General features: G+C 48.0%; 1 protein-coding gene across 1 annotated transcript; it reads left to right on the top strand.

Annotated features, from left to right (window-relative positions):
* Window positions 1-20,233: 20,233 nt before the first annotated feature.
* On the top strand, window positions 20,234-29,313 carry LOC123075782 (disease resistance protein RPM1-like). The gene is made up of 5 exons (XM_044498304.1): window positions 20,234-20,705; window positions 20,826-21,296; window positions 22,445-22,696; window positions 25,135-25,737; window positions 27,472-29,313. Exons 1-5 carry the CDS (start codon window positions 20,262-20,264, stop codon window positions 29,311-29,313), a joined length of 3,612 nt encoding a protein of 1,203 aa, XP_044354239.1. The 5' UTR covers window positions 20,234-20,261.
* The last annotated feature ends 42,776 nt before the right edge of the window (window positions 29,314-72,089 follow it).

A 72,089-nucleotide genomic window follows, 5' to 3' on the forward strand; every position in this document is an offset into this window, starting at 1 on the left:
TCAAGCATCGCATGCTCCCTCTACCATCGAGATTGGTGTTAAACCTAAATAATTGTTATTTGGTGTTTGCGTTGAGCATAGACATGATTGGATTATGTTTATCGCAATACGGTTATTCATTTAAGGAGAATAATGGTTACTCTTTTTATTTGAATAATACCTTCAATGGTCTTGCACCTAAAATGAATGGTTTATTGAATCTCGATCGTAGTGATACACATGTTCATGCCAAAAGATATAAGATAGTAATGATAGTACCACATACTTGTGGCACTGCTATTTGAGTCATATTGGGATAAAACGCATGAAGAAGCTCCATGTTGATGGATCTTTGGACTCACTCGTTTTTGAAAAGATTGAGACATGCGAAGCATGTCTATTGGTATACATGCATGAAGAAACTCCATACAGATGGATCATTTGGACTCACTTGATTTTGAATCACTTGAGACATGCAAATCATACCACATGGGCAAGATGACTGAAAGGCCTCGTTTTCAGTGAGATGGAACAAGAGACCAACTTGTTGGAAGTAATACATTTTGATGTGTGCAGTCCAATGAGTGCTGAGGCACGCAGTGGATATCGTTGTGTTCTAACTTCACAGATGATTTGAGTAGATGCTAAGTATATTTACTTGATGAAACACAAGTCTGAATTATTGAAAGGTTCATGTAATTTCAGAGTGAAGTTGAAGATCGTCGTGACAAGAGGATAAAATGTCTATGATATGATCATAGAGATGAATATCTGAGTTACGAGTTTGGCACACAATTAAGACATTGTGGAAATTGTTTCACGACTAATACCGCCTGGAACACCATAGTGTGATGGTGTGTCCGAACATCATAACTGCACCCTATTAGATATAGTGCATACCATGATGTCTCTTATCGAATTACCACTATCGTCCATGGGTTAGGCATTAGAGACAACCACATTCACTTTAAATAGGGCACCACGCAAATCCGTTGAGACGACACCGTATGAACTATGGTTTAGAGAAACCTAAGCTGTCGTTTCTTAAGAGTTTGGGGCTGCGATGCTTATGTGAAAAAGTTTCAGGCTGATAAGCTCGAACCCAAAGCGGATAAATGCATCTTCATAGGACACCCAAAAACAGTTGGGTATACCTCCTGTCTCAGATCCGGAAGCAAAAGGGATTGTTTCTAGAATCGGGTCCTTTCTCGAGGAAAAGTTTCTCTCGAAAGAATTGAGTGGGAGGATGGTGGAGACTTGATGAGGTTATTGAACCGTCACTTCAACTAGTGTGCAGCAGGGCACATGAAGTTGTTCCTGTGGAGCCTACACCAATTAAAGTGGAAGTTGATGATAGTGATCATGAAACTTCGGATCAAGTCACTACCAAACCTCGTAGGTTGACAAGGATGCGTACTACGTCATAGTGGTACGGTAATCATGTCTTGGAAGTCATGTTGCTAGACAACAATGAACCTACGAACTATGGAGAAGCGATGGTGGGCCCAAATTCCGACGAATGGCTCGAGGCCATAAAATCCGAGAGGATCCATGTATGAAAACAAAGTATAGACTTTGGAAGAACTACTTGATGGTCGTAAGGCTGTTGGGTACAGATGGATTTTAAAAGGGAAGACGGACAATGATGGTAAGTATCACCATTAAGAAAGCTCGACTTGTCGTTAAGATGTTTTCCGACAAGTTCAAGGAGTTGACTACGATGAGACTTTCTCACTCGTAGCGATGCTAAGAGTCTGTTGGAATTATATTAGCAGTTACTGCATTATTTATGAAATCTTGCAGATAGGATGTCAAAACATTGTTTCCTCGACGATTTTCTTGAGGAAAGGTTGTATGTGATACAACCAGAAGGTTTTGTCAATCCTGAAAGATGCTAACAAGTATGCAAAGCTCCAGCAATCCTTCTAAGGACTGGAGTAAGCATCTCGGAGTTGGAATATGCTTTGATGAGATGATCAAAGATTTTGGGTTTATACAAAGTTTATGAGAAACTTGTATTTCCAAAGAAGTGAGTGGGAGCACTATAGAATTTCTGATGAGTATATGTTGTTGACATATTGTTGATCAGAAATGATGCAGAATTTCTGGAAAGCATATAGGGTTGTTTGAAAAGTGTTTTTCAATGGAAAACCTGTATTAAGCTACTTGAACATTGAGCATCAAGATCTAGAAGGATAGATCAAAGCGCTTAATAGTACTTTCAAATGAATACATACCGTGACAAGATTTTGAAGGAGTTCAAAATAGATCGGCAAAGAAGGAGTTCTTGGCTGTGTTATAAGGTGTGAGTATTGAGTAAGACTCAATACCTGACCACAGCAGAAGAGAGAGAAAGGACGAAGGTCGTCCCCTATGCTTTAGACGTAGGCTCTACAGTATGCTATGATGTGTACCGCACCTGAAGTGTGCCTTGCCGTGAGTCAGTCAAGGGGTACAAGAGTGATCCAGAAATGGATCATAGGACAGCGGTCAGGTTATCCTTAGTAACTAGTGGACTAAGGAAATTTTCACGATTATGGAGGTGGTAAAAGAGTTCGTCGTAAAGGGTTACGCCGATGCAAACTTTGACACTAATCTGGATGACTCTGAGTAGTAGACCGGATTCGTATAGTAGAGCAGTTATTTGGAATAGTTCCAAATAGCGCGTGGTAGCTGCATCTAGGAGATGACATAGAGATTTGTAAAGCACACACGGATCTGAAAGGTTCAGACCCGTTGACTAATAACCTCTCTCACAAGCGAGATATGATAAAACACCATGGGTGTTGGATTCATTGCAATCACATAGTGATGTGAACTAGATTATTGACTCTAGTGCAAGTGGGAGACTGTTGGAAATATGCCCTAGAGGCAATAATAAAATGGTTATTATTATATTTCCTTGTTCATGATAATTGTCTATTGTTCATGCTATAATTGTATTAACTGGAAACCGTAATACATGTGTGAATACATAGACCACAACATGTCCCTAGTGAGCCTCTAGTTGACTAGCTCGTTGATCAATAGATGGTTATGGTTTCCTGACCATGGACATTGGATGTCATTGATAACGGGATCACATCATTAGGAGAATGATGTGATGGACAAGACCCAATCCTAAGCATAGCACAAGATCGTGTAGTTCGTTTGCTAAGAGCTTTTCTAATGTCAAGTATCATTTCCTTAGACCATGAGATTGTGCAACTCCCGGATACCGTAGGAATGCTTTGGGTGTACCAAACGTCACAACGTAACTGGGTGGCTATAAAGGTACACTACAGGTATCTCCGAAAGTGTCTGTTGGGTTGGCACAAATCGAGACTGGGATTTGTCACTCCGTATGACGGAGAGGTATCTCTGGGCCCACTCGGTAATGCATCATCATAATGAGCTCAATGTGACTAAGTAGTTATTCATGGGATCATGCATTACGGAACGAGTAAAGTGACTTGCCGGTAACGAGATTGAACGAGGTATTGGGATACCGACGATCGAATCTCGGGCAAGTAACATACCGATTGACAAAGGGAATTGTATACGGGATTGATTGAATCCCCGACATCGTGGTTCATCCGATGAGATCATCGTGGAACATGTGGGAGCCAACATGGGTATCCAGATCCCGCTGTTGGTTATTGGCCGGAGAGATGTCTCGGTCATGTCTGCATGATTCCCGAACCCGTAGGGTCTACACACTTAAGGTTCGATGACGCTAGGGTTATAGGGAATAGATGTACGTGGTTACCGAATGTTGTTCGGAGTCCCGGATGAGATCCAGTACGTCACGAGGAGTTCCGGAATGGTCCCGAGGTAAAGATTTATATATGGGAAGTCCCGTTTTGGACACCAGAAGTGTTCTGGGCATTATCGGTAACGTACCGGGACCACCTGAAGGGTTCGGGGGTCCACCAGGAGGGGCCACCAACCCCGGAGGCCTGCGTGGGCCAAGTGTGGGAAGGGACCAGCCCCTAGGTGGGCTGGTGCGCCTCCCACAAGAGGCCCAAGGCGCAGGGAAGGGGGGAAGGGGGAAAACCCTAGGCTCAGATGGGCCTAAGGCCCACCTAGGGTGCGCCCCCCTATCTCCCCCTCTAGCTGCCCCCGAGATGCATCTAGGGCTGGCCGCCACCCCTAGGGGGGAACCCTAGATGGGGGCGCAGCCCCTCCCCTTCCCCTATATATAGTGGGGGTGTTGGGGCTGCCATACACACGAGTCTCCCTCTCTCTTGGCGCAGCCCTACCCCTCTCCCTCCTCGTATCTCGGAGTGCTTGGCGAAGCCCTGCTAAAGTGCCACGCTCCTCCATCACCACCATGCCGTTGTGCTGCTGCTGGACGAAGTCTTCCCCAACCTCTCCCTCTCTCCTTGCTGGATCAAGGCACAGGAGACGTCACCGGGCTGCATGTGTGTTGAACGCAGAGGCACCGTTGTTCGGTGCTTAGATCGGATTCGGCCGCGATCTGAATCGCTTCGTGTACGACTCCACCGACCACGTTCTTGCAATGCTTCCGCATCACGATCTTCAAGGGTATGAAGATGCACTCCCCTCTCTCTCGTTGCTAGTTACTCCATAGATTGATGTTGGTGATGCATAGAAAATTTTGAATTTCTGCTACGTTCCCCAACAATCAGTGGCAAGGTGATGAATATGATTATGAAGTCGTCCATGGGGTCCGGGCAAGAAATGAGGAAGGGCAGCAAGACAACCGCGGCGAGGGCAGGCGAGAAGACGAAGAATCTCCAGAACATGATCAAGAAGTAGATGCAGGACACAGTCGTCATGTAGAACATGCCGGACATGATGATGAGGAAGATCAAGACGAAGGGCATGATCATGAAGATGAAGATGCCGGAGGAGACGACGATGGACCATCGATGGGCTAGGTGCAGGACCCTCACATTCAAGAGCTGCTTCTCAAGCAGACGGGTAACGCAAGAGCTGCCGCCCGAGAGAAAGCCAAGCTGGATCAACTGGAGATAGACGCGGTTACTCCATTGTATGAAGGATGCAGGCCCAAGGATACCCGCCTGAAAGTACCGCTCATGGCTCTGGAGATGAAGGTAAAACACAAAATGACCGACGCATGCTTCGACGAGAACATGTCATTCTGGCACGAACGTCTTCCCAAGGGGAACAAGTGCCCGACCAGTTTCGAGGAGGCGAAGAAAATCGTGTGTCCTCTGGATTCACCGCACATGAAATACCATGTGTGCATGAACAATTGCATCATTTATCGGGACGAGCACGCGGAGTCTACCATATGTCCGGTGTGCGGCTTCACTCGATACAAGAAGAGGAAGAAAGCTCCTCGAAAAGTGGTGTGGTACTTTCCGATCACTCCTCGTCTGCAGCGGTATTTCGCAGACCCTAAGCTAGCAAAGCTCCTGCGTTGGCACACGGATAGGGAGGAGAAAAAGCGAGAAGATGACGGAAATGATCCGGAGATAAATAAAAAAGACAAGATGCTGAGTCACCCTAAGGATGCGAGCCAGTGGCAAGCGTTGAATTTCGAACACCCAGAATTTGGGGACGACCCAAGGAACATCATGCTGGGCGCGAGCACCGATGGAGTCATTCCGTTTGGCAGCCAGAGAAGCACTCATAGCACCTGGCCTATGTTTGTGTGGACGTACAACCTTCCCCCTGGTTGTGCATGAAGAGGAAGTACATTCACATGAGTATGCTAATTGAAGGGCCGAAACAACCATGGAACAACATCAATCTGTATCTGGGGCTGCTGAAAGAAGAGCTAGACACGCTGTGGAAAACGCCAGCCAATACGTGGGACGCCGCAGAGAAAGTATATTTCCCTATGAGAGCCGCACTGCTCACGACGGTGCACGACTATCTCGGTTACGGATATGTCGCGGGGCAGGTGGTCCACGGATTTTCTGCATGCGTCAGGTGCATGGATGACACAACGTATCGCCAGCTAGATAGAGATCCCGGGTCTTCGAAAACCGTGTTCATGGGACATCGAAGGTGGCTTCGCGACAATGACTCATGGAGAAAACGCAAGGATCTGTTCGATGGTGAAACTGAACCCCGAAGACGCCCGCGTACGAGGAGCGGCGAGGAAATAGACGAGCTGTTGAACAATTGGAAAGAGTGCCCACCGCCGGGAAAGAAGCGAAAGGTGCCAGAGCCAGGAAAGAAGCGAAAGGCGCTAGAGCCGCTGCTGAAGGTATGGAAATCGAGGTCTGTTTTCTCGGACTTGCCGTACTGGAAGATCCTCCGTGTGCCTCACATCCTTGATGTCATACATATCACGAAGAACGTGTGCGAGAGTCTGCTTGGTACCCTGCTCAACATGCCAGAGAGGACCAAAGATGGGCCGAAAGCAAGGGCAGACTTGAAATCAATGTGCATCAGGGAGGAGCTTAACGCTAATGATGATGATGAGGCGAAGGACACGGAAAGTCGTCGCAAAGGCAAAAAGGCCAAGAAGATCGGAAATGACTGCCCTCCCGCGTGCTTCACTCTAAGTCAGGAGGAGATCGAGCAGTTTTTCACCTGCCTCGTAGGAGTAAAACTTCCTTATGGTTACGCGGGGAAGATAAGCAGATACCTAGATCAGCGAAGCAGAAGTTCAGCGGGATGAAGTCTCACGACTGTCACGTGCTGATGACACAGATACTTCTAGTTGCAATCCGTGGGATCATGGACGTGTACGTCCGTGAAACCCTATTTGTCCTATGCAACTTTTTCGACGTCATCTCTCGGAAGTCGGTTGGCGTGACGCAACTCAGAAGGCTACAAGAAGAGATCGTGGTGATACTATGCGAGCTTGAGATGTACTTCCCGCCCGCATTCTTCGACGTTATGGTGCATCTGCTGGTCCATATCGTGGAGGATATCATCCAACTCGGGCCGACATTCTTGCACAGCATGATACCGTTCGAAAGGATGAATGGTGTCATCAAAGGATACGTTCGCAACATGTCACGTCTAGAGGGAAGCATAGCCAAGGGCTTTCTGACCGAAGAGTGCATCTCCTACTGCACGAATTATCTAGGCATCGAGAACCCCGTTGGTCTGCTCATCAACAGGCACCTCGGCAGGCTCGCTGGATGGGGTCACCGCGAGGGTCGCCGCGAAATGCATGTCGACTTCGAGGGTCGACTCGCCGACTTTGAAAGAGCAAACCTAGTCGCGCTACAACACATATACGTGGTCGATCCTTGGGTGGTAGAGCACAAAACCTTTATTAGGAAGACGTACAATGACCGAGGCCAATAGAGGACGGACGGAGATATAATCAAAGATCACAACTCATGTTTCACGCGTTGGTTCAAGGAGAAGCTTCTATCGTACCCTTTACATGAGGATTCTTCCGCGGAAGAAAAACTCATATTCGCCTTGTCACAGGCGCCGAGCACAACCCGATGACCTATGAGGCGTACGATATCAATGGCTACACATTCTGCACCGAGGAAAAGGACATGAAGAGCGGTTATCAGAACTCCGGGGTAACAATGGAATCCTACACCGGTAACGACAAGGACAGATACTACGGAAGGATCGAGGAGATCTGGGAGCCGAGCTACGCTGGAGAGAAGGTCCTGATGTTCCGTGTCAGATGGGCCAAGAGCGTCCTAAAAGAAGACCGGTATTTCACCACCATGATTATACCCGAAGCCAAATCCAAGACCGCGGGCGCAAACGTCACCGCAAAAAATGAGCCATGGGTACTGACTTCCCAAGTGGACCAATGCTTCTTCATTACCGACCCGTCAAAGCCCAGTCGTGTTGTCGCGAGGAGAGGCAAAAGGAAGATCATCGGAATGGATGGAGTCACCAATGAGCAAGACTTCGACAAGTACAACGACCCGAAGATGGAACATGACGACGACGATGAAGTACCATACACCACAAGAAGAAGCAGGACCACCCTACCTAAAGGATGTCCGTTCAAGAGAAGAACTTGCGAAAAAGAAGGACAAGAAGATTGTGAAAAGATAGCTAAGATCGATTGTATTTAAATTGTAGCCTTCATTTCTCGATTGTATTTCGACATATGGAAATGGCATTTCTTCTTGTTTTGTTGCAAATCATCATTTACAGGCACCTTGGGCTTTTTTGTGTTTTCTTCTGGTATTTTAATTGTTTTTATTTATGTTTATTCTGGTGAAAAAAAGTTATTAATGGCGCACCAGGAGAAGGTGCGCCATTGCTATCAAGGTATTTATGGCACACCCCTAGGAGGTGTGCCATTGATATACAAATTTTTATTTATGTTTATTCTGGTATTTTATTTTTCAGTGTTCCTTTTCCTCCTTAAATTTGCAAACATTTTTCAAAAATGCGAACATTTTTCTAACTCATAAAAAGTATTGAATTTGTTAATATTTTTGAACTCATGAATATTTTTAAATTTCATGGGCACTTTTTGAATTCATGAATATTTTTTCAAATTTGATGATATTTTTACATATTCATAAATGTTTTACCAATTCACAAATGTTTTGCAATGCAATTATTTGAAAATTAGTAATAACTACTTATATCGTAACATTTTCAAATTTATAGTCATTTTCTAAAAAAATTATTAGATGCAACTAAAAATCCAAAAAAAAAGAGTTAGTAATGGCGCACCAGGGGAAGGTGTGCCATTGCTATCACGGTATTTATGGCGCACCCCTAGACGGTGCGCCATTGCTAACCTCCCCCCACTAAAATATCCAAGACGTTCCATCTCGCCAGCCGTTCGTCCTTCTCCCATCTCGCACCTCGCCTCTCGCCACCGCCGCCGATCCCCTTCCACCACCACCGCCGCCCCCACCCACCGGCGACCTCGCTCCCGGGCTTCGCCGCCCCCACCCACCCCCTCCCTTGCCTTCGCCGCACCCACCCACCCCCTCCCTCGCCTTCCCAGCCCTCGAAACCCTAGAAACCCGCGGCGCTTCTCCGCTCGAGCTCCACCGTGCGTGGCGACAGGCAAGGCGGTGGGCGGAATCTGCTTCAACACCGGGCCGGCGAGCCGCGGAAGCAGGGCGCGACGGCGCTCGACGCTGTAGACGTGCTCGCCCGCCCCCAGTAGACGTGCTCGCCGCTGTAGACGTGCTCGTCGGGGCCTCTCCCCCGACGTCGCCGGTGAGCCACCACGCCCTGCCCTCTCCCTGTCTGTTCCTCCCTCCTTGCCCTCTCCCTCTCTGCTCGATCCCCTCTCTTCTCTGTCTCCACCTTCTGTTCTTCCCCGTGAGGTGTTTGATTAAATGTCAATTCAAACGATTGATGCAGCCGCGTCCACCGGAGCACCACGACCGCGTCTGCGACCTCGTCTCTACTCCGCCGCCGTCTACGACCTCGTCCATCGAGGTGAGTTTTTCCATGGATCACTTCCAGGCCGTCGGTGCCATCCTGTGCCGTCTTTTTAAATTGTGTTGTTTGGAATTGTGAATCTGAATATTCTTGTGCTGTTCTTGTGTAGATCAGATGCTAGATTTTAGTTTAGATTTTTGCTACTGTCAGATACAAGATAATTAGAAGAGGGAACAGTTCATGCCTCACATTGTAAAACAGTAGCAGAATATATGAAATCCATCTAAATAAATAACCACTGTGACCAGATTTTTGCAATTATAAAAAGGGAAAGAAACAACCATTGAACCAACAGATAATTGATTTGGCCTAAGGCAACATGGTATAAAAAAGTTTGATTCACATGCCTCACATTGTAAAAAAGTGCTAGTGTTGTTGCCAGTCCTAATGAAAAAGCAACTGAATTTCCAACAACCTACTAGGTAGAACAATCCATTTATATCATGAATATATGAAGGGAAGGACATGATTGCTACATGATTGCCATTATACTCCTTGCCGCTAGTTGCATTATTTCTCAGTGCTACAAATGTGTTTAACTTGTAGCTTCTAGCTAGCTTAAGTGAGTAGCCAGTACTGTAGTGAGTAGCTTAACTTGTTTACTGCCAGTTAGTAGTACTGCTAGTGAGTAGATGAACTCCATTTAACTAGCTTAATTGAGTTTCAGTACTCCAAACATAGATGATCTGAATGATTAACCCTATCCTATTTTATATGATCAGATGCACAACTTGATGCTACCTAGCCTAATTGAGTTTCAGTACTCCAAACACTCAGCTACCCAACTGAAACCACTATGTGTGTTTTCTGATAATATTATAAAAACTGCCTGGTGTGTGTTCTAGTACTTGTATGCCTATAGCACTGGTTAATCTATTTCGAAATTATTTGATTACTTCAAGTAGTCTAATCTTGATTTGAGGGAAGATACTGGGATGGAAGTCTGTCACTGATGCTTCTTTTCTTGAGCATTATAGCAAAGTAAGAATACTGTGACTATAAGCATCTAGACAGCATGTTGTAGGTTGTTTGTACTGCCTGTGTAGTTTCCATCAATTATGTTGAAGCACTCATTTGTCTGACTTATTCTGTTCGTGTGATGCAATGTAAGGATACAGTGTTGTATTTTCAAATGACCTTGATTTCTTTATTTGCGGTGACTTCAGAAATTGAAAATTGACCTTTCTGTGGTCAATCTCATTGCAAGGAAACCAATAACAAAGGATGCAATCTTGTTTTGCAAATGTTGTATAAAGCCCTGATATGTCATAGTGATCCTGCAGCTACTGTAGATCTTCTGAACTTTGTAAACTGTGATGCAATCTTTCTGTGGTCAATAACAAAGGATGGAATCTTTCTGTGGTCAATCTCACTGAATTTTGTCAACTTCTGAAATGACCCCTTTCTCCTGAAATGTTGATTAATTTCCGTTTCGGTTGAGAATGGGGCACTCCTAGGTCAAGAAAATTAGCAAAGGTCATGCCCAATTTTTTTGACCTAGAAGGTGCCCGATTCTCAACCGAAAGAAAAATTAATCAGCATGTATCTTGACATCAACCAATTTTCTGGACACATCCCTCGACAACTAGGTTATCTTGAGAACTTAGAGGAGTTGTTTGTTTGCTACAACACACTAACAGGTTCCATCCCAAATAGCATAGGCAATTTGACCAAACTCACAGCCTTGTATCTTTACAGCAACCAACTTTCTGGACACATCCCTCAAGAACTAGGTTACCTTGTGAACGTGGACTTGGACCTCAGCAACAACACACTAACAGGTTCCATCCCAAAACACCTAGGAAATATCACAAACATCTCTCAATTGTTCCTTGAAAATAACCAACTTTTTGGCGACATTCCTCGAGAATTAGGTTATTTGGTCAACTTAGAGATCTTGTTCCTTCACAATAACCAACTTTTTGACCAAACTTTTTTCCTATTTAGAGGGAACATGGCCCACAACGATGAGGCCGGTGGTTCGGGCAAGGCATTCTGGGAGCTGTCCCAGGAGATGGAGGAAGAACCTCACCGCTATGAGGACGCCGCAGAAGACACCGATCCCGACTACACAACCCCTAGTGGCGTCGGGGATGACACCACCGATGGTGCCGCCGAGGATGCCACCACTGATGATGGCAGCGCACGGACAGATGGCAGCCAACCGAAGAGGCAACGGAAGGACCGGCGCCCGAACGTGCTCTGCACCATCAAGGAGGAATTTACTGAAGTGTCCTCCAGTGGGAATCCAACGGCGCCCAAAGAATTAGTCAGTGGGTACGCGGGACGACTCAGGTGCATTCTCTAGAGCACCGTCTCGATCAACACCGAGAACCTAAGGCATCGTGACCGAGGGAATTTCCGCAACCTCCTCTTCACGAAGCAGCATGAATGATACAAGTTCCCCGGTGACTTCGCAAACACACGCCTCTCAGGGAATAAAGTGAACAGTGCCGCCCTCACGAAGATGAGCACGGCCCTGGCTACTTGGAGAGCCGCGCTGAAGAGAAGGATTCTAAGAGGTGATAGTTATGAGAAGATCAAGGAGACAAATCCTTCGATCAGCGAAGCTGACTACCTGGAGTTCAAGATCAAGTGCGAGAGCAACGCATCTGCGGAATCAAGTCAGTGGGGGAAAGATATGCGGGACTTGAACTTAGGGGTCCACAAACTCGGTCGCGGCGGTTACAGAGTGGCGGAACCTATATGGGACAAGGAGGACGCGGAGCGTGCCGAGCAAGGCCTACCGCCCCTCTTCGATAAATACCGTGATAAGCAGACCAGGAACTATGTCAGGGCCCCGTACAAGGTGGACCCGGTAACAAAGGAGATTACCACGGATCCGAAGAACAAGGCGCTTGAGCTTGTTCTGGTAAGGAATACACCCCGCGTAATTAGCTCCATATGGTTGCATTCTAATTAATGAAGCCAAATATCTAAATGGTTCACGTTCCTTCCGCAGGACACTGAAAGCAGTATCGCGGGGTTGTCTCAGAGCTCCCCTTGGGACACCACTTTGAATAGGGCGTTGAACATAATGAAACACAAGGATAAGTTCAGTAAGCCGTCGTCAGCTGGTCGTGTGGCCGGCAAAGGCTTGTCCACGAAATGGTCAGAATACTATAACGCTGGGCGAATGGAGAGAAAGACCAGCTCGGAAAGCCAGGAGCGCGAGGTTCAAGAACTCAAGGCACAAGTGGCGCGGATTCTGGAGATAGTCGAAGAGCAAGTGCGAGACCAACTGGGAGCGACGATCACCACCATTGTGCCTACCTTGATTGAGGGGCTGCAGGCGTGGATTGCGGGCGGCCAACAGGGGCCGCCCCCGATTCCCAGCTTCACGGGCAGCAACTCGCACAATGCGCCGGCGGCGCCATTGGTGTCTCCGGTGGAGGCGACATTGGTGTCTCCAGTGTCGGCGCCGGCATTGGAGCTTAATGCACCCGGGTGTGGGAAGAATACACCAGCCGGCACCTCGGCAGCAAGCGGCCCCTCCGTCACTTGCACGCCCGCCGTTGGCGGTGCCTCGACATTAGCCGAGCTCGACGCCATCACGGTAACTAAGCCTCTCGGCCGATGACTTCATCTCCTTGCCTTTGACTGGGCATCCCTGACACCCTACATGTTTTCGCAGGGTGCCGCCGACGTTCCATGCACTCTCCTGCACTTCGTGGGCGGCGAGTTGATCGATGCATGTCGCCAAGGCCAGAATCGTTCAACCGGGCAACCGCGTGTTCCACGGTAATCCGATGCCACCCACCGTGTATAGGGTTCAACTGGTTCGGGTGCTGCGGGGCTGCGACGACTTGTTACCTCCGTATCGACCCCCTGGGGCCGACGAAGATGATGTGATGACCCTCAGCGCCTGCATAAGCTGCTCCATGCTTTGGCCGAAGAGCCAAATTCGTTTGGGGGCGGGGGACACCACCCCACAGACAACACCGCCAGTCGTGCCGGCGCCAAGCCATGGCAAGACTGCCGCAAAGCTACCGCCGTCAACTGATCCGGACATGCATATGGCACAAGATCTGGACGACAACGACGGTACATTTTCCAATGTCGATAAGTACTTCAACGAACATGATGGGTACAATGACGAATTCTTGGCGTCTCCTTCTCAAGAACCCAACCCTGCAAAATACGATCGCGATCTAGCTGGTACCGCGGAGAAACCCAATTGCAACAGGCGTCGTCTGGCGTTCAGTTCTTAGGAGACGTCTCCAGCTGCCGGCTTCACCGAGCCTCAGATAGCCGAGGTGTGAAATATTATCAGCCCCAACACACTCTAGAAGGTGGTCTTTAAGCAGAACTCGATCCCATTACAGCAGAAGAAGCAAAAGGGACGGAAAAGAAAAAATAACAAGGGTGCGAGCCAGCCGGCACCGAGTACGATCCGTGCTCAGGACGGGCCACCTTCACCTAAGGATATCTCGAGGAGGGTGCATGTGGCGGGTAGGCCGATGCTACCGACTAATCTGCTCAATGCTGCAACCGGTGCTATGCGGAGTCTGCATGACAGTGTTCTTTCTTTGGAGTAGCGGCGTCTCTCCGAGAATGATGTGGCATACCCGGTTTCGTGGCCAAGGTGCCAGAGGGCAAGGGCTTTGTTGATAGCAACATCGGGCGTATGATCGTCCTGCGGTTTGATGACATCTTCGCTATGTTTAACCTTCATCCGCTGCACTACACCTTCATTCGGCTATTTTCGCTCAGTATGGAGATGCGGATCATTAGAGACAAGACCCCAGACATCGTGATAGTCGACCCCTTCTACATGCGTGCCAAGATCTTGGGCAGCGCTGGGGACCGGCAAGTCGCGAGTTCATACCTCGAAGGCGTCATTCTGGCGAACCCAGATAAGGATAACTTCCTCGTGCCTTACTTTCCCGAGTAAGTCATCCCCTCACCGCCCCGTAACATATGATTTCTTAGATTTCGATCGTTCTTTTTTTTCTAACATTCCGTGTTTTGTGCAGTGACACACATTGCACACTCATCCTCTTAAGCCCGAAATATTCCATGGCCATGTATTTCGACTCGGACCGTCAGTCGAAGAAAGACTACACAAATATCAAGAAAGTTCTTGATGATGCTCTCCCCGGCTACGCCAAATCTGGAGGCACCTTCAGGAGGCCAATTTGTAGGTACGGCAAGCACGTGTTCACCCACGTAACGACGTTCCCCTGCGTCAAGCAGCCGCCTGGCGGTCAGAAGGATGCCTACTACGCCCTCCATCACATGCGGGCGATCGTACGGACCATAATCACCTTCTGCTACCAACTAATCTCAAAGATTGGGCTGCACGCTTGTCGGAAATCCAGGTCGCGGACAACAGACAAGAATTCTTTCGCATCCAGTCGGAGTTTGCGGAAATCATCCATCAAGATGTCCTTCGTACCTCGGGGCAGTTCTACCTCAAATATCAACCGTCCAATAGTGAAATAGAAACAACGCTACAAATGCAGGCTCACAACGATCGCGATTTCATGACCATCACGAAAGACGACGGCTTCATCCACGCTCCGGTCCCTGAGTCGAGTCGAAAGTAATAATGCTATGTAGTTCTGAAATATCGGTTAGCTAATGTTGTAATTAAACTTTAATGAACTTGTATGTCTCTTTAGTTTGGGCAGTCGTTCAACTTATATGTAATCAATGCTATTTATTAGTAGGACCATGAATCGTGCTATTAATGTGTTGCTTTTCTCTTTCGATCCTTTTGTTGTATACTTATATATTGTCTGTGAATTGCTACTAACGTTTTGTTTATCTAGTGCATAGAGATGCCGCCGTATGCCGTGTACAAGGGTAAGGTTTCCGGAGTCTACGACGACTGGGAGGAGTGTCGGAGACAGGTTCACCGTTTCAGCGGTAAAAGGGTACACCACTAGGGCGGAGGCGGAAGCTAGATACGCGCACTATCTAGCGAGAGAGAGGAGGGAGCGGAGGAGGAACCGGATGAAGACCAGTTTCATCGCGATGATGCTCATCGTGACCTCAGCTCTCTTCTATGTGATGGTAGTTTAGATGATCGATATCGACTTTGTAATGTGACGACAAACTCGGCTAATATATATGATGAACTTTGCTAATGTCTCGAGACCTAAACTTGGCTAATGTTTGAACTTTGTTCGCTATTTCGAATTTGGAGACTAATATGATGAATTCTATTGTGTGATGTTTATATTCTGTGCTGTGTAATGTGTATTTTGTTAACTGTGCAAATACCAGATATTTTGTAACCTGTGCAAATACCAGAAAAGCAAAAAATAATAATTCCTAATATTCATTGTAGTGGCACACCATGTTGAGCATTAGTGGCGCACCAGGGCTAAATACCAGTGGCGCATTATGGGGCATAGTAATGGCGCACTTGGGGGCATACGTGAAGGTAAATATGGCCCCCTAGGAGTCATAGTAATGGTGCATCGTTGGACATAGTAATGGCGCACTACCAGGTGCGCCACTATTATCTGGTATACTAATGGTGCACCAGAGGTGCGCCATTAGTATTTGTTACTAGTGGCGTGGTAATAGTGGCGCACCTATAGTGCGTCATTAATGGCCAAAATAGGTGCGCCACTAACAGGCCTTTTTCTAGTAGTGCCAAGATCAGCTAGAAAACAAGAAGTATACCTTCAATTCAAGCATGCGTGATCAAATATTTGATTTGTTTCTGAAAAATAATTACATTAGAATTTTTGATCACTATGTCAAGCCATCAATCAAAGAGCGAATGTATTGTAAGTTGCATGATTCGTTCAATCATAATTTTGAGGATTGCAACATGTTTTGTCAAATAGTCAAATCGGCCATTGATAGAGGACGATTGAAATTTGTTGAGACACCAAGAGATGACCAGTCTATTCCGATTGGTCCTGATGGCAAACGATTTTTGCATCGGCTGCTTCAAGCCGATCTATTTCAACATGAGAAGGTAAAAACTATGGATAATGGGATCAAGCTTTAAAGTAAGGAAGTTGTTCAAGAGCACAATGATAATATTCTTGAGGGCGAAAATTACATCGAGGTTGCACAAAAGACACCAAGTACTGAGGGGCAACAAAAAAAATCCAAAGATTGATGCAAGCACAACCAAATAATGCAAAGGCCGAGGTAAGCACAAAGGTAAAAAGCCGAAAGTCACTTTCGCGCAACTATTCGAAAATATCAGAAGATAAGTGAGGACAACTGACCAGTCTATTCCGATTGGTCCTGATGGCAAACGATTTTTGCATCGGCTGCTTCAAGCCGATCTATTTCAACATGAGAAGGTAAAAACTATGGATAATGGGATCAAGCTTTAAAGTAAGGAAGTTGTTCAAGAGCACAATGATAATATTCTTGAGGGCGGAAATTACATCGAGGTTGCACAAAAGATGCCAAGTACTGGGGGGCAACAAAAAAAATCCAAAGATCGATGCAAGCACAACCAAATAAAGCAAAGGCCGAGGTAAGCACAAAGGTAAAAAACCGAAAGTCACTTTCGCGCAACTATTTGAAAATATCAGAAGATAAGTGAGGACAACTGTGAGCATCAAGACCACCCCCTAGGCGCAAACCCGAGGATCGGTATTGGCAAAATAAGAATTCTAATGCAGTATATTCGTATGCATATTTTGTGCTGCCAATGCCAATGCCATGGGTACCTTCCTATGATCATGTAAATCCATATCCATCATGGGACAGGTATGATACAAGGGCGCATTCTTCATCTTATTTTAGACCATCTCATAAACATTAGCTAGCTCCAAAAAGATCAACATTTGAACAAGCACATGTCAAAGACCGTTTCAATCATAAGGAATCGGTCCGGAGCTCAAGGAACAAGAAAGAGGTGGTCAAACAAGTTTACCGTGTTAAAGAAGATGGTCGTAAGAGTGCTACTTCAGATTCGATCTCAAATGAAAAAGAGCCAATTAAAGTGTTGACATTGGCTACTAAAGAAAATGAGACAGGTCAATTAAGTGTCAAATCTGAGGAGAAGAAGTTGAGAGTGCACAAGGTAAAACAGGAATTGCCATTGCTTCAAACAAAATCACAACCGGGTTGCTCACTCGGCTTATCATATTGGCGAAAGAAGAAATTACAAAAACTTAGTACACACGAACTTGATGAAAGGAACATGGCATGGGTTCCCAAAGGAAGTACTCAAAATAAGAATTATATGCAAGCTTCCATTACAAGAAGTGCGACAAAGGTGAAGAAGGAAAAGGGTGAAAACTATGAAGGACCAAGCCGAAGGTTTCAACATCTTCGGTCCACACATTACCCATATTTCTCAACTATGCCGTTGATGCCTATGCTATGAAATTCGTCATCAGGTATGATTGGTTACCCTCAATGTGCTTATTTTAATTCATGGATGCAATATAATTTCTTACATCATGAAAGGGTATACCAAATCATTATATATTCGATTAGCTTCACTTTTGTTGCTAATCTAAATGGCCGATATATACTTATCGTCCTAAGCATGTACAAAATGGCTGATGGAGTGTTGACATCGCCCTTAGAATAAAGTTCGTGCAAGTTATTTTTCGGCACACAAGTTTTGCCGAAAAACCGGGGGGCATGTGTTGACACCAAATTTTGGCATAGTCAAAAACATAATTAAAAAGGCCCCAAATGGAAAAGTGCTCAAAGTGAAAAAGTTCGGTATCATCAAAAGGACAAACTTTGATATTTGGGTCATAGCCATCCGATCTCATTTCTAAGGCCGAAGTTGTGTTCGAAATACTGAGATTTTGTGTCCTGAACACTGTTCGGCTGATTACGCCCCCAATACGGCCTCATATGGAAAGCTGATCTACACGAATTGTTTTCGTCTCGTCGAAACAATCGATTTTGATATAAAAATCGTATCAATCCGAGATCGTATGTAAAAATTACAGCCACCTGAGTGCGGCCTGTCACGGGGCAAAAGTGGCGCGCCCAATCAGACATGGTGTTTGATGGGTAGCGCGAGTAAATGTCTGTTTTGCGCGAGTGATTCGGCTCTGAACATGGCATCGAATGAAAAAACGTTCAACACAAAAGTTGTTCGTCTCGTCGAATCGGTCAAATTTGCTTTTGGGCTCAATTTCATCAGAGGTCGTTTGTGGCCTGTGGGACCTGAAAACCGAATTGATGTTCCAGGCTTACCCAAATCCGAGTTCGGTTAATTTTGGAAAGATTTGGACGTGATTTGGAGTCCTTTTCTTGTATGGGAAGTCCATCCGCCTCTTACATACCTAAGGGGTGACGGCCGATTGAACAGCACACAATAGAACAAACACATCTACTACTTTTTCGTTTTTATCTATCCTCTACCCTTGTATCTTTCTTCTCGTTCTTTGTCGTTCTTCAGCAATGGAGGGCTGCGGATCCACGAGGCTCTAGGGGCGAGCGAATTGACATGGAGCAGCCCATAGCCGCCGTACGCCCAGACGGGGTCCTTCCCGGGCGTGTGGGGTTTCGGGTCTAAACAGCAGTCGCCAACTGTCTTGCGTATCGCGTTGTCGGTCGGGTCTCCTTCGACGTGAGCTACGGTGCATCACCCCCGGCATCGAGGGTACACGGTGATGTGTTCGTGTGCGAACATCAAGCTCCCCGGGGAACCCTATATAAAGCATTGGAATTCGGTCCTAGCAAGCTACGAGAGAGGGATCCACTATGTGGCGATCAGGGAGTCACAACTCAAAGTATGGATCCTGACAGATGGTGAACTACGTTGGACACTGGTGCACGATGCTAGCCTCAAGTCACACCGTCATATGATTGAGACTTTTACAGTACAACCAAAGGTGGCATGGTGGGTGGTAGAAACCGGGCTAGTCAGCTTGATCGAGGTTCACAGAAATGATGACGTGGAGTAAGAGGAGGGAACCCCGCAAAAAAAAAAAGAGTAAGAGGAGGGAGCCGCGCCAGATGGCTTTGAATATTCGTGGAAATTGATCGAGAATGACAGCACTGATAATGCGGAGGAGGAGGGGTCTCGGGCAGATGGCTCTGAATATTCATGGAATTCGGATGTGGAGAACTTCATCGATGCTGTCCGAATCTCCACCCACCTAAAGCCAAGGGGATGGCGTGTTAACCAAAGGGTCGTGGGATTCCACCCGCACAAGAATGCGGTCATCCTCTTACTTGGCGGGGCTGTGGTTGTGTACCATCTCAACACGTCGAGAATCCAGTATCTAGGCAGCCAGGGCGAGCTCACGCAAGAGCCCATGCAACAAGCTTGCGGCCTCTTCGATTCATTCATTTACCAACCTTGCTACGAGGACGTGCTCCTTCAAATAATGATACACGGTACGAGGACGTGCTACGAACAGGGGAGATTTCCCAAGTCTTCTAATAATGATACACGGTTTTGTTATATGTAGTTCTTGAGAGTTGAGACTCCCTTTGTCCATTATCTTAAGGTTGCTCCTACGTATACAGTCCTGCGTGGTCATATCCTCGGTGAACGGATTCGTGTGCTATCTATTTCCTTTCCAATGAGTTTTGTATTGGTTGATATATGGTATGAGGTACTTTTAAATTCTTAAGTTGTTTCCCCTCTGTCACTATGTCACATTCACAAATGAGCTTTTTCTGATATAAAAAAAAGGTGAATAAAACGAAAGACCAGTTGTAGCTGATTCTTCCCAACCCGGGCCAGCTGTTTGCTTGCTTTGGTCTCTTTTCCTTGTGAGGGAGCCGATGCTTTGCTTGCTTTGCTCTTTAGCCTTTAGACAGTGCCGTGCCTAGAGAGGTTTGAATATTGTTCCTTGCTGTTGTGTTGAGCCAAGACAAACGACCGATCCAACGGTGCCGTTAACCTAACATGCACATTATACCTTCTCCGAATTATAGGGATACATCAAGCGTGTGTCCATGTCCAGCTATATATATTTGCACGATTTCAACCTCTTGCGCGACTACAATATTACACACATCTTGAGCTAAGAGCAGGGATTCCATAGTACTAGCTAGCAATGGAGGGTGCGTGCCTGTGCTTCCTCAAATCCGCATGCCAGTGCCTGGTAAGCCAGGCGGCGTCAACTGCCACCAATGAGATGGCCGTGCAAGCTGGGGTGCAAGCGGACGCCATGATCCTGGCGGAAGAGCTCGGGGAGATGCACAAGTTCCTCGCAGATGTGGAGGAGTATGACTATGAGGAGGCCGGTGGAGAGATGGAACCGAGCGGTGATGCGGAGGAGGAACGGCGCTGGGTGGACAAAATCCGGGACATGGCATGCGACATCGAAGACTGCCTCCTGCAGCTCGCCCCTCACCGGGAGAGTCCGTCCTTGTGGAGGGTACGGTGGGCCTCTCTAGCGCCGCGGCACAGTATCGCCGCCGAGCTCAAGGACTTGGTGTCCCAAGTGAAGCGCGTGAGCGAGATAAGGGAGCGCTATCAACGCGCCCGCGACAGGGCGGTGAGGAAGCCGGCGGTCAAGCCGGTGGAGGAGGGGGCGTGGCCAGTTGAATGGAAGGTCGATCTCGGCCATCTGCTTGCGCGGCCCGATGAATCACTATTGGTGATATCTGTGTGGCAGATGGCAGCCGGCGGGAAGGCCACTTCTCTCATCGACCTAGTCTATGATGACGCCAAGATGTTCCAGTGCCGCGCATGGGTCACGGCGACTCACCCCATGAGCCTCACCGAGTTTCTCCGAGGCTTGGCGAGGCAGCTCCAGGCAAATGAAAATGATTGCCCGCCGCCGGTGTCGCAGAGCACACTCAGGTTCCTAGGGGATACTGAGAGGATGGGGACAGAGGAGCTGATGACGGTGGTAGCACACCACCTTAGCGCGAAGCGGTACCTGGTCGTCGTCGAAGACGTATGCACAAGGCCCACGTGGGACTGGATCAAAGTCTTCTTCCCGGATCACAGGAATGGCAGCCGGATTATAGCTACATCTCAGAGAGCTGATGTGGCAAGGCATTGCGCTCGGCGACCAAGAAGATCGTTCGCTCTTGAAGGAGTTAAACAAGATGATGCACGGCTTTACGTCTCTTCCGACAAGGTATCTGCTATTCAGCCTTTTCTCGCCTTTTCAAAATACAGTGTTATTTCAGCAGATGGTGGTTCATTAGCTAGCTGTTGGATATCTATTATTATATTATTATTAGTGCCGTAGAAAGAAAAACGGCCAAGATTTTACAAAGTTCACAAAGATTCAATATACTCATGAAAGTTAGTCGTAATAACATATTCACAATAGGGGTTGCAGATTTACACAGCAAGAGTAGGCAATATCACCAATGTTTCGTCTGACTGCGTTCCTCTTTTTGTTTCAAATCCTGTTGTTGCTGATTGTCACCCTGGTCTTTTAGTAATAAAGCTCTCACCTTCTTCACACAAGTTAAAGCCAAAGATTCAATTTGAAATAACCAAAAAAGTGCGGACAAATTTGTATTGCTGCATGGAAGTACAACTCTAATTGAAAACTATGTAAATCAATCTACTAGCTTGTTTTCTTGATTCGATGTCATGGCGAGCAATTGCGTGTTGATCAGTTTTAGGAATTGTTGTTGTTGTTGTTGTTGTTGAGACTACGAAAGTGATGTTGTGTTTGGATTTTTATTCAGTGTACCTGTTTTTATTTGGATTTCATGCCGTGGATGTAAAGAAGTACCACCCAAGTGACACAGGTCCGCCTACACATCAGGCGACTAAGATTTAGTGAAACTCGATGATACCTCGTGTACCATGTTACCGGTGATTTGATTTTTAAATGTTACATAAATTCATTCTTCAAAATAAAACGCATGTGAGAAATTTCTGTAAAGTAAAAATAAAAATCTTAACATCAAAGGTTGGACTTGTCACAGTTAAATGCAATGGGATTTAAAATCCACTTAGAATCTAGTGATGCATGTTGATGTTAGTGAACCAAGCTAAGGTATCTAATAGCTATAACAATTTTAATGATGTGAAATCACACATGCGCCACAAAATAGCTAGTTGATAACTTGTAATGGTGTATGTCTGTATAAGATCATATTTTTCAACAAAGGGTTTTTATTGGCTCAAATGGAGCATCAAGATGATACATCACACTGAACACACACCCGGCCTCTGCATAACTAAGATGCACACAGCCAACCCAACACACACACACAGAAACACACCAGCAACTAGCAAAGTCATAAGACCAAAAGTTGTTTGCAGGTGTGGAAAAAAGAAAAAGAAACAAGAAATAAGCCCCAAAGCGATCAGGTGAACGATCGACAAACTACAACTGAGACCATATCCGCATCAACCATTGACACCACATGGATGACAAGGATCTTCAACAGCAACGCCTTCAGGAAGGAAGCGACACTCAAGCGACGCCGTCACCGGATCGAACCACAAAGGCAGTATCAAAGTTTTCACTCTGAAGAATCAGTCCGAACATATCCGAGCAATGCCTCCAACAAGGTAACGATGTGAAAAACATCGCCATTGCCAGGAATAACCACTCGGGTCTGTCCTAGGCTTTTGCCCCGGAGCTCGAGACCGGGTGCACATAGCACCACCATCCAAATCTCACATGTGTTGTCTCCATCACTTTTCCGCTATCCGAGCAGCTACAATTGGATCGCCGCTACTCCACAAACAACCCTTTGCGTCAAGTCATTGTCCATAATTTGTAACCCACCACTGTAGTCATCCACCGGATCAGGAGATAAAACCTCCCGAAGTCTTTTTGATGATGCCGTGGATCCGTATGAAGTCGTTGCAAAACAATCTACATACGCCACCATCCGGCCAATCGGATCAAAATCACCTCCACCATCCAGCACATCACCGCAGCCCCAACAATCCAGAGACCGCGTGGCCGGAGCAATGCCAAGACCACCGATGCCTCAACGACTGCCACGCCGGAGCCACTCACCACAGATCGAGGGAGGTGGGTGCTGCCAGAGACGAGGACCGCCCTGCATGAGGCATATTTGCGACTGTACGCAGCTAGTTGGTTCCTGGAAGACGTCAGGTGCAGCTCATGGGGAAACAGCCCGCCGCCACCATGGCCATTGCCAGTCCGCAACTCCATCCGACACCAGCCGCCGCAGACCACGACGCCATCTTGGGGAGGAGGTCAGGGGCATGCGCAGCAAGCCAGGGGACCGATAACATGGCCTGAACTGAAGCACGAACAGCATATATCACTGTCACCGGCCTGCGAAGAACCTACGATGGTCACATCAACAGATGCCGGCACGGTCAGGCTGGATCCAAGCGAGAGGCTGGCGCATCCTGGTGCTCGTCTCGGCGGCTGAGAGCGTCCTTGTGCGAGTCGCCGGCAGACGCAATAGCCGATTGCATCCATCTGAGCACGATTTGGACATGCAAACAACACGGCTTGGATCCACCATCTAAGCACGATTTGGACATGCAAACAGCACGGCTTGGATCCAACATCTGAGCACACATCCTGGACATGCAAACCGCCCAGGTTGGATCCGTATGCTATGGCTGACTAGAGCACGCCGCAACCACTGTCGTCTGCAAATCCAACGGCCACCGCCAAGGCTCCGCTCCAGCCGCTGCACGCGCCGCCATCCACAGATCCGACGGCCGCCGCCGGGGCTCTGCCACTCGCCGATCCAATCTGCACAAGGAGCCGCCAACAGCCTTCTTGTCGCCAGAACAGAGAAAGGCCCCGCCGCCGCCGCCACCGCACAGGCTTTGCCTGGCGCTGGCCTCCGGCGGCAGCGAGGGGGAGAAGCTGGTGATGGGGTCGAAGGTGTGGTGGATTTGGTCGCCGCCCGTGTCGCCTAGGTTAGGCGACGCGGGGGCCTAGGGTACACTATACAGTTCCAACATACTGAAAGAACAATAACCATCGGATACTTTTTGCGCTCTATGGGTTACCTTGGAAAATCTCCTGAGCATTGTTTTTCCCTGGTAACTATATGATGCGAACTGCCAATGGGCCTTCGTGCCATGTTGAGCCTTTTTATGTCATAATTTGTGTCGGTAGATGAATGAAGACGGGTCTGCAATACTTCATCATGGTTTCATATATCTCTGTTTTTCTGTTGTTTATGTATACAAATAACTCTTCTGAATGAAAAAAACTAGTTTGTTAAATTTGTTGACGCCAATTAAAAAAGTGATGGCTGAGAGCCAAAAGTGCATGTTACCTTCAAGTCACACAAAATTATGAAACTGGTTGTTCATGAACAAAATGGCAAATAATGCTTCAAATTTAGATATAGCATTCTTATAAAAATAAAATCAGTTTTATTTATTTGCATTTCATGTAAAAAAAGTACCACCCAGTTGACAAAGGTTATGTGATCATCTCCATATATATAATTGATCAATCCATTAATTATTTGTTCTTCAATACATTTTAGAAAACAAGAATTTTATGATAAAATAAAATTATGATAAGCCTCTAGTGCACTTTGATGGAACCAAATGATCAATTGGCAATTTAGTGTTGAAGGGTGAAAAATGGAAACAATAAAATAAAATTGTGATATGGTTCTGGTGCTTTCTCAAGAGTATTTTTCGTTAAAACATATTTTCACGGTTTTAAAATATATATCAGGAGGAACTGATTTAAAAAAATGTGAAAACGTTATGAAAACTAATGCTAGAAAAATGTTAATATTGTATAAAAAAATCTAGCCCTGCAAATACGCTAGTCACCCAGTTAGTCAATTTGTGGTTTATATAAATCTGAAATTCTCCTAATGATTCTTCAAAAAGTAATCAACAAGCATCTTGAGTCTTCCATCCTCAAACTATATGGAGACATTTGATTTAACTTGTCTTTCATCATTTTCTGTAAAATTCTTTATGTTGTCCTTTGTGGAGAAATCTACTTATCCTCTTGTTGCCAATTATGCATGTCTTCTTTTCAGGCTGCCACTAGTGAATCGAATGTTGTTATAAAAATAGATCCATACTCGCAGTTTGTTGGTAGGAGGGAGGAAGTTGCTGATTTAACCAAACGGATATTAGAGGACGGTCCTGACTGCTGCCCAATCTCAGTGTACGGGCCTAGTGGTATTGGAAAGAGCCTCCTCATGAGGAAAGTTGTCTACGATGGCCAAGGGATATCTAGGAGGTTCGAAAGGCTAGCGTGGATCACGTTGGTGCATCCCTTCAACCAGGAGGAGTTCCAGCAAAGCATAATTTCACAATTCCAGGCATGCTCCCCGGGATGGAGGAAAGAATCTGGGAGTCATATCGAGGACATGGCTGGTGACAAGTTGGCGACTAAGATGTTTCAGCTCATGAAAGTAGGGAGATCTCTGGTAATCCTCGATGGGCTGTCAGAAGAAGAAGAATGGGATCAGGTGAAGTCGTGCTTATGGAGTTCTGATGGAATTAAAGATAACTGCACTATCGTGGTTACTACTACAAATCCTGCAGTTGCTCATCATTGTTCAGGGAATAGGAACTCTCCATACAAGTTGAACCCTCTTGACAGCGCTGCAGTTCGTCAGTTGTTCTACCATAAGGTATGTTCCTCTGAAACATGGAATTATGTATGTCAATCTCTATTATCATGCTGGAAATATGCACTATGAAGAATATACGAACGAACGATTGAAACCTTGAAGGCATACCAAACGAGACGACAATCAAGTCAAATTAATCATCCTTTGTCATTTATGCATGACCCGGTTTTGACTTTTCCATCCATACACCTTTTGTTCCCTCTGCACCTCTCATAAACGGGTTTTGGTTCCTTGTATGCCACTCCATCAACTCTCCATTACATTCCTTTGTGAACTTGTTCAAAACATATCCCCACTTGAAGCCCTCGGAAAAAATAAAGAAACAAAAATGAGAGGAAAGTGATAGTAAAAGAGAAAGAAAAAACCGTTTGCTCTCTAAGCTCCCTACATTGATGCATGGTTTAGTTTACCTATATCTCTGTATTTTACCGCCCACCACTAGTAAGCCGATAACAATTGATTACCACAATTTAGCAACCAATTTCCATCAAACTAATTCAATTTTGGAGGACTTTTGATAAATATTGTTGATATTTATTTAAAAAAATGCTCTGACCGGTAGAATTCATCAGCTAGCCGTTGATACTTTGGCTCCTAGGAGTGATGTATTTACCGCCCCACTAGACCTTTTATTCTCTTTCCTGCACCTGTACTTCTTGTATAACATGCATGGTGGTCGCTTTATTTACAAAGCATGGATAAAGCCTGTTTCGAGAATTCTAAAGCTAGCTCCATCTACCGCCCTTACCCCCACCCAATAAATTATTGATGACTCCCTCCACCTGCTCCCATTGGCCATAGCATTAGCATTACCACACCCCCTTTTCCCTAGGCGTTGCCGATTGTGGAGCCGTGAATGTTTTCCGTGATCCCATACATGAAAGAACCGCACTCCTTTGTTCCTGTTGCGGTGAGCTGGCGACTGTGGGGCTCCGCCTCCGCTGTACAACCCTGCAGCCCAACTGGCCAAAAAATATGAAAATAATTAATGTGGCCAATTTATTGTTTTATGAATTTTGTTGCCAACAAATAAATTGTATGCCCGGAAGTAAATTTTATGATTTTAAGGGCAAAATGATTTGTCTTGGCCAGAAATGATTTTTATTGGTGAGAATAGGTTTTATAGCCGAAAATGATTTCCAATGTGAAAATACATTTTATTAGTAAATAAAAATCAAAGAGAGGGGGCAAATTGGTCATTTCATACACTTCATGCTTATTTTTAAAGTCAGAACAGTGGGGAAAATCCCACTCCAAATTTTACAAATTAAAGCAAAGTAAGTACATGCAGTGCTCGAGGCAAGCCAAGAAAGCTAAAAAAAAACTCAGCAAACAAAACAAATTAAAAGAGAAAGAAGGTGCATTGGTCGATGACTTGACAAGCCTTGTAAATTCAGTCCGGGCTAAGGCCCCTGCTGCGTGGGACCTACGTGCCTGCCCAAAATATGATCTACTATTGGACTGAATATTCATTAATTAACTTAATAAAAAAATGCTGTTAGGGATTATTCATTAATTAACTTAAAAAATGCTGTTAGAGTGTGGGGGCATACTCAGTTTCTTTGTACCTCCCTCTGTAAAAAAATATAAGAGCATTTAGATCATTAAAGTAGTGATCTAAACACTCTTATATTTCTTTACGGAGTGAGTACATAGTAAGAACAAAGTCTTACATTTTTGTATTGTGCAAGCAATATCATCAATACTGATAATTATATAGCTGCGCTCCAACAGGTATTCAAGCGTGATGGGCTAATTGAGTTGCATGAACAAATGGATTATCTTGCTAATCGCATCATAGAAAAATGCGTTGGGGACCTTCGTGCAATCATTATCATAAGTGGACTTCTAGGCACCAAAGCACGAACATTAGCAGCATGGGAGAGGGTGCGGAAACGTTATGACTTGGAGTTAGAAAACAACCCTGGCCTTGGGGTGGCTAATGCAGCAGGAAAATTGAGCTATGATGATTTACCATCCCATATGAAATATTTGCTACAATATCTTAGCATTTTCCCCAGAGGCTACAACCTAATGCGCAGAAGATTGGCAACTGCATGGGTAGCAGAAATCTACAACATGCATGAAAGAGGAAATAATGCTGAGGAACTTGAGAAGATCTTTGATGGCCTGATTACCAGGGGTATGATTCATCCATTGAAACGAGTAGAGATAACTGGCGGAAGAGTAAATGGCTGCCATGTTGGTGATGTGTTTCAACAACTCGGTGATTTCAAAGCAAAAACGGGGGATTGGTTCCACATCCTTGATGATCACAGTGTGAATAGGAACCCTGCAATCTCCCAACCCAGACACCTAGTTATTAAAAGTGGGTGGATAAGACATGAGGATGAGTTCAAGAAAATAGACCACTCTTGTGCTCGGTCACTAACAGTTTTTGGGGAGTGGAGTTCTTTTTTCATTTCACCAAGCATGAGGTTGCTAAGAGTGCTTGATTTGGAAGACACTACAGGTCTAGTGGAGCATGATGACCTTGAGAAAATTGGGGAATTCCAGCATCTCAAGTATCTAGGTCTCAGGAACACAGGCATTACCCGTCTACCGAACTCCTTGGGCAAGTTGCAATGCCTTGAGGTATTAGATATCCGTGGCACTTACATCGCCAAGCTGCCATCTACTGTCATCCATCTCGCTAGGCTGTGCCATCTCCGTGGTGGTACAATGGCTGCATCAATGGAAGACAATGCTCAGCGAGATTTTACTGGTGGAGTGACCAGATGTTGTCCTCAGTCTCTCCAGAATGCCACTTTATCTGCTTTCTGCAAATGTTTGCTCCCTACGTTTCAGAGGAAGAAACCACATGGTGTGCATGCCCCGAAGAACATAGGGAAACTGAAGTTCATTATTACACTAGGGACCATTGATGTTGCAGGCAGTCGAAGTGTTATGAAGGAGATACAGAAGCTGACACAGTTACAGAGATTAGGTTTCACCGGCGTTACATATCGCAACAGCAAGCATCTGTGCTCTATTCTTGAGCGTCTCCAGAATCTGCGGTCATTGATGGTTCACTCTGGAGATTCACTCGGCGGATTAGATATTGTTTCCTCACCCCCACGCCATCTTGAAACACTGAAACTATATGGCACTCTTGGTACGCTCCCAAGGTGGATCAAGACCCTTCATAATCTCCAAAAGCTATGCCTGCGCACAACACTCCTGGGCCATGATGCTGTACAGATCATCGCTAAGCTACCCAAGTTGATCATGCTACACCTCTTGGCTAAATCAATTGTGGTGGAGGAGATGGAATTTCAAAGCGATGCGTTTCCAAAACTTGAGCTGCTCCAACTTGACCGGTTAGAAAATCTCGTGTCGGTATCATTTCCAGGAGGAGCACTGCCAAACCTAGAGGTACTGCAAGTCGATAACTGCAACCTTTTAAGAGGGCCTGTCCTGCGTCAATTTCACAAGCTCCCGAAAATTAAAAAGATCTTGCTGGATGGCTGCATGGTGTTCAAGAAACAAGAGGAGAGAAAACTTAGGAATGCTTTTATGTTAGTTCAAACTGTCCTGCGATGGTATGGGAAGGCAAGAAAAGGCACTTCACAGTAGTCACTTTTTTGTTTTGCAAGATGATGATATATGTGATCGCTGAGGCCGTGCCAGTTTCCCTCACTGATATGGAGTTGACGCACACAGTAGCAAGATGTGCGAAAATGATATTTCATCTCCAAGAACTTTAACCCCCCCCCCCCCCCCCCCCCTCCCTTTTTTTGGGGGTTGGGGGGGGGGGGACTTTACCGATAATGTAAATATATTTCTCAAGCGTTGAATGACCGAGTTTAGTTTACCATTTATTTTTATTTTTGGACGTGTTTCTTATGGGAAAGCTTGTACGCGGTCCAACCATTTGTCACTCGTGGTGTTTTAAGTTGGAGACACTATTGTATGCTTTTGCTATTTGCGATATGATATGTCTGTTATGTTTTTTAACAATTATATTATTGCGTAAATCCTAGCTATTCAGAGGCTGTGAGTGGTCTTTGAGTGATTTTATCATTTAGAAAAGATTTTAAGAAAATAACAATTTTCTTACTTAAATGTGTATTATGCACTACTAGAATCTGGTTTTGTCCGGAGTTCCAATACTTCACCGAGTTCATTCTACCGGGAACTCGACGAACTTCTCTCTGCCGAGTTTGATCCAAAATCTGACTCGGCAGTGATAAGCAACTAGGCAGAGATCTGTCTTTGCAGGTTCTAATGAAAACGGACTTGGCGAACAAAAATAAATATGATCTTGTTTTTTGCTATGTTTGCTGAGTTTCGGCTAACGGAGACTCGACACATGCATAGTGGTTTTGTCCCACCTCGACGCGTGAGGAGCGACGCGACCTTCTTAAATAGTTGCGTGGTGCAAATGCGGCAAGCTTGAATCATCCTTGCACCCTTTGTGGAAGATATGACTGTCACTATGAATCTTCTCTACTTATTCATAGTCACAGATTCTATCCCGCACAAGTGAGCATTGATGGCTACTCGGCTCTTTTTTTTTAATCACTTCATCTCAAGCTCCGTCGGGTCATACTGACTGTCAGGGTCGCTTTTTTTTCCCGGGCTGTCCGCCCGATGGTTTGAGCAGGGTTTGCGGCGCCCACTGGGACCTCAACTGCATGCATCGCGCATATCAACACTTAGCTTTTTGGAACGAGGCTCAAGGAGAGCCTGGCTTTGAATTAACAAAGCCATCAACCGGCCAGGAGTACAAGACTGCAACTTACAACAAGAAAGCGGAAAGCGGAAAAAAAAGATACAATGTGCTCAGCAGAACAACTCGAAGGTGAAGACGCAAAGCCAAAAACTAGCTAACCTACGGAGGCGCTAGGAGGAGGGCACAAACATTCATGATTTGTGTCGCTGGCTGCCACCAAAGGATCAAACAGGGCAAACATGATCTGACTCCGCCGCCGCAAAGGGCCCCTACCCTACCACCCGGGTTCGACGGGTGCCGCACAGGCGGCCGACGAAGTGATTCACCCTATAACCCAAATCAGAGTGCCCCGGCTGCCAAAGGAGAGGAACAAGGGACAGACCCACGTGAAATGGAGAACCGACCACCAAAACACCGACGTCGGCAGCAGCCAGGCAAAACACCGAACGAGGGTAATCGGACGCAGACGCTGAAACCTTAGAGAAGGCCAAAAGGATGCGACACCATGCCCCTGGTCAAGGATAGGAATCACCTCGCCGAAGCCCTACCGCCGGCATGGAGGCAGGGACACCAATCCCCTCGTACCAGCGGCTAGAACCCTCCGCACCTGGACCAGAGAAGGATGCCGATGATGAGATCAGGCCACCACATGCCGCCCTCGAACCACACCCAACTCCACCACCACTCGAGCCGTCCCCGGATGACACCCTCAGGAAGGAACACGCCACCAAATGCCGTTGTCGCCAGGAAAAGGGGACCTGAGGCTTTCACCTGAGCTCTTGGACGGGATGGAAGGAGGAAGAGTCCCACCGAAGCCTCGAGCAAGGTAAACGACGCACAAAGGCGCCGCCTTCGGTGTGGCCGCCGCACCGGCCAGGGGTTGTTGGTGTTAACCATTGTTGTTTAGGTGTGTGTGCGTCATGTTTATTTCCAGTTCATCCATGTAGTTGAAGCTGCGGCAGTGTGTGCACGTAGAGTTGTGTTCACGTGCACAATGCAAAGCTAAATGGGTTGTGATTAGTTAGCTGCATGTGTCAGTCTGTGAGGGGTCCGGCCGGCCGAGTTGTGTAGCAGACCAGAGATGGAGAAAGAAGTGGGCGCAGGCAGTTGCGGCATGCACCAAGTGAGGGCTTATCCATCTGCAAAAACTTGGGAGTGACTCAAAGTCTGTACGTGTGAGCAGTTAGTGGAGAGATTAGTGGGTCAAGCCGTTAGTGGAGAGATTAGTGGCTTGACCGGTGCGTTTGCATGCTAGCTAGTGCGTGTGTTGGCTGCTCTATTTAATCCCGTGTAATCCAGTTCATTTAGTGTGAGAAGAAATACAGAAAAGGCACAAGTGTGCGTGGTGCCAAGTTCGTGAGTGTCTCTTCTACCTCCTGTGTGTGAGTTCATCTCCTACCTTGGGCAGAGATTACAGGGGTTTCCCCCGGATCCGCCCCCAACCACCAGATCTGTGCACCCGACGCCGAGATCCACCGACCAGAGCTGCTAGAGGCCAAGATTGGTGCGAATTGGAGTAGATCGAAGTTGAAGACGCCTCTTCTAAAGGGCACGAATGACTTGTGAGGAGTTGCCGCAGCAGCCGACGCCCGCCGCCTCCGCGCCGCCCTCACGGCCAGGGAGGCGGCCCACCTGCACCCGCCGACGCCACCCGCCGCACAGGCCACGTCGCGCGCCGCCGTCCGGGGCCGCCGCCTTGGAAGCCGAGGCCCTCCACACAGGGTGAAGCCCCGAGATCCCCGCCGCCACCTTCATGAGAGCTGCGCGGGCTCGCCGTGGTGCTCCTCTGGCGGCAGTGGAGGAGGGGAAGGGAGGGGAGGGGGCTAAAGTGTGGCGGCTAGGGTTGGCTCCCGAGTTGCCTCGGAGGAGACGACGCCTATCAACACTTATGGCTCACGGCTAGGATATTTATTTCGTACATACGAAACCCGGCGAAGAAAGCCGTATCCGGCTAGTCTGTGGATGATGATAATGACAAAAGCTCGCTGCAGCCGGTGGACTTCATAGATGCAATTCTTCTAGCTAAGGACGGGGAGGTAGTTAAAGATGGCCAAGAGGGCGGAAGAATAGGAGAGAAAAAACTAAAGCCACCATGCATCAACTAAATGCATTGAACTTCACTTACCCTAATCCAAACTGACCAGAGTCAGAGGGGGTACACGTTTTGGCCATAGATTTTTTATCTTTCAAAAAAAACACATATATGCCGGACGCGGCTTTTTTCTCCTAGGTGCATATGCACCCATTGTCGAAAACACACATTTTGAAAAGTTAAACTTTTTTACACAAGCCACAAAAAACGTCGTTTTTCACCGAAACCTTGTGAACGGACATAAAATGTCCGGATATACACGCGGAATTTTTGTTCCGAATTTTTCAACTTTTTAAAATATGTATTTGATAATGGGTGCATATGCACGTAGGAGCAAAAGGGAATATCCCGAGTTTCATGCTGCAGTAATAACTCTATAAAGACCTGGCACGTGGTCCAGCGATTGTTCATCCGCACAGCCACAAAACGGTCAAGGTCACCGCCAACTGACGCTGGCCCATGGCCATTAATTCTACGTCATTGATGGTTTCATAGTGGAATGATGGCTATTGGGTACCCTTATGCAGATGGATTCTCGTATACTCCCTTCGTCTAGGTGTATAAGTCATCTTACGAAAACCAAATAATCCTAAAACACATAGGCGCGGTGCATTAACTTCTACCTCGTTTCTTGTTTCTTCACGTATCAACCAATAAGAGACGAGGGGTGTGCATGCTTTTAATGACTTAAGACTACCAAACACGGCATGCAGTGGTTAGTTCATTGCATGCAATGATATTAATTAGCAAATAAACATTAAGGTCTCTCGTTTTCCCCTCCTCCTTGGTCACGGTGCATAACCTAAAATGATTTACTCACCTAGACGGAGGGAGTACAATAAATTATCTAAACGTAAAAGAACAAACAAGGGGTAATTAAGTGGGGAAATGATTTAACTTGAAAACTCTCCCTCAATGTGAGAAGATCCATCAATCCTCACTTTGTGAAGGTGTTGAACTATCGTGTTACGCAACAAACAATTGTTCACCTGCTTCACAATGAGAGCATTGATGGTTGCTGAAGAAGCTTAGTTCTTTTGGGTACGCGGTTATTTAAGCTGGTCGTGTGGCTGCTCGCGCGGCGAGATGGGACTAGACACCCAGTCCCGCCTGGTTAAAGCAATACATTTTTGTTTAAAAAAACACACGTATATTCTCAAAAAGGCTTTCACCCCGCTTTATATATAAAGCAACGATCAACCTACATGATGCAAACCACCCGACACAACACACACACCCAAGGTAGATACAAGCGAGCTGACGAATCGCAACGCTAAACACGCCAAAGCAAACAACAAGTAGGCAGAAGAGCATAGCTAAGGATCTAAAGAGTTATCATCGTGAACTAGTCACCGCGAGGCGATGAAGCATCAACTCAAGGAGTCAGGGACTTCAAAGTGATGCTTTCAAGAAAGAAACGACACCGACGAGCTGCCACCGCCCGATCCAGGGAATCTAGGTTTTCACCCGGAGTAACACGAAGGACGCAGTGTCACCGCAATGGAGCATTCAAGATGAGAACGACGCATGGACGCCGCCGCCATCGGTTTGGCTCCAAGCTAGATGAGGTTTTCACTGCGACCACCACCATTCACCTCCGCCCGAGGTACAGACCTACATGAGAGCACCGGCCGCACCACCACCGAGATCGTTAAAGGCCCGCCCCCATGCCACCGACGCGGCCATGGCAGCAAGCCTATCAGTGCCCGAGCCACGAGCTCCGGCCACGAGCTAGCAGCTCCCGCCACCAAGGCTAATGCCTTGCATCCAGACAGTCCGGAGACCATCAAAGGCATGACACTACAAAAAAAGACACTTCCGTGATGATACGTGTTTGTCACAGTAGGTCACGTTTTTTGTCATGCATGTACATCCATGACGATTTTTTAACAGAATCAAGATAGTCATACCTGTGCTGTCGTAGAAGTGTTCCATGACATTACCAAAAATATCATCACGGAAGTGTCCACTTCCATGATGATAAATCGGGCGTCATAGAAGTGTTTTCGTCAAGGGTGACCGACACGTGGCATCCACCGTAACGGCTCGCCGTTACGCTATTGGGTCCGGTTTTGGATCCGATAACCCGTTAACAGCCCCGACCAATGGGGATTTTCCACGTATAAAATCATCATTGGCTGGAGTAAACACGTGTCGGCTCACCGTTGGGACAGATGTCATCCACTCATTGGACCGAAGGCGCCTATGATACGTCGACACGTGGCATGGCCCAACAGAGGCCCATTCCTGTGAAAAGGCCGGCCCATTTGACTTGGTCAAAAGGTGGCGGGCCGGCCCACGGAAAGCCTGTTAATGGCCTGTTCGCATATAGCCCATTTACAGCCCGGTAACCAAGGGCCCGTTACGACCTATCCGAATTAGGCCCAGTAGCGTCATCTGGGCCGTCCGATATGATTCCAACCCGTTTTAACTTTCACCCCATGTATAGCCCATGAAGTCTTTCGGCCCATATGAGGCCCTTTGTAACTCTTGGCCCATTAACGGCCCGTGGTGAAACTGGCCCGTAATGAACAGTGTATCACTTTATACCCATTAGCGGCCCATTATTCCATTGGGCCGTTTCCATCCCATGTTATCTTTCGTCCTTCTCAGGGCCCATTTATTCTTGGGCTCATTTCCAGCATTCGTTTACTTACGGCCCATTACTGTCATTTTCTGCTTGTGGGCCAAATTCAGCCCATGGTTACAGTCGGCCCGTTTGTGGCTCGTTAATACGTTGGGCCGCTTTCATAGCGTCATCAAATACGGCCGATTAACGACGGCCCGTTATGGCCGGGCCATGAACGGACGATACCAACTCTAGCCCATTTACGGCCATAATGCGGTATGTTATTGGCCCATGTTTGGCCAATCGATCATACGGCCAGTAGAAGGCCCATTCATGATACGGCCCATAGAAGGCTCATTGTGTCTACGGCCCGTAGAAGGCCCATTGTTTCTACGCCCCGCAGAAGGCCCATTGTTTGTACAGCCCGTAGAAGGCCCATTGTTTCTACGGCCCGTAGGAGGCCCATGGTAACTACAGTAAATATAGCTCATGTTTATTGTGGCCTAGTTTTAAAAAATAGGTTATTGCGGCCACTAGCAAAGCGCGGAAAAAGAACTGCACTGACTACAAGCAAACAAATAAACAAGACAACAAGAAAATAAATAAGTAAGCAACTTACGCTAGGCTATCACGACTATTACACATATTACATCCACTGGGCATCAAAGTTCGCCACCAGTGAAAATATAGGGAACCAACAAGAAAATAAATAAGCAAGCAACTTACGCTAGGCTATCATGGGTATTACAAATATTACATTCACTGGGCATCAAAGTTCGCCACCAGTGCAAATATAGGAAACAAAGCAGCATATCATATACACTGATTGTCAAAGTTGGCGACCAGTGCAAATAAACGCCGCAGCAAAACAAGTCCAGAACTGAAACCACTTCAGAAGAGCTCAAGAAACAATATCCTGGGTACCCATAATGCTGGCAAGATGCTTAGCAAGCTTATTAACTTTCTCTTGTTTGGCGCTTAAATCCTCCAGCACTTGCTGTTGCACCAGAGCATCTGAATTTTGCAGGGACTTCCTCAGTCCTTCGGCTTCCAGTCGCATAACATCTAATCGATGTCTTTCAACTTGAAGTTGAGACTCAAGAAGCCGAACTGATTCAGGTAGCGAGTTCGAAGAGCTGGTGCCAGCAGTAGTAGCCAGTAACTCGAACACTACATCAAGACAGGACTCCCTTATAGAGCTAATAACAGGTGTTGTATAGGTCATACAAGATGCTCCCCCAAATACAATCTATTCGAGTCTTAGGTATTTTCATACCATGCTCCCCCAGATTACTCCATATTCACTAAAAATGGGGTATCTTTAAACTTTATTATTTGTGTTTATTCTGTTAAAACTTTCTTCTTTATGGAACCTTAAGCACCGTCTTAGTATTCCTTAGCCTGCTTTCGAAACTGTAAAAGATCAAGGAATACATCTATTTCTTTTCTTTAGGGGTATTATTATAACCATCGTACTCCCCCAGATGATCATATTCTTCATTAATGGATCACTTTAGATGCATAATGAGCATCACATTATCTAAAGTATAGGGGAGTTTCAGCATTCTTAATTTATCTCATATTTCTTTCTCCCCCTCGAAATGTGGCAAGAACATTTCTGCCACAATTTCGAAAAACCATTCATAACTCTTGTGAATTGAGGAAACTTCAATTATCTACTTCATTTATCTGATACTTCATATGAAATGAAGTTATCTGTCAACTGGTATGGGAGTACTCTTTCCTCATTCCATTTCAGAAACACAACAGAGTTCTTTATCATTAGTACTTTTGCAAATCACACTTGCATATCATTCTTATCTTTAGGTTAGTATGTAACTTTTATTATCTTTGGATTTATTGAGTGCTTAATGACCGTTACACATAAGGTGTACGGTCGTGTTGGGGAAAATGACAACTATGGGACCACGAGGATCCCTTCTACGGTTGACGGGGAGAGAGCTGTGCAAAGAGTAGGTCTAGGCGATCAACACGATGGAATTTTTACCCAGGTTCGGGCCGCAGAGATGCGTAAAATCCTAGTCCTAGTTTGGTGTATATTTAGTGTTCTTGAGTTCTTGAACTAGCTGTGGTGCATGCCCAGTCCAAAAAGTCTGAATCCCTCCACAGTATGCCTCGGGCCTCCTTTTATATGTCAAAGGGGTCGCCACAGTCGCACACAGGAGGTGGAAAGTATCTACAGTGTAGAAGCTTACCGCCAGACATCGTAGGACAAACGCATTTAATGCGCCGCCTACGTGCCCTCTTGCTTTATCGGGAATGGCAACAGAGCTCATCCCGTCCGTCGTAGCTTTGCCTTGCTTCGACGCGCGTCCAAACTGACGAGGCATGCAGCGCCATGCTGGATGGTTGGTTGCTGTGCTAGTGTGGTGGCAGGGTCTTCACGAAGATCTGTATGCCACCACGCATGTGCTTGACTAGTTGGCCTAGAAGCTGCATGCTGCCACGCAGGCGCTTGCCTAGTTGGCGGGCTGGTCGCCGTGTCGGAACGGCCGTGAGGTGGCGTAAACCTTGTTGGGTGCGGGCCCAGCCGTGGCCTCGCAAATGCCCCCCTGGCAAAGGTCTTGCCGGGGTCTCGCGGGCGTCCCCAGCAAGGATCCTGCCGAGGGTCTTTGGTCGTCCCCGGCAAGGATCTTGCCAGGGGTCTTTGGTCGCCATGTTCTTTTGTTGACTGGCAGGCCTTCGGACTCCACAAAGATCTGCATGCCACCACGCAGGCGCTCCCGATCCTTGGTCTTGACGGTCGATGGTGTCAGAACCCTCAGGCTCAAGGGTGGCGACCTTGTTGGTGTTGGGCAAGTCGCCCCGGCAAGAGCTCTTGCCGGGGTTATGTAGGCCGCCTCGGCAAGGGTGTTACGGGGGGAAGTCCATCTTGCCCTTTTGCTCTTCGTGCCTCTAGCTTGAGCGCTGCCTTGGCGGCCTCGTAACTTTGCTTTCTCTGCCCCGCAAAGCATGGCGGCACGTGTGGCTACGACTGCTCGTGCATAAGTAAAGGGGTACAGAAGGGCCCATACTTTTGTACACCGACAGGAGCCCCCGGGCCCGGGCCACACATGAGCACGAAGCGGTGTTGGGCCAGGCCCACAATGGTGCGCAGGCACGCGTGGCAGAATTCTGTCCACGCTAACTTTTTCACCAGTTGCGCTTCCCCACGATTCGCATTGAGTGCACGACGTGGGGATCGTGCGTGGGGCTGTCGCAACATGCATACGTCACCTCGCGGTGAATAGTAAAGAGGCGTTGTTCCCCTCTTCTTCTTCAAGCGCAAATCGAAGCTTTTTGCCTTTGCTTGCCGCCACTGCACCCCCATTGCCCTTGATTCCTCACCCCTTCTCAGCCGCCATGGCGCCCAAGACATGCAAGGGCAAGGGAGCGGCCAAGGATGTCGGGGGGAAGGAGGCGCCTGAGAGCGAGTTGGTGGAGCTGGGGACGCAATACGCCCTCTTCACCTCGACGGTCGATGCGTTCACCCTCAAGGAGAAGTTCAGGCCCCTGTGGGGGAGGGAGACGTCGGGGCACCCCGCCACACGTATCGTCCCCGCCTCCTTCGCCAAGGCCGGTCCAAATTGATATCTTTTCTTTGTCGACTATTTCTCCTGCGGGCTCCGCCCCCCTTTCTCAGATTTCTTCAATGATGTCATGCACAGCTACGGCTTCCACCTTCTGGACCTTACGCCGAACGCCGTGGCGTGCATGGCCTTCTTTGCCCATCTTTGCGAGGGCTTTGCCGGAGTGTATCCCAGCACAGCGCTCTTCCGCCATTACTTCGCCCCTCGCATCCAGCCAGGGGGCGCCATCTTTGGCTGCATTACTTGGATCCTGAGGGCCCATAGCAAGGGCACGTACCCGGAGGGTGCCCAGAAGGAGAGGTGGGACGAGTGGCGGGACCGGTGGTGCTTGATCGAGGAGACAGATCCGCAGGAGTTCTAGCGGGTCCGTCAGAGGCCGCCGGTTCGCCGCAAGGACTGGGGCGAGATCGACGCCGACGACAAGAAGCTCACGGTTGCCACCACCAGGATCCATCGCCTTACCTCGGCCGGGCTCACTCTCGAGATGACCGGCGCTGACTTCATCCGCCGGCGGATTGCCCCACTGCATAATAAGGGGAGGCGGCCTGGGATTTCAGGAATGCGGCCGATATCATGAGGCTCCGCCCCGGCCTGAACCACAACTTCACGGTGCTGCAGCGTGCTCATCTTTGTTTGAGGCTATTCCAGCTCAAGGTTGACGAGGTCGGCAGGGTCGAGAGGTCCGGCAAGGCCGCCAAGGCCGGCATGTCTGACAGCCTTCGGGTTGCCAGCGGGGGTAGTCCCATTGAACAACAACTCTCGCCAGACCGCCATTATTGCCATGATGCCAGTTTTCAATGCACACGGCCTCGATCCGACCTGGGTTGAGCCAAAGGCGGAGCTGGTGCAGACATTCTTCGAGAACTTGTCGGAGAGGTATGTTCGTGACGAGCCACAGCTCATCCGCGACACCACTAAGGAAGAGCTGGCGTACATCGCCGCTAGGGCGGAGAAGGCAGCACTTGCCACGGAGGCCGGCAGCCTCAGCACTATGAAGGACGAGGCCGACATGGCCGCGGAAGAGAAGGAGTTCGCCGAGTGGGCGGCGTCCGCCGGGGAGCCCAGCGGCGCCGGTGCTGGGGTCCCCCTTGTTGAAGAAGTGGTCGAGTACTTGGCCGAAGAGGAGAACGATGCGGCTGACTCCTCATCCCCAGGGAAGAAACGCGTCCTACGGCAGGCTGGCTCCGGCTAGCCGGTCTGGCCCGGCAAGACCGTGCAGCGGCAACAGGACCAGGCGCAGACCGTGCGCCAGACGAGGGTTGCGGCAGTGAAGAAGAACGCGGCCGCCGCCTCCTCCTCGTCCAAGCGTCCTAGGACCCCATCCCCTTCTCCTCCCCTTGCGGACGCCGCCCTGGAGGCTGACTTCGGCCTTGGGTCCTTTAGCCCGAAGAGGAAGAGGAGGCCAGAGGAGGAGGAGGACGAGTAAGTACCTTGCACGTCATCATCTTCTGATCCTCCGCCTGCGCTATCTTTCCCTGACTTGATCTCATCTTCACAGGGACATGGAGACACTGACCCAGAGGGCGGCGAAGAGAGACAAGGCTTCGACGGGCGACGAGCCCCCGGCATGCTCTTCGCGCACGCCGGCGTGGGTGGTGATCAGCCCGGACAACAATCCTCAGCGCAGACCCTGCTCCAGCCCCCAGCGTGAGTCCGTTATTCACTCCCCATCGACGGGCGTTGGGGTGTGTATTCTTGGTGCTGACCTTGCCAGGTTCGCAGGAGGAGAGCGACAACAGGAGGAGCCGCTGAGGGCCGCCCCCGTCGACCACGCCACCCAGAGGGGCGTCACCGGCAAGGGCATCCACCGGCGAGCCCACACGCATGGAGGAAGAGGGGCAAGCATGGGCACTGGTGGCTCCATCCCGGCAACGAACGTTGGCGGGGAGGGAACCACTTCTCCTTAGCCCGACACGGGTATACTGCCTGTCTCCCGTCCTCTGCCACCTCTACCAGACGATGTTCTCTTTTTCTTTGTTTTGAACTTTGATTTTGGCCTCGCTTCATTCTCCTTTCTGGTTTCCAGACCCTCCCTCGATGGACCAGGTGGATGTCGGCGCTGCTATCGAGGAGGTCGCTAAGGATGCCGAAGCTGAGGCCGCCAAGATCACGGCTGGGGAAGCCACCAAGTCCGCTGTTGAGGAGGCCGCCAAGGGGCCTTCCGGGGAGACCAGCAAGGCTGCTGCTGAGGAGGCTGGCAAGGATGCTGCCGAGGAGGCTGGCAAGGATGCTGCCAAGGAGGCCAACAAGGTTGCTGCCGAGGAAGCCGCCAAGGAGCCCGCCGGGGAGGAGGTCGCCGGCGACCAACCTTCCTCCCCTACAGCCCCCGCCCCGGGCAAGTACTTGAAGGTGGGCGATGATCTGTTCATCCGCCTCCCAGGGACAACAGGCACCAGAGCGCCAGCCGAAGGGGAGGTTTTTGATGATGAAGCCCTTGGCACCGCCGGGCTTCGGGTTGCCGACGAACCGAATGCCAGCGGCGGTCGTTCCCAAGAGGAGCAGCTCCTTCAGGCCATGAGCGCCAACTTCTAGAAGCTTCAGGCGCTCCACCATGCCCGCTAGGAAAAGGTGAATTCGAGGATGGCGGCCATGGACAGGGCAGAGGCAGACTTTCAGGAGCGCGTCGCTCAGATGCAAGTCTGGTTCGCCGAGGCCCGGCAGGACGGGCCACCCAGGACCAGCTGGACGAGCGCAAGCGAGAGCTCCTCCTGAAGTGGGCCGACATCGAGAAGGCCCAAGAGGCGGCGAGGGAACATGCCGCCAAGGACGAAGCTGACCAGAGGCAGCAGCAAGCTCCGCTGGACACCTTGGAAGGGACGCTTTCGGAAGTCAGGAACCGTGAGGAGACCCTGAACAAGGGCCTTGAGGACGAGAGGCAGTTGCGGCAGGTTGAGGCTGCTACCCACCACTAGTAGAAAAAGGGTCATCTGTCCCGGTTGGTAAGGGCCTTTTGTCCCGGTTTTTGAACCGGGACTAAAGGGTCGTTACTAATGCCCTAGACCTTTAGTCCCGGTTCTTACACGAACCGGGACAGATGGGCCTCCACGTGGCCGGTGCGGCGAGCCCAGGCAGGAGGGCCTTTGGTCCCGGTTGGTGGCACTAACCGGGACCAATAGGCATCCACGCGTCAGCATTTCAGGGGCTGGGGTTTTTGTTTTTTTTGAAAGGGGAGGGGGGTTGGGGGTTTTGGGGGGTTAATTTAGGTGTTTCATATATTGTGTTAGCTAGCTAATTAATAGAGAGACGTGTCCTCTCTTATCTCCGTTCTTGGTCGACGCTACGTACTATATACGTATAGAGAGGACTAGACACGCTAGCTAGTAAGCAAATGAAGGAAACAGAAGATCGTCATGAACATATGCATACAGAGAGAAGTGATATCGACCACCTCTCCTTCTCCGAGAGATTGGTCGAACAACAAGTTCTCGTATATCTATCCGACACTACCGGCTACATATATACAATAATTATCTCTTACAATATAATCTCCTAATTATATATGAACACAGGGTCCACATAGTATTCTTCGTTTTCAGCGATCACGTGGTCAAGGAAGAATACCGCCAATTCCTCTTGAATTGCTCACATACGATCTGGTGCTAGGAGTTCATCCCGCATCCGAAAGATCTAATTTGAAGAAGGGGGTTAATACATATATATATATATATATATATATATATACATATATATATATATATATATATATATATATATATATATATATATGAATAAATGAAACTCAACACAAATGATGGTAATAAAATAAAATCGTGAATATTATTGCTTACGCACTTCATAGTGTTCGTCAGAGTAGCCCCGCTCACAGGTCGTGTGGCGGATGGACTCGCAAAGGTAGTATCCACAGAAATCATTCCCTTGTTCCTGCCACAACCACTTTACAAGAAATAGAGGTCAATCAAACTGATAATGAAGCATTATAAATGGCATTGATGAAACTAGCGCTTGAATCACTAGGAGATGCGCGGAACATGCTACTATAGTACATACTTTCGGGTGTCTAAATTGCAGCTTCTTCGGCAGTCCCGGAGCTTTTTTGGTGAATTTTCTCCAAACCCTGCCAGACAAAGAAAACAATTACTTGATATCAAGAAATGAACAAAGTTGCTGATATGGTGGATAATGATCGATTTAACTTACTTCTCGAGCATTTGAGTCATGTCCGCATAGTCCTGGGGATCTTTTCGTCTCGAGTCTAAGACGGTTACTACTCCCTGCTCAAGCTTAATCTCTAGGAGAATATAGTGGAAGCTGCGCACGCATGCATAAGTCATCAATTACATTACTATAACCTGGACTAATAAGGGATACCGAATATGCACAAGACAGTAACACTCACTTGAAGTTGTAAGGAAAGAGTATTATATCTTTGTTTTCATTTATTACCAATGATCGTAGCAAGTTGGCCTCGGTATTTTCGGCATGATATTTAACCTCAGTTGCATCTATGAGATTTGTGTTAATGAACCCAATATCACTGATTTGTCTTTTCTTCAATTCGGCGATCTTCAATCTGCATAATATAGTGAGGATAATTATAAATATATGCAATGAAAGAGCTGACCTATATAGAGAGACTTAATGACAGAAGTAGTACTACTTACAGACAGTAGCAAGTGACCGTTGATTTATCGAGGGCTTTTTGATTGAAAAACTGGAAGAACTCCTCAAATGGAACATTCAACAGTTCAATTCCAACGAGGTCATGCTCCTCTTTAACTCTCAGCATCAAAGTATTCCTCCCCCCAGACTCTCTGCAGGTTTTCATGTACCAATCATGTAATCTTCGCATCATCGTTGTTAGAGATCTTTCATCTTTGACGAGAGGCTTCCCGTAATGGTATTTGTGTTCGTCCACCTCCAAGAAATCATAATGTACATCGTCGGGCAGGTAATCTCCAAGATTGCTATAACCAGGCACCATCCTCGGATCATTAGCGACGATGTCGCTAGACACCTTGAGCAGGGGGCACGATTGGTTCGCTTGTTCGCCGAGCTGGGCAATTTTTTTCCCAGCTCGTCGTTCTTTTAACCTTTGATCACTGACAGTACTTCCCGACCGCTCCGCTTCGACAAATGTCTTTGCAATAATGCGCTCATAGTTGCCTCTCGGCAGAGACTTTGGTGGTTTTGTCAGGGCAGCCAGAGTGCGCTTCGCTTTCACCGGATCTACCTTCTCCTCCGGAGGTGGATGTTTCTTTGCTTTCACCCCTTCAAAGAAGTTCGTCACTTCGGCTCGCACGATCTTCGTGGTTTCCTCCTCGGTCCTCTCGTATGGTAACTTCTCTGGAGTCTTCAGAGAAGGACCGAATCTGTATTACCTCCCGCCTCTGGCTGTACTGCTAGACGCCGGCAGAGCAGACGGAGCGGCTGTCTTCTTTCCTTGCTTACGAGGCGGAGGAGAAGGACTACGACGCGCCGGAGCAGCCGGAGCGGCAGCGGGTCTCTTCCGCCCTTGCTGACGAGGCGGAGAAGGAGGAGGCTGGCTGCTCGGGCGCGCCGACGCATGCGGAGAAGGAGGCGGAGTGCCGCCACGCGCCGGAGAAGGAGGCTGAGTGCCCTGATCACTTGCCGGAGGAGGAGGCGGAGGAGGAGGCAGAGTGCCGCCACACGCCGGAGAAGGAGGCTGAGTGCCCTGATCACTCGCCGGAGGAGGAGGCGGAGGAGGAGGCGGAGTTCCCTTACTCGCTGGAGGCGTCCAGTTCGGAAGGTTGATGAGCTCCTTCCGCCATAGGCATGGAGTCTTCAGAGCAGCCCAGCCAAGTCTGCCCTTCACCGGTAGGGTGGTCAAGCTGGAGGTCCTCAAATCCCTCTGTTATTTCGTCCACCGTCACCCTAGCATATCCTTCTGGAATCGGACGACAGTGAAAATTTGCACCGGGTTCAGGAGGTCGAACAGAGCCGACAGCCGCCTTGACTTTGAAGTTCTGCCATTGCGTCATAAGGTGGCAATATTGAGACTCCGTGATAGCATCCACGGGGTAGCTAGGAAGAGCCGTCAAGACATGCTCCGGCTGAAGCAGCTCGGTGGAAGCCACGCTGCTTCTCCGCTGAGATGGCGGGGTAGCTTCGGGGGTAGTTTCGGCAGGTCGATTGCTGTGAGCTACGTCTCGTTCCTCTAGCGCTTGAACCCTTTCGTGCAGCTTCTGAATTTGGGTCTGCTCCACTTTTTTTCTCCTCTCCTGGCTTTTGTAACCGCCTGCGTCTGGAAAACCAGCCTTCCACGGAACGGAGCCTGGCGTGCCTCGTGTCCGTCCAGGGTGGTCAGGATTCCCGAGGGCCATTGTGAGCTCGTCGTTTTCTCTGTCTGGAACGAATGTCCCTTGCTGCGCTGCATCGATATAGAGCTGAAGCCTCTTGACTGGTATTCTCAAAAGCTCGTCCGTCCAAACGCACTTCCCTGATACAGGGTCCAAGGTTCCGCCAGCCCCGAAGAACCAAGTCCGGCAACGGTCTGGCCAGTTCATTGTCTCTGGTTCGATCCCTTTATCAAGCAGATCATTCTCAGCCTTGGCCCACTTAGGCCGGGCTTTGAGGTAGCCACCTGACCCCGTGTGATGGTGAAGCTTCTTCTTCGCAGCAATTTTCTTGTTTGTCGCTGACAACTTCTTACTCTTTTCTGATGTCTTGTGGGCCACAAATGCGGGCCAGTGATCTCTGATCTTCTCATATTTGCCGATGAATTCTGGTGTCGCTTCTTTGTCGACAAACGTTTTCAGCTCATTCTTCCACCTCCTGAATAGGTCTGCCATCTTCTTAAGAGCACGAGACTTGATTATTTGCTCTTTAACTGGCTTCTCCGGATCCTCCTCTGGCGGTAGGGTGAAATTTGCCTTCAGCTCAGTCCAAAGATCATCTTTCTGCATATCATTGACATAAGACACCTCAGGGTCTTCCTTCTTAGGCTTATACCATTGGTGGATGCTGATCGGGATCTTGTCCCTAACAAGAACCCCGCACTGAGCAGCAAATGCTTCCTTTGTCCGGATGGGTTCAATCGGTTGGCCGTCGCGCGCAATTGCTGTGATCTCAAACCTTTCATCCGAGCGCAACTTTCCCTTCGGGCCTCGTCTCTTTACCGAAGTTGTGCCCGACCCGGAGGGCTAGAAAAAAGAAGAAAGACAAGAGTTAATTAATATGTGTACATACCAAAACAATGAATGCATCAATTAGCTAGTCAGCACAGGCTTAACTAATATATTTACCTGGCCGGACTCTGTTCGGTCACCGGAGCCGTCACCACGGGCTCCTTCTTGCACCAGCATTGGGTCATCGGAGCCATCATAATCATGTCTTTCCTCCTCCACTCTTCGATCACCGTAGCCTGCTTCTTCACCCTGTTCTTCCAGACCATCATTGTTGTTAAGATACGACAAGACATCACCTCCAGCTAAGATTATGTCCCCCAATACCTCTTCTGCCTCCTCGTCTCGTCCGTGCTCCATTGTTTCTGCAAATATTACAACATGGCAATTATTACACAAACATGACAGCAGGTGGATATATTAGTGCAAACGTAGACCTAGCTTATTCCGGGTTTGGGGTGGCCTCGGCAACGCTTCAAGGGTAGGGGCGCGGCGGGAGGGGGTAGGAGACCGACATCGTTTTTTTCTAGGGTTTGGGTGTCCTTGAGTGTTTTGGTCGAGCGAGAGGGCCGGGGGGTGCTCCCGTGGTATAAGTTATCACGGTCGAAGTTATCCGGGAGGGGGTTATATCGACAACGACGGCATACATACATGGGAAAATAATGTTATCGGGGAGGGGGTAGGTCGAACCCCCCCTCGTGTTGAAGTTATCGGGACACGGGGTATATCGACAACGACATATCCGATAAAAAATAAGAAGACGAAGAAGAAATAAAAAGAGGAGAAGAAGATATTAATAGCGGAGAAGATTGAAGAAAAAAAAGAAGAAAAAAAAAAGAGGAGAAGAAGAAAGGAATAGAGGAGAAGAAGAGAAAATAGAATAGAAAGGAATAGAGGAGAAGAAGAGAAAATAGAATAAGAGAAAATAGAATAGAAAGGAATAGAGGAGAAGAAGAGAAAATAGAATATTCTATTTTCTCTTCTTCTCCTCTATTCCTTTCTATTCTATTTTCTCTTCTTCTCCTCTTCTTTTTTTTCTTTCTTCCTCTTCTTATTTTCCTTTTTCCTCTCATTCTTTTTCTTCTTCTTCCTTTCCTAGCTAGATATATAAAACTTCTCTAAAAATGTAACTTTTGCATATATACATGGAAAAAAATGTTATAGGGGAGGGGGTATGTCGACCCCCCCCCTCCACCCTCTTTTCCTTCTTCTTCCTTCTTCCTTCTTCCTCTTTTCTTCTCCAACAGAAAACACATCTCATCTCATCTCATTTCATCCAAAAATAATTCTTTGCATATGAACATACATACATTCACTTTTTTTCTTAAACGTTACATATGAACATTTTCTTAAATGAGCATATGAACATTTTCTTAAATATTAATGAGCATATGAACATACATATCACCAAAAATAGACCATTTTCTTGGTAACAAAAAAATGCAAAAACGAGCATTATACAACATATACAGAGCATTATACAGTAAACATACATACATACATACATCGTAACAAAAAAGTGAAAAATAGGCCGGTGGTCGGCGACGGCGACGATGGTTGGCGGTGGCGCGCGCTTACGGATGGCGTGCGGGGACGGCAATGAGAAGGAAAGGGGAGGAGGCAGGGGCTCACAGCGCGGGGAGGGGTCGAGGTCGCCGGCCGGAATCGGTGCGGCGGCGGACGAACGGCCTCGGGGATGAACGGGTCGCGGGAGCCGGCGTGGTGCTTCCCCGCAGCGACGGCGACGGCGACGGCGACGACGGGCGCGGGCGACGACGATGGCGTCGGCGGGGGCGGCGGGCGGCGTCGGGGCAGCCTGGCGGCGACGGCGGCGCGCGGACGGCGTCGGGGCGGCGCGCGGACGGCGTCTGGGCGGCGGGCGGCATCGGGGCAGCGGACGGCGTCGATCTTGGCAGCCTGGTGGCGTCGCTGAGCTCGGCGTCGTCGGGGCAACTGGCGATGAGTTTGTCAAATTTTCCTAAGTGCTAGTTATATACCCAGGGCTTTGGTCCTGGTTCATAGCAGCAACCGGGACCAAAGACACCCTTTAGTCCCGGTTGGTGCCACCAACCGGGACCAAAGGCCTCTTTTCAGCAGCCCAAAGGGCGGGAAGCGGCGGCCTTTGGTCCCGGTTGGTGGCACCAACCGGGACTAAAGGGGGGGCATTGGTACCGGTTAGTGCCACCAACCGGTACCAATGCACCCCTTTAGTCTCAGTTGGTGCCACCAACCGGGACCAAAGGCCTTGTGCTGCTGCGCCCGCGTCGAAAGTTTAGTCCCACCTCGCTAGTTGAGAGGGGCGCGCAGTGGTTTATAAGCCCCACTGCCGCTCCCCTCTTGAGCTCCTCTCCATTGCAGGCTTACGGGCCTAATTGTCACTGCTATGCCTGATGGGCCTACTGGGCCTTATGCGGGCCTGAATCCTGGCCCATCGATGGGTTTCTAGTCGTATTCAGGCCGTGGTGGCCCAGTAGGTGGCATATTTTTTTGCCTGTTTTTTTGTTTTCTTTTTTGCTTTATTTATTTTGTTTTGTTTCTACTTACAACAAAAAACTTATTTATTTTATTTTGTTTCTAATTACTTATTTATTTTACTTTATGATAATTCTTTTTGCTATTAAAGTTTCTAACAAAAGAAGTTCTTTATAAAATTCTTTTTGCTTTCAATGATTTTGAAAGAAAATACTTCGATAATTTTAGTTGCATCAATTTTATATAATTTTAGTTTCAATAATACTAGAGGTTGCTTATAATGTTTTGAACAGAAAATAATTTGATAATTTTAGTTTCATAAATTTTATTTATGTTATTAAAGTTTATTTTATTTTGTTTGTACTTATATATTTTATTAAAGTTTATATTATTTTGTATCTAATTACTTATTTATTTTATTTGTTATTTTTCATGCACCATTTTTCATGCATTTACTGATTATTTTGAGCTATAAGACCCTAAAATTGAAAAGTATTTCAAATGAACTCTGGTTGAAAGTTGGCATGGTATGATCATTTCATCCACATAGCATGTGCAAGAAAGTTGAGAGGGTTACGGCAAAAATGGATGCACTTCGTGTACAAAACGGACATTCTCTTTCGAAGTATCAGGATTTCATACGGAAACTCGTCTGTTACAAAGGGATTTCATTTTTTTAAACTTATTTGAACTCCTGACTTTTTGTGTGTTCAAAATGCACCATTCAAAGCCACATCATCAATTTTCAACCCTTTCTGACTTCATTTCTTATTTTTCATGCATTTATTGATTATTTTGAGCTATAAGACCCTGAAATTGAAAAGCATTTCAAATGAACTCTGAAAAGGTTGAAAGTTGGCATGGTATCATCATTTCATCCACATAGCATGTGCAAGAAAGTTGAGAGGGTTACGGCAAAAACTGGATGCACTTCGTGTACAAAACGGACAATGGTATCATACTCGTCTGTTACAAAGTTGGCATGGTATCATCATAATAGTTGCGGGAGAAAGTCTTCACTTTTTCTTCGCTTGTGTCATTTGCTTATTGCGCCGTAACCATGGATAATCTTCATCGTTTATCAGGATGCTTGGGTCAGCCTTGACTTTGAAGGGAGGAATTTCATGAAACTTTTCATAATCTTCAGACATGTCTGTCTTGCCCTCCACTCCCACGATGTCCCTTTTTCCTGAAAGAACTATGTGGCGCTTTGGCTCATCGTATGATGTATTCGCTTCCTTATCTTTTCTTTTTCTCGGTTTGGTAGACATGTCCTTCACATAGATAACCTGTGCCACATCATTGGCTAGGACGAACGGTTCGTCAGTGTACCCAAGATTTTTCAGATCCACTGTTGTCATTCCGTACTGTGGGTCTACCTGTACCCCGCCTCCTGACAGATTGACCCATTTGCACTTAAACAAAGGGACCTTAAAATCATGTCCGTAGTCAAGTTCCCATATGTCCATTATGTAACCATAATATGTGTCCTTTCCCCTCTCGGTTGCTGCATCAAAGCGGACACCGCTGTTTTGGTTGGTGCTCTTTTGATCTTGGGCGATCGTGTAAAATGTATTCCCATTTATCTCGTATCCTTTGTAAGTCAATACAGTCAAAGATGGTCCCCTGGACAACGAGTACAGCTCATCACAAACAGTGTTGTCACCTCTGAGACGTGTTTCCAACCAACTGCTGAAAGTCCTGATGTGTTCACATGTAATCCAGTCGTCGCACTGCTCCGGGTGTTTGGAGCGCAGACTGTTCTTGTGTTCATTGACATACGGGGTCACCAAGGTAGAGTTCTGTAGAACTGTGTAGTGTGCTTGAGACCAAGAATGCCCGTCCCTGCATATTATTGAGTCCGCTGCTAGCGTGCCTTTTCCAGTCAGTCTCCCCTCATACCGCGATTTAGGGAGACCTATCTTCTTAAGGCCAGGAATGAAGTCAACACAAAACCCAATGACATCCTCTGTTTGATGGCCCATGGAGATGCTTCCTTCTGTCCTAGCGCGGTTACGGACATATTTCTTTAGGACTCCCTTGAACCTCTCAAAGGGGAACATATTGTGTAGAAATACGGGCCCCAGAATGACAATCTCGTCGACTAGATGAACTAGGACGTGCGTCATGATATTGAAGAAGGATGGTGGGAACACCAGCTCGAAACTGACAAGACATTGCGCCACATCACTCCTTAGCCTTGGTATGATTTCTGGATCGATCACCTTCTGAGAGATTGCATTGAGGAATGCACATAGCTTCACAATGGCTAATCGGACGTTTTCCGGTAGAAGCCCCCTCAATGCAACCGGAAGCAGTTGCGTCATAATCACGTGGCAGTCATGAGACTTTAGGTTCTGGAACTTTTTCTCTGGCATATTTATTATTCCCTTTATATTCGACGAGAAGCCAGTCGGGACCTTCATACTGAGCAGGCATTCAAAGAAGATTTCTTTCTCTTCTTTCGTAAGAGCGTAGCTGGCAGGACCTTCATACTGCTTCGGAGGCATGCCGTCTTTTTCGTGCAAACGTTGCAGGTCCTCCCGTGCCTCAGGTGTATCTTTTGTCTTCCCATACACGCCCAAGAAGCCTAGCAGGTTCACGCAAAGGTTCTTCGTCACGTGCATCACGTCGATTGAAGAGCGGACCTCTAGGTCTTTCCAGTAGGGTAGGTCCCAAAATATAGATTTCTTCTTCCACATGGGTGCGTGTCCCTCAGCATCATTCGGAACAGCTAGTCCGCCGGGACCCTTTCCAAAGATTACGTGTAAATCATTGACCATAGCAAGTACGTGATCACCGGTACGCATGGCGGGCTTCTTCCGGTGATCTGCCTCGCCTTTGAAATGCTTGCCTTTCTTTCGACATTGATGGTTGGTCGGAAGAAATCGACGATGGCCCAGGTACACATTCTTCCTGCATTTGTCCAGGTATATACTTTCAGTGTCATCTAAACAGTGCGTGCATGCGTGGTATCCCTTGTTTGTCTGTCCTGAAAGGTTACTGAGAGCGGGCCAATCGTTGATGGTTACAAACAGCAATGCGTGCAGGTTAAATTCCTCCTATTTGTGCTCATCCCACGTATGTACACCGTTTCCATTCCATAGCTGTAAAAGTTCTTCAACTAATGGCCTTAGGTACACATCAATGTCGTTGCCGGGTTGCTTAGGGCCTTGGATGAGAACTGGCATCATAATGAACTTCCGCTTCATGCACATCCAAGGAGGAAGGTTATACATACATAGAGTCACGGGCCAGGTGCTGTGATTGCTGCTCTGCTCCCCGAAAGTATTAATGGCATCCGCGCTTAAACCAAACCATACGTTCCTTGGGTCAGCTGCAAACTCAGCCCAGTACTTTCTCTCGATTTTTCTCCACTGCGACCCGTCAGCGGGTGCTCTCAACTTCCCGTCTTTCTTACGGTCTTCACTGTGCCATCGCATCAACTTGGCATGCTCTTCGTTTCTGAACAGACGTTTCAACCGTGGTATTATAGGAGCATACCACATCACCTTCGCAGGAACCCTCTTCCTGGGGGGCTCGCCGTCAACATCACCAGGGTCATCTCGTCTGATCTTATACCGCAATGCACCGCATACCGGGCATGCGTTCAGATCCTTGTACGCACCGCGGTAGAGGATGCAGTCATTAGGGCATGCATGTATCTTCTGCACCTCCAATCCTAGAGGGCATACGACCTTCTTTGCTGCGTATGTACTGTCGGGCAATTCGTTATCCTTTGGAAGCTTCTTCTTCAATATTTTCAATAGCTTCTCAAATCCTTTGTCAGGCACAGCATTCTCTGCCTTCCACTGCAGCAATTCCAGTACGGTACCGAGCTTTGTGTTGCCATCTTCGCAATTGGGGTACAACCCTTTTTTGTGATCCTCTAACATGCGATCGAACTTCAGCTTCTCCTTTTGACTTTCGCATTGCGTCCTTGCATCGACAATGACCCGGCGGAGATCATCATCATCGGGCACTGGTTCCTCTTGATCTTCAGCAGCTTCCCCCGTTGCAGCATCATTGGGCACATCGTCTGGTTCCTCTTGATCTTCAGCAGCTTCCCCCGTTGCAGCATCACCGTATTCAGGGGGCACATAGTTGTCATCGTCCTCTTCTTCTTCGCCGTCTTCCATCATAACCCCTATTTCTCCGTGCCTCGTCCAAACATTATAGTGTGGCATGAAACCCTTGTAAAGCAGGTGGGTGTGAAGGATTTTCCGGTCAGAGTAAGACTTCGTATTCCCACATTTAGGGCATGGACAACACATAAAACCATTCTGCTTGTTTGCCTCAGCCACTTCGAGAAAATCATGCACGCCCTTAATGTACTCGGAGGTGTGTCTGTCACCGTACATCCATTGCCGGTTCATCTGCGTGCATTATATATAATTAAGTGTGTCAAAAACCATTACAGAACATCATGAATAGATAATTAAGTGACCAAATTAATAGAAGTTCATCATCACATTAAAACCAAAGTACATACATAGTTCTCATCTAACCAACATATAGCTCTCCAGAGCATCTAATTAATTAAACCATACATTGAAACTATGTAAAACATTTCAATGCGAAAACAAATGCGATCATAATGGCAACCAAGGTAACAATTGATCCAACGGCATAATGATACCAAGCCTCGGTATGAATGGCATATTTTCTAATCTTTCTAATCTTCAAGCGCATTGCATCCATCTTGATCTTGTGATCATCGACGACATCCGCAACATGCAACTCCAATATCATCTTCTCCTCCTCAATTTTTTTATTTTTTCCTTCAAGAAATTGTTTTCTGCTTCAACTAAATTTAACGTCTCGACAATAGGGTCGGTTGGAATTTCCGGTTCACATACCTCCTAGATAAATAAAATCTGTCACGTTGGTCGGCATAATTTTCATAAACAATAAATGAACCAATAGTTATAAAGATAATATATACCACATCCGAATCATAGACAGGACGAGGGCCGACGGGGGCGGATACCAAAACCATCGCAGTATATAATAACAAGCAATACAATAGTAAGAAAATTAAACAAGTATCTATCTAAAGTAATATTTTTTTTCCTTCAGAAAGAAGATAAGAACAAGAGGCTCACCACGGTGGTGCCGGCGACGAGATCGGCATGGGCGATCGACGGCGGTGAAGACGGGAATGGGACGTGACGGGCCGCTAAACCTAGACAAATCTCGAGGAAAATGGAGCTTTGAGGTCGAGCTTCGAGAGGAGAAAGCTTAACTAGTGTGGCTCGGGCATTTCATCGAACACCTCATGTGCATAGGAGGTGAGCTAGAGCACCACAAAGCCCTCCCCTCACCGGCCAGAGAAAAATAGAGCACTGGAGTGCTCTGCTCGTGGGCGAGGGGTATATATAGGCACCTCATTGGTCCCGGTTCGTGGCATGAACCGGGACTAAAGGGCAGCCTGTGGTCCCGGTTCAAGCCACCAACCGGGACCAATGGTGGTGGGCCAGGAGCGAGGCCCATTGGTCCCTGTTCGTCCCACCAACCGGGACAAAAGGGGCCAGACGAACCGGGACCAATGCCCCCACGAGGCCCGGCAGGCCCTGGCCTCACGAACCGGGACCAGTGCCCCCATTGGTCCCGGTTCTGGATTGAACCGGGACTAATGGGCTGACCCGGTCTGAACCAAAGCCCTCTTTTCTACTAGTGCACAAGGACTATGTGGACAGCGTAAATCTGTAGACCAGCCGCCTCATCGACGTTGCAGAGAGGCTCACCACGCAGCTAGCCATCATGGGCATGCCGGACTTCAGGTACTCCCCGGAGGCGAACATAAGCCCCAATGCCAGGCTAACCTTGTTCTTTGAGCGCGTCCTCGACGCCCTGGAGCAGCTCCGCTCTAGTCGAGCGACTTATCTGGCAAATGAGGCTCGGAAGCTTTGCCGGGGCGCCTTGACCAAGGTGCTCACCAAGGTGGCGTTCTGGAACCCAGCATCGACTTTGCCAACGCGCTTGAGAGCTTGCCGGAGGATGCGGACCTCACGGCGCTCGAAGAGCATATTGAGCCCATCATCAGCTGAGTCGACGGAGTCAAGAGGTTGGAGGGCCAGCGCCAAGACTAGCCGCCCCATTTCTCATTGCCGCTGTGAGTTCATGCCCAAGACAATTTTATCTTAAGTTAGAACTGCGGCAACCACTGATGTAATATAACTTTGCAGTATTTTGAAATAGTGCATGCTATCTTCATGTTTGATTTTTCCTTGTATGTACACACCCTACGCTTAGTTGGATAGGTTTGCCGGCGCGTAAACCCGGGCCGCGGCACTTTGAGGAACGGATCCTTAGCAGCCTGTCGGGGGCGCTTGCTGCCGGGCAAGCCACCTTACCATTCTGGGCGCGGCCGCTGATACGTCCATTTTGCATCATGCTTTTATATTGATATTTATTGCATTATGGGCTGTTATTACACATTATGTCACAATACTTATGCCTATTCTCTCTTATTTTACAAGGTTTACATGAAAAGGGAGAATGCCGGCAGCTGGAATTCTGGGCTGGAAAAGGAGCAAATATTAGAGACCTATTCTGCACAACTCCAAAAGTCCTAAACTCCACGGAAGTTATTTTTGGAAATAATAAAAAATACTGAGCGAAGAAAATACCAGAGGGGGCACAGACCCTGGCCACGAGGGTGGGGGGCGCGCCCCCTGCCTCGTCGGCCCCCTGGTGGCCCTCCGGTGCCCATCTTCTGCTATATGAAGTCTTTCGTCCGAAGAAAAATCATAAGCAAGCTTTCGGGAGGAGACTCCGCCGCCACGAGGCGGAACCTTGGCGGAACCTATCTAGGGCTCCGGCGGAGCTGTTCTACCGGGGAAACTTCCCTCCGGGAGGGGGAAATCATCGCCATCGTCATCACCAACGCTCCTCTCATCGGGAAGGGGCCAATCTCCATCAACATCTTCACCAGCACCATCTCCTCTAAAACCCTAGTTCATCTCTTGTATCCAATCTTTGTCTCATAGTCTCAGATTGGTACCTGTGGGTTGCTAGTAGTGTTGATTACTCCTTGTAGTTGATGCTAGTTGGTTTATTTGGTGGAATATCATATGTTCAGATCCATTATGCATATTAATACTCCTCTGATTATGAACATGAATATGCTTTGTGAGTAGTTACGTTTGTTTCTGAGGACATGGGAGAAGTCTTGCTATTAGTAGTCATGTGAATTTGGTATTCGCTTGATATTTTGATGAGATGAATGTTGTCTCTCCTCTAGTGGTGTTATGTGACACTTCACCATTATTTGGGCCTAGAGGAAGACATTGGGAAGTAATAAGTAGATGATGGGTTGCTAGAATGACAGAAGCTTAAACCCTAGTTTATGCGTTGCTTCGTAAGGGGCTGATTTGGATCCATATGTTTCATGCTATGGTTAGGTTTATCTTAATACTTCTTTGTAGTTGCGTATGCTTGCAATAGGAGTTAATCATAAGTGGGATGCTTGTCCAAGTAAGGACAGCACCCAAGCACTGGTCCACCCACATATCAAATTATCAAAGTACCGAACGCAAATCATATGAACGTGATGAAAACTAGCTTGACGATAATTCCCATGTGTCCTCGGAGCGCTTTTCTCTATATAAGAGTTTGTCCAGGATTGTCCTTTGCTACAAAAAGGATTGGGCCACCTTGCTGCACTTTATTTACTTTTGTTACTTGTTGCTCGTTACAAATTATCGTATCACAAAACTATCTGTTACCTATAATTTCAGTGCTTGCAGAGAATACCTTGCTGAAAACCGCTTATCATTTCCTTCTGCTCCTCATTGGGTTCGACACTCTTACTTATCGAAAGGACTATGATAGATCCCCTATACTTGTAGGTCATCAAGACTCTTTTCTGGAGCCGTTGCCGGGGAGTGAAGCGCCTTTGGTAGGTGGAATTTGGTAAGGAAATTTTTTATATAGTGTGCTGAAATTTACTGTCACTTGTTACTATGGAAAGTAATCCTCTGAGGGGCTTGTTCGGGGTATCTTCACCTCAACCAGTAGAGCAAAGAGTTGCTCCTCAACCTACTGAACCTACTGAAAATGAAAATGTCTACTTTGAAATTCCTTCGGGTATGATAGAAAAACTACTAGCTAATCCTTTTGCAGGAGACAGAACATTACTTCCTGATGAGCACCTAATCTATGTGGATGAAGTTTGTGGATTATTTAAGCTTGCAGGCATGCCCGATGATGTTATCAAGAAGAAGGTCTTCCCTTTATCTTTGAAGGTAGATGCATTGACATGGTATAGGCCATGCAATGATATGGGATCATGGAACTACAAACGATTGAAATTGGAATTTCATCAGAAGTTTTATCCTATGCATCTTGTTCATCGTGATCGTAATTATATATATAATTTTTGGCCTCGCGAAGGAGAAAGCATCGGTCAAGCTTAGGGGAGGCTTAAGTCAATGTTATATTCATGCCCCAATCATGAGCTCTCAAGAGAAATGATTATTCAAAATTTTTATGCTGGCTTTCTGACAACAATCGCACCATGCTCGATACTTCTTGTACTGGTTCTTTTATGATGAAGACTATTGAATTCAAATGGGATTTATTGGAAATAATTAAACGCAACTCTAAAGATTGGGATCTCGACGAAGGTAAAGAGTCAGGTATAACACCTAAGTTTTATTGTGTTAAATCTTTTATGGATACCGATGTTTTCCGTAAGTTTAGCACTAAATATGGACTTGACTCTGAGATAGTAGCTTCTTTTTGTGAATCTTTTGCTGCTCATGTTGATCTCCCTAAGGAGAAGTGGTTTAAACATCATCCTCCCATAGAAGTAAAAGTAGTTGCACCTATTAAAGTTGAAGAAAGGACTATCACTTATAATGATCCTGTTGTTCCTACTGCTTATGTTGAGCAACCACCTTTCCCAGTTAGGATAAAGGATCATACTAAAGCTTCAATTGTGGTTCGTAAAAGTAATATTAGAACTTATACACCTCCTGAGCAAGTTAAAGTTGAACCTAATATTGCAATTGTTAAAGATCTCTTGTCTGATAATATTGATGGGCATGTTATTTATTTCTGTGATGAGACTGCTAGAATTGCTAAACCTAGTGCTAAAGATAAACATAGACCTGTGGTAGGCATGCCTGTTATTTCTGTTAAAATAGGAGATCATTGTTATTATGGCTTGTGTGATATGGATGCTAGTGCTAGTGCAATACCTATTGACTTATACAAACAAATTATGCATGATATTGCACCCACTGAGTTAGAAGAAATTGATGTCACAATTAAACTTGCCAATAGAGATACTATTTCACCAATTGGAATTGTTAGAGATGTTGAAGTCTTGTGTGGGAAAACTAAATATCCAGCTGATTTTCTTGTTCTTGGTTCCCCACAAGATAGCTTTTGTCCCATTATATTTGGCAGACCCTTCTTAAACACTGTTAATGCTAAGATAGACTGCGAAAAGGATGTTGTTACTATTGGTCTAGGTGATATGTCTCATGAGTTTAACTTTTCTAAATTTCATAGAGAACACCGTGAAGAGGAATTGCCTAGTAAGGATGAAATTAATGGTCTTGCTTCTATTGCTGTGCCTCCTAATGATCCTTTAGAACAATATTTGCTAGACCATGAAAATGATATGTTTATGAATGAAAGAAGGGAAATAGATGAAGTATTCTTTAAACAGGGACCTATTCTGAAACACAACTTGCCTATTCAAACCCTAGGGGATCCTCCTCCACCCAAGGGTGATCCCGTGTTTGAGCTTAAACCGTTACCGGATACTCTTAAATATGCTTATCTTGATGAAAAGAAGACATATCCTGTTATTATTAGTGCTAACCTTTCAGAGAAGGAGGAAGAATTTTTTTTGAAAACTCTAAAGAAGCACCGTGCTGCTATTGGATATACTCTTGATGATCTTAAGGGCATTAGTCCCACTCTATGTCAACAAAAAATAAATTTGGAGAAAGATGCCAAACCAGTTATTGATCATCAACGACGGCTGAATCCTAAGATGAAAGAAGTTTTAAGAAAGGAAATACTAAAGCTCCTTGAGGCAGGTATAATCTATCCCGTTGCTGATAGTCAGTGGGTAAGTCCTGTCCATTGTGTCCCTAAGAAGGGAGGTATTACTGTCGTTCCTAGATAAAGATGAATTGATTCCGCAAGAATTATTACAGGTTATAGGATGGTAATTGATTTCCGCAAATTAAACAAAGCTACTAAAAAGGATCATTACCCCTTGCCATTCATTGATAAAATGCTAGAAAGATTATCCAAACACACACATTTTTTCTTTCTAGATGGTTATTCTGGTTTCTCTCAAATACCCGTGTCAGCTGATGATCAAGCAAAGACCACATTTACTTGCCCTTTTGGTACTTTTGCTTATAGACGTATGCCTTTTGTCTTATGTAATGCACCTCCTACCTTTCAAAGATGCATGATGGCTATATTCTCTGATTTTTGTGAAAAGATTTGTGAGGTTTTCATGGACAATATTCTCCGTCTATGGATCCTCTTTTGATGATTGCTTGAGCAACCTTGATCGAGTTTTGCAGAGATGTGAAGAGACTAACCTTGTCTTGGATTGGGAGAAGTGCCACTTTATGGTTAATGAAGGTATTGTCTTGGGGCATAAAATTTCTGAAAGAGGTATTGAAGTTGATAGAGCTAAAGTGGATGCTATTGAAAAGATGTCGTGTCCCAAGGACATCAAAGGTATAAGAAGTTTCCTTGGTCATGCCGGTTTTTATAGGAGGTTCATTAAGGACTTCTCAAAAAATTCTCGGCCTCTGACTAATCTATTAAAAAAAGATATACCATTTGTCTTTGATAATGATTGTGTAGAAGCATTTGAAATACTTAAGAAAGCATTGATCTCTGCACCTATTGTTCAGCCACCTGATTGGAATTTACCTTTTGAAATTATGTGTGATGCTAGCGATTATGCCGTAGGTGCTGTTCTAGGGCAAGGAGTTGATAAGAAATTAAATGTTATTCAATATGCTAGTAAAACTCTAGACAGTGCTCAGAGAAATTATGCCACTACTGAAAAAGAATTCTTAGCAGTTGTATTTGCTTGTGATAAGTTCAGACCTTATATTGTTGATTTTAAAGTAACTATTCACACTGATCATGCTGCTATTAAATACCTTATGGAAAAGAAAGATGCTAAACCTAGACTTATTAGATGGGTTCTCTTGCTACAAGAATTTGATTTGCATATTATTGATAGAAAGGGAGCTGAGAACCCCATTGCAGACAACTTGTCTAGGTTGAGAATGTTCTTGATGACCCACTACCTATTGATGATAGCTTTCCTGATGAACCATTAAATGTCATAAATGCTTCTCGTACTGCTCCATGGTATGCTGATTATGCTAATTACATTGTTGCCAAATTTATACCACCTAGTTTCACATACTAGCAAAAGAAAAAGTTTTTCTATGATTTAAGACATTACTTCTGGGATGACCCACATCTTTATAAAGAAGGAGTAGTTGGTGTTATTAGACGTTGTGTACCTGAGCATGAACTGGAACAGATCCTACGCAAGTGTCACTCCGAGGCTTACGGAGGACACCACGCTGGAGACAGAACTGCAGATAAGGTATTGCAATCCGGTTTTTATTGGCCTACTCTCTTAAAGGATGCCCGTAAGTTTGTCTTATCTTGTGATGAATGTCAAAGAATTGGTAATATTAGTAGACGTCAAGAAATGCCTATGAATTATTCACTTGTTATTGAACCATTTGATGTTTGGGGCTTTGATTATATGGGACCGTTTCCTGCCTCTAATGGATATACACATATTGTAGTCGCTGTTGATTACTTTACTAAGTGGGTAGAAGCTATTCCAACTAGTAGTGCTGATCATAACACTTCTATTAAGATGCTTAAAGAAGTTATTTTTTCTGAGGTTTGGAGTCCCTAGATATTTAATGACTGATGGTGGTTCACATTTTATCCATGGTGCTTTCCGTAAAATGCTTCCTAAGTATGATGTTAATCATAGAATTGCATCTCCTTATCACCCACAGTCTAGTGGTCAAATAGAATTGAGTAATAGAGAACTCAAATTAATTTTGCAAAAGACTGTTAATAGATCTAGAAAGAATTGGTCCAAGAAACTTGACGATGCATTATGGGCCTATAGAACTGCATATAAAAGTCCTATGGGTATGTCTCCGTATAAAATGGTTTATGGAAAAGCATGTCATTTACCTCTCGAACTAGAACATAAGGCATATTGGGCTATTAAAGAACTCAATTATGATTTCAAACTTGCTGGTGAGAAGAGGCTATTTGGCATAAGCTCACTTGATGAATGGAGAACCCAAGCCTATGAGAATGCCAAGTTGTTTGAAGAAAAAGTTAAAAGATGGCATGACAAAAGGATACAAAAGCGTGAGTTTAATGTGAGTGATTATGTATTGCTATACAAGTCTCGTTTAAGATTTTTTGCAGGAAAACTTCTCTCCAAATGGGAAGGTCCTTACGTTATCGAGGAGGTCTATTGTTCCGGTGCCATAAAAATCAACAACTTCAAAGGCACAAATCCGAAGGTGGTGAACGGTCAAAGAATCAAACATTATATCTCACGTAATCCCATAAATTTTGAAACTAATATTATTGAAACTGTATCCCCGGAGGAATACATAAGAGACACTTTCCAGAATGTTTCAGACTCCGAAAATGAATAGTTATGTGGTACGGTAAGTAAATCGACTCCAAAACAGTTCTAATGGCAATTTTTCTCCGTTTTGGAATATTTAGAAAAATAGAAAAATGAGAAGCAGTCCGGGAAGAACACAAGGGCTCCACGAGGGTGGCGGGCGTGCCCTACCGCCCTGGGCGCGCCCCCTGCCTCGTGGACACCTCGTGCGCTCTCCTGACTCCGTTTTCTTGCACGATACTTCTTTCGGTCAGTAAAAATTCATTATATAATCTCCCGAAGGTTTTGACTCCCGCATCACGCAAATATCCTCTGTTTCTGTTTCGAGTTGTTTCTGTAGCAGATTTGGAGCAAGATGTCATCTCAGGATTCTGGCGGAGAGAGCTATCTCTCACACCTCATTGCTGACCCAAAGACCTATGGGGATCAATCTCCTTGTGGTCGAACTACGGATGAGGAGGAGGATGCTCATTTGATGAGGATCAATGATTCAAGTTCAGAGGAGGAGGATGTCCATCTACCTCAACCTGGGGATATGCACGTGAAGTTCAAGAAATCTAGTCTCCCTAAGAGGGCTAAACTATCTAACAACCAATCTATTCCTTCTCGTTTTCGGCAGAAAAGCAAAAGAGATTTATGTGACAAGGTCTTGAAGCTGGAATCAGAGGTCGATAATTTAAAGGAGGAAATTGCTCTCCTCAACTACAACATGAAGAAGCTAAAAGCACAATTCACATCATCAACAACTCCATCATCTTCACCCTCGAAGAAGGAGACATAATCACATGGGTATGGGCACTCCCCTTGGCAACTGCCAAGCTTGGGGGAGGTGCCCCGGTATCGTATCACCATCACACTTCTATCTTTACCGTTTTTCTTAGTTCGATCCTTTTAGTAATATCTTGATCTAGTAGAATAAAATTTTAGTATGATCAAGTTTTGAGTTTTGATTTATGATCCCTCTATGTAATCGAGTCCGTGAGCTATATATAATAAAGATTAGTGTTGAGTCAAGGGCTTGATTATTTTGCCATGATCTTGAGGGAATAAAAGAAAAGAGAAAAGAATAAAAAGAAATAAAAAGAGATCATATTGATCTTATGGAGAGTAATGACTTCACATATAAAGAGTATGATGATTAAAAGTTGTTGAGAGTTGACAAACATAGTTTTGGTCATCGTTGCAATTAATAGGAAGTAATACAGAAAGAGAGGTTTCACATATAAATATACTATCTTGGACATCTCTCGGTGTACAAAAGGAGGGCCGCACTTTTCTATCCCTTTACCTGTGCACGGGCAGTCGGAGCCGCGCCCACGGTCACACCAAGCAGAACAGGGGAGGTGAGCCAAGGTAAGGCCGAAGCCCAAGACAACCAGAGCAACGCCAAGGCCAAGACCACAAAGAGCAGAGGGACGAAGTGGGTTCCCCCGGCAAGACCCTTGCTGGGGCAGCCTCAGCAGCCCCGGCAAGACCCTTGCCGGGGTAGCTCGCCCCACACCAACAGAGCGAGCCACCCTTGAGCCCACGGTCTCCAACATCACGTTGGGCCAGGGCTCGGGAGGCACCTCCATGGTGGCATGCAGATCTTTGTGAAGACAAGGAATACTCAAGATCAGATGGGGATTAAAAGACGACGATCCTCGGCAAGGTCCTTGCCGAGGAAGGCCACCAGACCCCTGGCAAGGTCCATGCCCGGGACGACAGCGCGCCACGGCAAGACCGTTGCTGGGCCACCCAGAAAGGCCCTCACCGAGGACGCCAGCAGGGCCACTACCAGGCCCGCACCAACCAAGTCTCCACCGTTCACATGCAGCTGCCAGCCCAACCAGCTGGGCGGGCACCCTGCGTGGCAACATGCAGCTCCCAGGCCAACTCATCAAGCACCTGCATGGCGGCATGCAGATCTTCGTGGAGTCTCCACCACCGCGCCACCTCAGCTGCCTGCCTGCCTACGTGGCGCCGCAAGCGTCGCTAGCCAGGGCACTCGTCGAGGCAGGGAGGAGCGGCGACGGACGGGACGGGCCTCACCCCCGTCCCCGATAAAGCAAGGGGACACCTAAGCTACGCATTAAATGCGTCTTGTCCTGTAATACGAGCGATAAGCTCATAGCACTATGCTCCTTTCCGCCTCCTGTGTGCCACTGTGGCAGCCCCTTTCGACTATAAAAGGAGGCCCATGGCATACTGGAGAAGGATTCAGCTCTTTCAAACCACGCACTCATCACAGCTAGTTCGAGAGCTCAAGAAGTCTCTGAAATACACCCACCAAAGCAGTACTAGGGTTTTACGCATCCTCGCGGCCCGAACCTGGGTAAACGATCCTCGTGCTGCCTACTAATCCTGCTCTCCTCGCAACCCTGCACCCCGGCAACCGTAGTAGGGATTCTTGTGATCCCATAGGTGTCGTTTCCCCGACATCTTTGGCGCCCCAGGTAGGTGGCGCAATTGTGAGAATCTGGTTTAGTAGCTAGCCTAGCAGTTCTTCGTCGCCATGGCTCCCAAGAAGGAGACGACCAGGAGAAAGGGGCGCCGCCTGCGAACGTGAAGGACGCCAGTGCGGCAACAGAGAAGCTAAGTCATTTAGGGCTTTAAGTTATTTCCTTTTATATATAAGGTTATCGTCCTCGGAGATCTTGCCTATGTATGAGAAACCTGCACGCAAAGGGGCCCTCCCGCAATTGGCAACGCCCTTGTTCTGTTTCGAGTGCGCTCAACAGCTCAAAGCGGCCGCGTCGAAAGTGCCGGGGTAGCCTTCCACACTTGGCAACGCTCCCGACTCTGACTCGATTCAAGCTCGACAGTTCGGGCGGCCGCGCTAAGGGTGGTAAGGTGGTTCGCCCGGCAGCAAGCACACCCGGCAGGCCACTGGGGACCCGTCCCCAAGATGCCGCTCTGGGTTTACGCGCCGGCAAACCTACCCAGTTAACGTAGGGTGGACATACAAAGGAAAATCGACCAGGAAAATAACATGCGTGATACTGAAAGTGCTGCAGAGTCATATTACATCAAATTGTTGCTGCAGTTCTAACTAGAGATAGCAATTGTCTTGGTTGTGAACCTGCAGTGGTGATAAGAAACGGGGTGCCTAATCCCGGCGCTGGCCCTCCACCCTCAGAATTCCGCCGACACGGCTGATGATGGGCTCGATGCGCTCCCTGAGCGGCGCAAGGTCAGTACCCTCCGGCAAGCTCTCCAGCGCGGCGTCGAAGTCGAGGTCGGGGTGCCAGTGTGCCACCTTGGTGAGAACCTTGGTCATGGCACCCTGGCAAAGCCTCCGGGCCTCGTCGGCCAGCGAGGCCGCCCGGTTGGCGTGAAGCCGCTCCAAAGCGCCGACAACCTTCTCAAAGAACATGGTCAGGCTGCAGTTGGTGATCACGCTCCGCTCCGGGGCATACCTCACGTCCGGCATCCCCATGGTGGCCAGCTACGCGGGGGCCTGGTTGGCGACGGTGGCAAGGCGATCGAGCCAGCGGTTCTCGCCCTCCACGTGATCCATGAAGTTGAGGGACTCGTTCTTCCGCAACTACTTCTCCGCCTCCAGCTCCTTGGCCAGGGTCCCCTCCCGGGTTTTGGCCTCCGAGAGCATCCCCTCGAGGCCCTCCAGCTTCAACGTGAGGTCCTTGATGGACTTGTTGGCCTCGGAGAGCTCCCTGGCCCTGCTGACGGTCGCGCCCTGCGCCTCCGTCAGGGCGCTGTTGAGCGTGTCCTTCTCCTGGGATAGCTTCAGGGCCTGCTCCTTCAGCTCGTCCTGCTCCACCTCCAGCTCCTTCATCTTGCCGGCTTGAACCTGGGCCTGGGCATTGAGTGCCTCCTTGTGCCTCTGCTCCAGCTCATGGGTCCGCTACAAGACAAGCTTCCCCACGTCTTCATCCTTGCCACGGAGCGTGGCGGCAAGCTTCTCCTCGCGCGCAGCGAGGTCCTCCTCCTGGGAGTTCAGTGCGGCCTGGTGCTGAGTCCGGGCGGCCTCGGCTGCCGCGGCCAAGCCCTCCACCGTCTCCTGGGCCTTCTCGATGTCGGCCAGCTTCATGGTGAGCTCCACATCGCGCTTGGCCAGCTCACCCTGGGCAGCCTTCAGCTCCTTGGGAGCCTCGCGGAACCAGTCCTGCGTCTCGGCAACGCGCTTCTGGAGGTCCGCCTCCGCCTTCTCCACCACTGTCGTCCTGGACTTAACCTTGTCCAGGTGGGCGCGGTGGAGCGCCTAGAGCCTCCGGAAGTTGGCACCCATGGCCTGGAGCAGCCGCTCCTCCTGGGAGCCGTCGCCACCAACGCTCGGTTCGTCGACGACCTCAAGCCCGGCGGCGGCCAGCACTTCATCGTCAAACACCTCTCCCTCGACGGGTGTCTTGGTGCTCGACGCGCCTGGAAGGTGGACAAATAAGTCATCACCCACCCTCAGGTACTTGCCGGAGCCGGAAGCAGCAGAGGAGGAAAGCTGGTTATCATCCACCTCCTCCTCCTACTCGGCAGCGGCCCCGCCGGCCTCCCCGGCAGGCCCCTTGCCGGTCTCCGCAGTAGACCCCTTGCCGGCCTCCCCGGCAGGCCCCTTGCTGGCGTCCTCAGCAGCGCCCTTGGCAGCCTCCTTGGCGGCGATCTTCTCGGCGTCCGCCTCGGCGGCCTTGGCGACGTCCTCGATGACGGCGTTCACGTCCTCTGGGTTCACCGAGGAGGGATCTGGACACCAAAGAAGGGAGTGAGGCAAGGCCAAGACCAAGAGCCAGAAAGAAAAAGGAACGGGGACGAAAGACGAGCGACTTACCACCGCCAGTACCGGGCTAGGAAACAGAAGTCCCCTCCCCGCCAACATTTGGCGTCGAGGCGAAGCCGCCAGCACCCAAGTTCTCCTCCTCCTCCTCCTCCATGTGCGTGGGCTCGGTGCTTGGCGCCCTTGCCGGGGACGCCCCTCGGGGCGGCATGGTCGATGGGGGCTGCGTGTTGGGAGTAGCCCTCTGCGGCTCCTCCTGCTGCTGCTCTCCTCCTGCGTACCTGGCAAGGTCAGCACGAAAGTGTCGTGCCCCTGACACATGTCGACGAGGGGAGAGTGATGAACTTACGCTGGGGGCTATGCCGGGGGCTGCTGTCCGGGTTGCTCAACACCACCAGTGGCGCCCTCGAAGTACCAAGAGGCAGAGATGACGGGAAGGAGCCAGATACTTACTCATCGTCTGCCTCCTCCTCTGCTGCTTTCCTCTTCCTCCTCGGGCTGAGGGATCCGTAGTCAAAAGTGACCTCTGCGTCGGCATCTGCCTGAGGAGGAGAGGAGGGCGGAGTCTGCGTGCGCCTGGACGGAGAAGAAGCAGATGCCTTCTTCCTCGCTGCCGCGGCCTTCACCACCTTCCTCACCGCCGCGGCCCTCGTCTGATGCGCGGCCTCCTCCTGGGACTTTGACCGCCGTGCGGCCCTAACGGGCCGCACCGGCTCGCCAGAGGTGGCCCGCCGCAGCACTCGCCCTCTCCCCGTGGCCGGAGGGTCAACGGCCCCGGCCTCCTCCTCCGACGACTCGTCGGCCGCTTCCTCAACTAGAGGAGCCTCGGTGCCGGCGCTGCTGGCTTCCCTGGAGGCCGCCGCCCACCGGGCGAGCTCCTCCTCCTCCGCGGCCGTCGCGGCCCTGTCCTCCACACCACCAGCGCTGCCGGCCTCCTCGGCGAGCTGCGCCCCCCTCGCCCTGGTGGCGATGTAGTCCAGCTCCGCCTGGCACTACTAGGAAAAGGCTAATTAGTGGCGCACATGTTTTTGCCATGAATGGCGCACTACAGGTGCGCCACTATTATCACGCCACTAGTAACAAATACTAATGGCGCACTACAGTTGCGCCATGGTCAAACTTCCCGGAAGGCCACCCATCCTCACACTACTCCAGCCCGAGCACGCTTAACTTCGCAGTTCTATCCAACCCCAGCACCCCCTCACTTAACAGGCACTTGTTGATATATCTATCATATCAATCCTATTAAACCTTGTTGATGTCTAGGACTTTGTTCATGTTCATGAGTGTGATGAAATTTTGAAAAAATATTTCAAACTTCCCGCTCATATTACGTATCATATTTTGAAAAACATTTCCAAAAAAAATTCAAAACCTATTTTTTCTGCTACTGGTGGCGCACCTAGAAAATGGTGCGCCACTAGTCAGTTTGAATTATTTTCCATTCCCCCCTCTAGATCTTAAAAGCCCCGTATCTTTCGTTCTGTTAGGTTTTTGGGGATTCTTAAAATCTTGAACGGGGTTCCCCCGTATCTTTCGTTCAATTCGGATGTAACTTTTCGAGTAGATGATTTTTCATATAAAAAACTTTTTAATCCGAGTTTGTATGCAAAAGTTATGCCCATTTTACTAAATTCCAGAGAGATTTTGCAAATAAAGTCGAATTTCATATTTGTAAATTTTCCCAACAACTAGACCACATATCACGTGGGAAACTTATTTTCTTTTATTTTTTTGACATTTCCATCATTTTCTTTTATTTTTTTAAAACTGAAATGGCGGTCCACGGATGGGGGGGGGAGGGGGCATTTGGTCAAAGCTACCAATGGCGCACCACCAACCAATGCGCCATTAGTAACCCTGGTTACTAATGGCGCACCTGTTACATGGTGCGCCATTACTAGTTTTGCAAAAAAAATTAAAAAATAATTGTTATTAGTGGCGCACCGTGGTTGTGGTGCGCCATTACTAGTTTGAACTAGTAATGGCGCACTATACCCTGGTGCGCCATTACTAGTTTTGCAAAAAAAGTAAAAAAAAATTGTTAGTAGTGGCGCACAGAGTGTGTGGTGCGCCATTACTAGTTAAAACTAGTAATGGCACACTATGCCCTGGTGCGCCATTACTAGTTTTGGAAAAAAATTGTTAGCAGTGGCGCACCGTGAGTGTGGTGCGCCATTAGTAATGAGGACACTAATGGCGCACCACATACATGGTGCGCCATTAATGTCCATATTAGCTATACCCTTTTCCTAGTAGTGTGGGTGGTGTCCTGGACGAGCAGCCGCTCTGCGTCGGCGTTGACGTACCCCTCGTGCAGAGTGTCAAAGAACTGCTGCACCTCGGCGTCCTCCGGCTCCTTCCAGCTCGGGTCAGGGCCATGCGCGTTGCAGTCCGACATCATGGCGATGATATCGGACCGGCGCGAGTTATTACACAATGGGACCACCCCCGTTGGCAGCTTGAACAAAGGCCCCTTGAGGACCTTGCCGGCCTTCGCGGCGGCCCTCGCGACCTTGCCGGTCCGCTCGACCTCGCCGTCACAGCCCACATCGAGCTGGAAGAGCCGCTGGCAGAAATGGGCATGTCCCATCACTGTGAAGTTGTGGTCGAGGCCGGGGCGAAGCCGCATGATGTCGGCAGGGTTCTTGAAGAGCTAGGCTGGCCTCCCCTTGTTGTGCAATGGAGCGATCCGGCGGCAGATGAAGTACGCCCCGATCATCTCTAGGGTGAGCCCGGCCTCGGTAAGCCGGAGGATCCTGGTGGTGGCGACGGTGAGCTTCTCGTCGTCGCCGTCGACGTCGCTCCAATCGCTTCTGCGGACCGGCGGCGCCCGGCGAACTTCGTAGAACGCCGGCGGGTCCTTCTCCTCGATCCAGCACCACCGGCCCGGCCATTCTTCCCACCTCTCCTTCATGGCGCCATCCAAGTACGCTCCCTTGGATCTTGGGATCCAGGCAATGCAACCCGAAATGGCGCCTCCCGTCTGGATCCGAGGGAAGAAGTAATGGCGGAAGAGCGCCGTGTTGGGGTGCAATCCGGCGAAACCCTCGCAGAGGTGCGCGAAAAGGGCCATGCACGCCACCGCATTTGGGGTAAAATCCAAGAGGCGGAAGCCAAAGGTGTGCATGATGTCGCTGAAGAAATCAGAGAAAGGAGGACAAAGCCCGCAGGAAAAATAGTCGACAAAGAAGGGGTACCGATTTGGGGCAGCCTCGGCGCAGTTGGCGGGGATGACGAGCGTGGCTGGATGCCCCAACTTCTCTCCCCCCTTCTTCACCCCCCACAGGGGACTAAAGGATCCCCGAAGCTCGAGCACGTCAACTGTCGAGGGAAGAAGGTGGACTGCGTCCGCTGCACCGCCAGCGCACTCTCCGGCGGCTCCACTGCTCCGGCATTCTTAGCCACTCCCTTGCCCTTGACGGATTTCGGTGCCATGGCGGGTGGGAGAGAAGGGCAAAGAAGAGGGCGGCAAGAACGCAACGGCGGCGAGCGAGAGCGAAGCTTGGGGAAGAAGAGGAAGACAAGCGGAGGCTTTCGAGATTGGGGTTGCGTGAAGGGTAAAAGGAACAGTGCGCCCACGGTTTCCCCTTATTATGGGGAAGGTGCGGGTCGCGCTTCCCATTTACTACAATCTGACGCATGCATGCGGGAACCGCCCCACGCATGCCGCCCACGTCACGCGCACCCCTCCACGCCGCACCGCGCCGCGCGCGGGGCGTGGGAATCGCAGCGTGCGAAAAGTTTTACCGCGGTAAAAACCGCCCCGCCTGCCTGCGCACCGTTTTGGGCCTGGCCCAACAACGTGTCGTGCTTATGTGTGGCCCAGGCCCGGGGGCTCCTGTCGGTGTACAAAAGGAGGGGCGCACTTTTGTACCCCTTTACCTGTGCAAGGGCAGACGGAGCCGCGCCCACGGTCACACCAAGCAGAACAGGGGAGGTGAACCAAGGTAAGGCCGAAGCCCAAGACAACCAGAGCAACGCCAAGGCCAAGACCACAAAGAGCAGAGGGACGAAGCGGGTTCCCCCGGCAAGACCCTTGCCGGGGCAGCTCACCCCACACCAACAGTGCGAGCCACCCTTGAGCCCACGGTCTCGACAATCACGTTGGGCCAGGGCTCGGGAGGCACCTCCATGGTGGCATGCAGATCTTTGTGAAGACAAGGAACACTCAAGATCAGATGAGGATTAAAAGACGACGATCCTCGGCAAGGTCCTTGCCGAGGAAGGCCACCAGACCCCCGGCAAGGTCCTTGCCGGGGTCGACAGCGCGCCACGGCAAGACCCTTGCCGGGCCACCCGGCAAGGCCCTCACCGAGGACGCCAGCAGGGCCACTACCAGGCCCGCACCAACCAAGTCTCCACCGTTCACATGCAGCTGCCAGCCCAACCAGCCAGGGCGGGCACCTGCGTGGCAACATGCAGCTCCCAGACCAACTCATCAAGTACCTGTGTGGTGGCATGCAGATCTTCGTGGAGGCTCCACCACCGCGCCTCATCAGCTGCCTGCCTGCCTACGTGGCGCCGCATGCGTCTCTAGCCAGGGCTCGTGTCGAGGCAAGGAGTAGCGGCGACGGACGGGACGGGCCTCGCCCCCGTCCCTGATAAAGCACGGGGACACCTAAGCTATGCATTAAATGCGTCTTGTCCTGTAATACGAGTGATAAGCTCATAGCACTGTGCGCCTATCCACATCCTATATGCCACTGTGGAAGCCCCTTTCGACTATAAAAGGAGGCCCATGGCATACTGGAGAAGGATTCGGCTCTTTCGAACCACGCACTCATCACAGCTAGTTCGAGAGCTCAAGAACTCTCTGAAATACACCCACCAAAGCAGGACTAGGGTTTTACACATCCTCGCGGCCCGAACCTGGGTAAACGATCCTTGTGCAGGCTACTAATCCTGCTCTCCTCGCATCCCTGCGCCTCGGCAACCGTAGTAGGGATTCTTGTGATCCCATAGGTGTCGTTTCCCCGACAACATCTTTTATGATTGTGAGCACTCATTAAATTATGACATGCTAAAGAGTTGATGTTGGACAAGGAAGACAATGTAATGGGTTATGTTTTCTTATATCTGAAATAAAGTATATTGTCATGGATCATCCAACATGTTGAGTTTGCCTTTCCCCCTCATGCTAGCCAAATTCTTTGCACTAAGTAGAGATACTACTTGTGCTTCCAAATATCCTTAAACCCAGTTTTGCCATGAGAGTCCACCATATCTACCTATGGATTGAGTAAGATCCTTCAAGTAAGTTGTCATCGGTGCAAGCAATAAAAATTGCTCTCTAAATATGTATGATTGATTAGTGTGTAGGAAATAAGCTTTATACGATCTTGTGATGTGGAAGAAATAAAAGCGACGGACTGCATAATAAAGGTCCATATCACAAGTGGCAATATAAAGTGACGTTCTTTTGCATTAAGATTTTGCGCATCCAACCCTGAAAGCGCATGACAAACTCTGCTTCCCTCTGCGAAGGGCCTATCTGTTACTTTTACCTTCTACCTTATGCAAGAGTCATGGTGATCTTCACCTTTCCTTTTTACATTTTATCCTTTAGCAAGCACAGTGTGTTGGAAAGATCCTGATATATATATCCAATTGGATGTAAGTTAGCATGAACTATTATTGTTGACATTACTCTTGAGGTAAAAGGTTGGGAGGCGAAACTATAAGCCCCTATCTTTCTCTGTGTCCGATTAAAACTCCGTAACCACAAGTATTGCGTGAGTGTTAGCAATTGTGAAAGAATAAATGATAGTTGAGTATGTGGACTTGCTGAAAAGCTCTTATATTGACTCTTTCTGATGTTATGATAAATTGCAATTGCCTCAATGACTGAGATTATAATTTGTTAGTTCTGAACGAAGTTTCTGAGTCATACTTGACATTGTGAATTGATTATTACTTGATCATAAGAAATCATATGACAATATCCATATATGTTGCTGTTATAAGAATGATCATGATGCCCTCATGTCCGTATTTTATTTTATCGACACCTCTATCTCTAAACATGTGGACATATTTATCGTTATCGGTTTCCAGTTGAGGGTAAGCGAGGTCTAAGCTTGGGGGAGTTGATACGTCCATTTTGCATCATGCTTTTATATTGATATTTATTGCATTATGGGCATTTATTACACATTATGTCACAATACTTATGCCTATTCTCTCTTATTTTAGAAGGTTTACATGAAGAGGGAGAATGCCGGCAGCTGGAATTCTGGGCCGGAAAAGGAGCAAATATTAGAGACCTATTCTGCACAACTCCAAAAGTCCTGAAACTCCACAGAAGTTATTTTTGGAAATAATAAAAAATACTGAGGGAAGAAAATACCAGAGGGGGCCCACCCCCTAGCCACGAGGGTGGGGGGCGCGCCCTACCACCCTGGGCGCGCCCCTGCCTCATGGGCCCCCCTGGTGGCCCTCCGGTGCCCATCTTATGCTATATGAAGTCT

Source organism: Triticum aestivum, chromosome 3D (assembly GCF_018294505.1).
Source record: "Triticum aestivum cultivar Chinese Spring chromosome 3D, IWGSC CS RefSeq v2.1, whole genome shotgun sequence".
Classification (NCBI taxonomy): domain Eukaryota; kingdom Viridiplantae; phylum Streptophyta; class Magnoliopsida; order Poales; family Poaceae; genus Triticum; species Triticum aestivum.

Coding starts and splice junctions, on each gene's coding strand:
- LOC123075782 (XM_044498304.1), top strand. CDS start 20,262: ATGGAGGGTGCGTGCCTGTGCTTCCTCAAATCCGCATGCCAGTGCCTG. Junction 20,706..20,825: donor AACGCGCCCGCGACAGGGCG/GTGAGGAAGCCG, acceptor TCTGTGTGGCAG/ATGGCAGCCGGCGGGAAGGC. Junction 21,297..22,444: donor TTTACGTCTCTTCCGACAAG/GTATCTGCTATT, acceptor AGTTGTTTGCAG/GTGTGGAAAAAAGAAAAAGA.